The sequence below is a fragment of the Hyaena hyaena genome, unplaced genomic scaffold (genome assembly GCF_003009895.1).
Source record: "Hyaena hyaena isolate Hyena2069 unplaced genomic scaffold, ASM300989v1 scaffold_2037, whole genome shotgun sequence".
In the NCBI taxonomy this organism is placed as follows: domain Eukaryota; kingdom Metazoa; phylum Chordata; class Mammalia; order Carnivora; family Hyaenidae; genus Hyaena; species Hyaena hyaena.
In genome coordinates this window covers 7,814-79,902 of record NW_024082674.1, presented here as the reverse complement: position 1 = coordinate 79,902, position 72,089 = coordinate 7,814, and the positions used below count along the sequence as shown (strand labels likewise).

Sequence of the window (72,089 nt, the reverse complement as noted above, 5' to 3'; positions counted from 1 at the left end):
TCCCATTTTGGTTTTCTTCTTCAATATTACTTGGGCTATTCGGGGTCTTTTGTGGTTCCATACAAATTTTAGAATAGTTTGTTCTAGCTTTGAGAAGAATGCTGGTGCAATTTTGATTGGGATTGCATTGAATGTGTAGATTTCTTTGGGTAATATAGACATTTTAACTGTATTTATTCTTCCGATCCATGAGCATGGAATATTTTTCCATTTCTTTGTGTCTTCTTCAATTTCCTTCATAAGTTTTCCATAGTTTTCACCATACAGATCTCCTATATCTTTGGTTAGGTTTATTCGTAGGTATTTTATGTTTTTTTGTGCAGTTGTTTCACATTGTGATTATTAATGTGTCTCAGAGCAATCTTTGGGTTGATCTTGCTTAGGGCCTTGAGTTTCCTATGCCTGGATAGGATATCTCTCTCAAGATTTGGGAAGTTTTCAGCTATTATTTCTTTAAATAATCTTTCAGTTCTTTTGTCTCCTCTTCACTTTCTGGAACTCCAACGAAGTGAGTTTTCAGTCACTTCATGATACGCTGTAAGTAAAATAGACTGTTTTTTGTTTTTGTTTTTGGTGTTTTGTTTTTTTTACTGTTTTTCTTTTTTCTTTTTGTCACTCTAACTGGCTCATTTCATATAATGTGTCTATGAGTTTGTTGATTCTTTCTTCTGAATGATCAAGTCTGTTAAAACTCTTTATTGAATTTTTCCAGCTATGTCATTATATTCTTCAGCTCCAGAATTTCTGTTTGGTTATATTTCATGGTTTCTATGTTTCTTTTAAACTTCTAAGTTTGTTCGTATGTTGTTGTCTCATTTCATTTAGCTATTTCCGTTCTGTTGCATTTCTTTCGCATTTCTTTAAGATTATTTTGAATCTTTGTCAGGCAAACATTAAAGCTTTATGTCTTCGGAGTCAGTTACTGGTTTAATTAGTTTCCTTTCATGGTATTATGTTTGCCTTACTCTTTGTGATCTGTATAGCCTTGCATTAGTATCTGTTGATTTGGGGGAGCACACACTTCTTCCAGTCTTTACTAACTGTTTGGTCAGGTAAAGATTTCTTTCCCTTTTTGGTTTCCCGGGTCAGTAGGATTACCTACAGAATTGCAGTTGTGCTGGTTTGTAGCCAGTTATGAGGCTGTTGCTGGGCCTGCAGCAGGAATCATGGCTGGCAGTCTTTTCATTAGGCATTCAGGAGGGTGTGGATCCTGTCTGGTACGTGAGTGGATGGGAATGCCTTGTTCAGTGAAGTGGCACTGGGACAACTGTTTGCTTCACTGAATCCTCAGATAGTGGGACTATTACCAGGTGTGTAGACATGTGTAGTTCCCACCATGTTCCAAGGAGGGCTCCTTCCGGGTTACCGGTAAGTCCCTTAGTGGTTCCCTGGACCATGGCTGAGAGGGGCTGGAAATGACTGAGCCAGAGAGTTGTTACATGTTCTACGGCCAACACTGAGATATGCAGATCTGGCTCTAGATTCATCAATGGACATGTCTCCTGCCAGTTTCTAGGAAGAGTGGACTCTAAGCATAGCTGAGGGGGCTGGAGCTGAGTATAGGGTCTTTCAGTATCTCTAGAAGTGCAGATGGAAAGATCCCTGCTAGGTCCCTGAGCTACCAGGACTGCTCACCGACAGTAGATAGAAAGGGCTTGAACTGAGTATAAGGCTCTTTTACAATCTCTGGGAGTGCAGCCAATAGTGTCTTTGGCTGGCTCCCTGGGCCATCAGTTCTTCTAGTAGACTGCAACTATGAAGGCTGAAGATGAGTATAGGTCCCTTTAGTACCTTTATGGGCTCGTCTGTAATGTCTCCTATCTTGTTCCTGTACCAACAGAATTGTTTATGCATTATGGCTGGGAGGTTTAAGCCAAGTATAGGTAGGGTACTTTTAGGATCTCCAGGATCCTAGACAGGAGTTTCTCCCACTGGAACTTTAGACACTCAGGACTTCTGTAAGACTGTAACTAGAAGCATGCAGGAGTTTAGGGCCCTTTCAGGATCTTTGGAGGTGTAGACAGGAGTTCTCCTTATGGGATTCTGTGCTAATAGAAATGTTGATAGACTGTAACAGGGGTGGGCTTGAACTCATTTATATAGTCCTCTCTGGATCTAAAGTCAGATCAAGTTTGGTGTGCTTACCTCTAGGGGCTTCTGGACCACAGCTAAGTGGGGCTAGAGACATTTCATGGACCACTTCTTGGTCCACAGCAGGAACAGAGGTCTCTGTGGCTATTATTTCAAGAACAGGTGAGTGCAGTGACTCCTGAGTCCCTTGGGGCTATGGTACTAGTAACAAAATTATTGCTAAGTAAGGTTGTGGCCAAGTCCTCAGAGATTCGGAGCTGTTTCTCAGTCTGTAGCTTGGAATGCAGTATGTAAGTCATTTGCCTAGGTGTAAGTCTGCTTTCTCAAAGAGGTTCTCATAGGTTATGCCCTGCACTGGGATTTCACAGTCTCCTGCTTAGATTCAAAAGCTCCAGCAAAGGCACTTTAGTTTGTGAATAGATGCAAAATTGTTGATGAGAAGATATGAGCAAGTTATGCATTATTCAGCCAACTTGTTGATGGCTCATGGCAAATATTTGAGAGTGAAATAAATGAGACTGGAAAATTTAAATAAGAAGCTGAAAGAAGACAGAAAAGAACAAGAAATTATTTTTTATATCTTTATTAAGGTATAACTTATATGTAGTAAGATCTACTTATTTTAAGAGTATTATTTGATATTTTGAAAACTGTATGCAGTTTTGCCACTACCATAGTAAAATTTTAGGACATTTTTATGAACAGGTACTTCTTTGCAGTTAATTTCTGCCCCAAGCTGGGTCCTAGCCAACTACTAATCTGACCTCAATCACTATCATTTTGCCTTTTTTAGAATATTATAAAAATGAAAACATATAATTTATGTGTTCTTGTGTCTGACTCTTTTATTTAGTAATCCTTTTGTGATTAATCCATATTGTTGAACATATCAGCAGCTTGTTGCTTTTTATTGATAAATAGAACTGTCTTTCATTAATCTAATTTGTGATGTTAGAGCTGGATACCATGAACACTTCTCCTTTCTAAGTACAGGGAGCTGGAAGGATACTGAAGAAGGATGAAATTTCTCTAATTCCTCTTTTCTTGCTCCAATAATACAACTAGCAGGGGTATGCATGATATATATATAGTGGCACTCCCTCTTCAGCAAATTTTGTTTCTATAATTATGTCAGTTGTAGGCTTTCTGATTGACAATCCTGTCCCATTGTTTGCTTCTTGCTTACATCAGCCACCTAGTTTGGCATAAGCTCTGGCTCAGGGCAGTCCAGCAGATTACTTCATCCAGTGGGCTGCACTTTGCAGTAAGGTCTTGATCTTGCCTTTGGGGAAGGTCTTGCTTCCAAGTTTATTATTTCTTTGGGACTTTCCCTCAGCCATAGGCTATTTTTTTAGAATTTTCTATTTATCTCTTCTTGTCTTCTAACCTCTCTCTGTCCCCTCACTGGGCCTTACTGGTCTAGATTTATTTCTGGCAGAGGTCCCATAAGATAGACTCCAGAAAAGAGGACTGTGGAATAGGTTTGATTGCTGGGTTTAAGCAATGTGTGAAGATCCTTGATAGTGAAAAATGGTGAGCTAATAATTCATGGCAAGCATGCATGGCATCACTGTTAATCAGGGTATAACCTGCAGTGTCAGTTGAAGCATATTCCTTGAGATCCTGAATGGCAACCTCAATTGACCAATATGGTAATAGTAATGACTATAAGGACTGTGATATGGGATGGATTCTGAGTGAACTAGAGTGCTTTATAGAAAAAAAGTAACAAGCACAGGCCCTTTAACTCTTAACCCAAATCATAGTCTAATAAAAAATTAGTAATATGACAGAAGAGTACATTCTAGATCTTTTTGCTCTCCTAGACAAACCAATTCAACAACATTACACAGATAAACTCCTTTTGTGAAAAGTCCAAAGACTAGTTGAAAGGCTGCTGCATTCTGGGTGAGCACAGAACCAGCCACCTTGAAACCCATAGGAAAATTTGAGGGAAACTCACCACAATCCCTTTTTCCAGCACAGTGTCCTATGATTGAGAGGAAATCTCCAGCTTCCAGCTTCTACTATGGGACCAAGGAAAAAAGAACTGGACCATATTTCCAATTTTTTAACTTTTTAGGGTTTACCCAAGCCACATACTTGTGGCTTGCCTGTTCAGGGGTGCTAGTGAGGCCCAGCATACTCTGTGTCTGGGGGTCAGTATGAATAAAGGCAGCGGTTTGAATGAGCAATGCTAACACTCATCACAGCCCATCTAATCAGCATACTCCCACCCTCTATTATGAACATCTGTATGTCAACAAATTCAACAACCTAGAAAAAGTGGATAAGTTCCTACAAACATATAGTCTTCCAAGACTGAATCACTAGAAATGGAAAATCCGTATAGACCAATTACTGGTAAGAAGGCTGAGTCAGTAATCAAAACACTTCCAGCAAATAAAAGTCCAGGACCAGAGAGCTTCACTGGTGAATTCTACCAAACATTCAAAGAAGATGTGATATCTTTTCTTTTCAAACTCTTCCACAAAATTGTAGAGGATGAACACTCTCAAACTTATTTTTATGAGGCAAGCATTCCCTCGATATCAAAACCAGACTAAGATGCCATGAAAAAAGAAAATTACAGTCTGTTATCCCTGATGAACATAGATGTAAATATCCTCAACAAAATACCAAGCAAACCAAATTTAGCAATACATTGAAAGGATCATACACCATAACCGAGTAAAATTTATTCCAGGGATACAAGGATGATTCAATAACTACAAATCAACAGGATACATCACATTAACATATCATTTTATCATAATGATAAAAATCATATGATCATCATCTCAATAGATGCAGAAATTCATTTAACAAAGTGCAACATAAAAAGCTCAACAAAGTGGCATAGATGTAGTGTACATCAATACAATAAAGGCCATATATGACAATTCCACAGAAAATATCATACTAAATGGCAAAAAGCAGAAGGATTTTCCTTTAATATCAAGTACAAAATAAGAATGTCCACTCTTGCCACTTTTATCCCACATAGTGTTAGAAATCCTACCCAGAGCAATTAGGCAGGAAAAAGCAATACAAAGCATCCAAATTGGAAAGAAAGAAACAAAAACTTTATTTGTGGATAACATAATTTTATATATTAAAAACTCTAGGCTTCATCAAAATCTATTAGAAGTAATAAATTCAGTAAAGTTTCTGGGCACAATATACAAAAAGTCTTTTTTTTTTGTATCTATCAACTAGGGACTATCAACAAGGGAAATTAAAATAGGGCACGTGGGTAGCTCAGTTGAGCATCAATAACTTCAGCTTAGGTCATCATCTCACAGTTCATCAGTTTGAGTCCCACGTTGGGCTCTGTGCTGACAGCTCAGAGCCTGGGGCCAGCTTCGGATTCGGTGTGTCTCTCTGTCTCTCCCCTGCTCACACCCTGTCTTTCAAAAATAAATAAACATTGAAAAGAAAGAGAGGGGCACCTTGGTGTCTTTGTCGGTTGAGCATCCAACTTCAGCTCAGGTCATAATCTCAGTTTGTGGGTTTGGGCCCTGTGTTGGACTCTGCTGACAGCTTGGAGCCTGGAGCCTGTTTCAATTCTGTGACTCCCTCTCTCTCCCTTGCTTACGTGTGCATGCTCTCTCTCTCTCAAAAGTAAATCAATATTAAAAAAAATTTTTTTTAATAAATAAAAACAAGTTGAAAAAACTGACATGTTTCAATATATAAATGGAGCCTTCTTCAGATTCTGTGTCTTCTTCCCTCTCTGTGCCCCTCCCCTGCTCATGTTCTATCTTTCTTTGTCTCTCAAAAATAAATAAACATTAAAAATTAAAAAAAAAAGAGAGAAATTACTAAAATAGTCCCATTTATAAATGCATCAAAAGGGATAAAATATCTAGGAATAAATTTAGGAAGTTAAAGACCTAAACAGTAAAAACTATAAGACATTAATGAAACAAATAGAATAAGACAAAAAAAATGGTAAAATACTCCATGCTCATGGACTAGAAGAAATAATAGTGTTAAAATGTTTATGTTACCCAAAGCAATATACAAATTCAGTGCGATCCTTATTATAATTCCAATGGCATTTTTCACAAAATTAGAACAAATTATCCAAAAATTTGTGTGGAGTCACAAAAGACCTCGAATAGTTGCAGTAATCTTGAGAAAGTGCTGGGGGTATCATGCTCCTTGACTTCAAACTATATTACAGTAGAGTAATCAAAACAGCATGCTATTGTCATAAAAACAGGTATATAGATTTATAGAACAGAAGAGAGAGCCCAAATATAAACCCACACAGATATGGTCAATGAATTACAATGAAGGAGGCAAGAATATGCAGTAGAGAAAAGACAGTCTCTTCTGTATGGGGTGTGAAAACTGGACCACTATTTTACACCATTCATGAAAATTAAATACAACTGGCTTAAAGACTTTACTGTATGACTTGAATCCATAAAACTGCTGGAGGAAAACATAGGTGATAAGTGCCTTGATATTAATCTTGATGATAATTTTTTGAAACTGCTTCTGAAGTCAATGGCAACAAAAGTAAAAATAAACAAATGGCTTCTAAAACATGAAGGGAACATTTGAAAAAATTAAAAGACAACCTGCTAAACATGAGAAGTTATTTGCAAATCATATATCTGATAAGGACTTAATATTCAAATTATAAAAATAGCTAATATAATCCACCACCAAAAAGCAATCTGATTAAAAAATGGGCAGAGGATCTGAGTAGACATTTTTAAAAGACAATGCCATAACCAACAGGCATATGGAAATATGTCCAATATCAGTAATCATAAGGGAAATGTAAATCAGAACCACTTGAGGTATTACTTCACACCTGTCAGAATAGCTATTATCAAAAAGATAAGAAATAACAAGTGTTGGTGAGGATATAGAGAAAAGGAAATCCTTGTATATTGTTGGTGGGAATGTAAATTGGTGCAGCCATTATGGAAAATTTCAAGCTCTGTGGATGTCAGTTGGCCTCTTTTTCCAGTTACACCCTGCTTTCTTAATGTGATCAGGAACAAAGTGGCCATTTTCTATGGTGGCAGGGATTGTGGGTTTTTTGACTCAACAACGTAGACTTTCTCTTAGGAACACTGATGTAACTCTATTGTTGAGTGCCTATTCCAGTTAAAGTAGATAGAATGCTGTGCCCTTGATTTGGCATAATTACCTGGGTTCTACTGCATTGGACCTCTTCCATCATTGAGGGAAGAGGGATTCATCCTCACTAGAACAGATGTTCTGAATATGGATTACCTTTCCTGCCCATGATGTTTCTGACAGCACCACCATCTGTGGTATCATAAAATGCTTTATCCACCAGAATGGCATTCTGTACATGATTGCTTATGATTAAGGAACTAATTTTATTGCAAAGAAAGTAAAGCAGTGGGCTCATTACTATATGGTTAATATGTCATACTCCATCTCCTAGAAGTGCTTGGCCTACTTGAAATAAAAAGTGACTTTCTGAAGACTTAGTTACATAATAGATTGGAGACTTTAGCTCAGAAGTATGGCATTCTGTCTTCAGGATTCAATATATGCCTTGAATTAGATTCTGTTATATGTAGTGGCTCCCCCGTTGCCAGACTATATGGGTCCAGAATTTAATGGGTGAAACGACTTCCCTCACTAGTAAGCTTCCTTCACTATTTTACCAAGTAATCTACTCACAGGTTTTTAGATTCCTATTCTGGCAACTAGGCTTTGCTGTTTTGGAAGGGTTTGTTCCCTAAGAAGGACTGCTTCCACCAGTGAAAAAATAATGTTTCTAATGAACTGGAAAATGAGACTGCTATTTGTCTGTTTTGAGTTCTTTATGAGTAAGACTTGAGTAAATGATCCTGATTACCAGGGGAAATTGGATTGCAACTTTACAATAGGGACAAAAATAGTTATTTGGTAACACAAGGGATTCTCTGTGGCTTCTCATAGCATCTTCATCCCTATAGTAAATTTTAATGGAATATCAGAGCAACCAAACAAATGCATGACTATCAACTCAGATACTTTGGTAATTAAGGTCTGCATTATTCCACCATGAGAAGAATCTGAACCAGCTAATGTTCTGACTGATGGCAATGGAAATATGGAATGTATACTGAAGGAAAAAGGCCATAGATATAAACTATAGCCACATGACTATAGAAATGAAGGATATAGCAGCTTTGTATTTGCTTTGTATATTTTCTGTCTTACATCATATGTATGTGTCTATTTGTATATGCTAAATATTTTCTTCTATTTGTTAATATAAAAGTAAGTTGTTTGAAAATAACTTTATAATTTGTTCTTTAGGCATGAGAATATTCAGTGGGAATGTGACTGAATTTAAGGAGTTATTAATAGAACTAGCAATAGATACAATAGCTGTTGGGATAGTACATCTCCTCATTTTGAGAAAATGGTGAAAACTTTTTAGGTTATTTGAAAGATAGTTGAATCTTGTCAGGTAGGAATTTAGAGTTGTATTGATGCTTTACAGAAATTCAGGTGTATAGTTAGGTGCGTATGGAAGCTGAGTGGTGAAAAGGATGGACTAGCCTGTCAGTTACAAATCCAGCATTTATTTCTCTGCTGTATGATACTGGAGCTGGAATTGGTAAATGTTTCTCCTTTCCCAGCTTGCACAGTTTTAAGCATTGTCAGTAGAGGTCTCTTAAGGGACATTTTAGGAAGAAAAAACTTTTCTTATGGGTTATGATAAGCTTCCTCTTTTGTTCCTATGGGATATTTTCATTTGAAATGCGTGTGAGACATACAGGAGCACTCACTTCCCAGCAACTTTCCTTGCTAACATTGGCCCATGGTTTTCCTGGGGAAACCAAACTATGGTCCTCTGAGCTACAAGCACCCTAGAAAGAAGGCTCTTACTAGCTGGTCTCAGCCTATAGTTCTTTGCCCACTAACCACGGTCACTGGCTGTGACCAGCTGTGGTTTGCATACCCCAGCAAACTTCTTCACTACTCAGTAGGTAAAGTTATACCCTCTCCAGAGAGGCCTAAATCACAGCCTTGAAGAGGAGGCTCCCTTACCCTTCCAAGTTTGTTCTCTCCTTAGGAACTGTCCCTCAGCCCTAGGATATTCTTTAGCTTCTCTTTTATTCCCTGTTAGTGGCTAACTTCCTGTTACCAGTTAGTGACGTAAAATCTCCCTGTTCAGATTATGTTTCCTTTACTCTGATGGGGTTCTGACAGGTTACAATAGTATGTTATCACATGGCTATACCACAATTTATTTATCCATGTACCAGTTGAAAAACATTTTGATTGTTTTCAGTTTTTGACTACTATGAATAAAGCTGCTGTGAATATAAAGATACAAGTTTTTGTGTGGAAACATGCTTTCATTTCTAAGAGACAGATTTCTGGTTTGCGTGGTATATATATATTTAGTATTTTAAGAAGTGGCTAGTAGTTTTACCAAGTAACTATCCTATTTTGCACTTCTAGAAATATGTGAAGATCCCAATTTCTCCACATTCATATCAACACTTAGGATTATCAGACTTTAAGCTTTTTTTTTAAGTGTGTGTATAAATGATATTTAGTGGTAGTTTTAATTTTTCCTAGTCCTAATGAACAAGATGTTGAAGATCTTTTTAGGAGTTTGTAGAACTTTCATATCTTCTTTTATGAAGTATCTGTTTAGTTCTTTTGCTCTTGTTGGTTATTTTATCTTTTATTATTGAGGGGTAAAGTTTTTCTCTGAATTCTTGTTATAAGTCCACTGTCAGATACATGTTTTATAATCTGTGACTTGACTTTTCATGTTATTAGCAGAGTTTTTCAACAAACAAAATTTTTAATTTTGATGAAGACCAATTTACCATTTATTCTTTTATTTTTCATGTTTTTTATGTCCCATTAAAAAATATTCTTCACTTTTATACTTAGGCTCTTATGTTTTAAGTCCATCTTCCATTTTTAATTCACTTTTGGGCATAAGGGGAGTAAAATTTATACACATGAACATATAGTATATTTTCTTACTGTGATAGCACACTGATGACTGCAGCTTTAGAGTGAGTCTTAAGATCAAATGTATATTCTTTTTAAAGAATTGTTTTGTCTGTTCAGCCTCCTTAATTTTAGAACCAGTTTCTCTAAAAAAAAAAAAGAATAAAAATAAATAAAAGGTAAAAGAATCAGAAATGAAGAAAGAAAAATGCCACTATTAATAGATGAGAGGGCAAGGAAGGAGGTTGTGATTGAAAAATATACACAGGAAATATGTTGAGAGAATCCAGTATTCCATGTTCTGATATTTATGATTATTGGATGGTGTTCAGTCCTTTATAATTCACCATGTTGTATTTTTTTTCATTTACTTTTCATGTGCATTATATTCACAATTCTTATTTTTTGTATTAGAAATGGAAATTAAATTCTACTTATTGAGATTGACCTGAAGTTGGCACTACAGTAGCCAATTCACAATGGCCTGAACCAAGGGCTTCTTTAAGAATGGGTCTGTCTCACATCCTACTGGCTGTCTGGGGAGGTAAACAGATACTCAGTTGCACTCAATTGATTAGCAGTCATCACTATAAGAAGCATGGCCACAGAGTCCTGTCAGTCATAGAGCAGATCCTATAGCCTGCCTGGTCAGGGAGCCAAGCCAGCAGCTCTGCTTAGCTATTGAGTATAACTTCTGGTTCCACATATCCAGAGAAACTGACTGGTGAGCCTGAGCAGCCTTAGAACCCAGACTACAGTGTCACTCAGATGTGGAGCCCAGCTTACACCCCACCCAGCAGTGGAGCTTAGCATATGGCCATACCCAATTGCTAAACACAGCCTATGGCCTACACAGGAAACCCAGCCAGGGGCCCCACCCAATCACAGAAAATAGCCTGAGGTGTCACCAGACAGAGAGCCTTGACAGTCACCCTGCCTAACTGCAGAGCACAGTCTCCTGTGCCAACGAAATGTAGGGTAGAGCTAGAGACCCCACCTGACCAGAAAGACAAGCCAGCAGTGTGGCCCAACAGCATAGCACAATAACAGTCTTCTTGATCATAAAATCTAACTTTCAGCCTGCCCAATTTCAGGGCACAGCTTGATGCCTGTCTGATCACAGACAGAGTACTTGAGTACTTACCTGATGGCAAAGCCTGACTTGTGACCCTCCCTTACCCAGGGAGTCCAGGCAGTCCAGCTGGGGAGCACAGCCTGAGGCTCATACTGACCAGCAGTGACTGTGGAGCATGGCTCACAGCCGTGTCCAATAACAGATTACAAGCAGTGGCACTACTCTGCCAGGAAACAGCATGGGGCCTTGCCTGATCAGAGGTAAATGCAGAGCAAATAGTCCTGACAGTGAAATATGGAACAATCCATCCAATAGCAAGAGAATACACCTTCTTCCCAAATGGACATAGGCTATTTTAGGATAGATCATATGTTAGGCCATAAAACCCAGAGGATTATAATAAAGGAGTCAGAGCATGTTATCACAAAAAGTCATCAAATTACAAAAAAAGTCAGCCAAGAGAGGAAGTATGAAACAAAGGATCTACAGTCAAAAATCAGTTAACAAATAACAGTAGTAAGCCTTAACAATCAATAATTACTTTAAATGTAAATGGCTTGAATTCAAACAAAAGACATAGAAAGGTTTAATGAATAAAAAATAAGACCCAACGATATGCTGACTATAAGAGGCTCATTTTAGCTTTAAGGACATACATAAGCTGAAAGTGAAGAGATGGAAGATAATATTCTTGAGAAATAGTAAACAAAAGAAATCAGAGGTAATTGTACTTAGATAAAATAGAATGTAAGTTAAAAATGGTCACAAGAGATAAAGGTCATTGTATAATAATAAAGGTGTAAATGTATAAAGAAGATATAAGAGTTGTAAATATTTATGCACCCAACATCATAGCACCTAAATATGTAAAGCAAATACTAACAGAACTAAAAAGAGAAATAGATAGCAATACAGTAATAGGGAGTTTAATACTCCCACTCTCAACAATGGGTAGATTATCCAGAAGGAGAATCAATAAGGAAACAGTGGGTTTGAGCAACACTACAGACCAAATAGAACTGACAGTTATATACAAAACATTCCATCCAGTAGCAACAGAATACACATTCTTCCCAAGTGCATATAGACCACTTTAGGATAGATTATTTGTTAGACCACAAAACATGTCTGAACAAATTCAAGAAGATAGAAATATATCAAGTATCTTTTCTGACCACAATGGTACAAAACCAGAAATCAATAATAGGAAGAAAGTAAGAACTTTGAAAAATACATGAAATTAAATAACATGCTACTGAGCAGCCAGAGATCAAAAAATAAAAGGGAAATTTAAAAAATCAAGACAAATAAAAATGGAAACACACATTGAACAACTCATGGGATGCAGCAAAAGCAGTCCCAGGGTGAATGTCTATAACTGTAAATGCATACATTGAGGGGAAAAAAATGGAATCTCAGATAAACAATCTGTGATTATACCTCAGAGAAATAGAAAAGAACATACTAAACCCAAGGTAAAGAAAAAGAACGAAATAATAGTTTAGAGCAGAAATAAATGAGATAGAAACTGAAGAGATAATAGAAAAGAAACCAATGAAACTAAGACTTGTTTTAAAGCACATACAAAATTAATAAATTTTAGGTAGATTAATCAAGAAAAGAAGAAAGAGGACTAAAAATTTATAAACAAAGAAGGGATATTACAGTTGAATTCATGGAAATATAAGGGATCATAAGAAAACTACTTATGAATGATTATAAGCCAGGAGATTGGATAATTAAGAACAAATTAATAAATTCCTAGAAACTTGTAACCTACCTAGTTTCTTCATGAAGAAATAGAAAATCTGAAAAGAATAATTACTAGTACGGAGGTTGAATAATGAAAAATCTGCCAATAAAGAAAAACCCAGAATTGGATACTTTTACTAGTGAATTCTCCCAAACATTTAAGAATTAAGGCTGATCCTTCTCAAACTCTTCCAAAAAATTGCGGAGAAAGGAACACCCCCAAACTAATTTTATAAAGCCATATTACCCTGATACCAAACACTAAAAGGAAAAGAAAACTACAGGCCAATATCCCTGAACACAGATGATCTGCATAAGTCCTCAACAAAATGCTAGCAAATCAAATTCAACAGCACATTATAAAGATCATACACCATAATCAAGTGAATTTATCCCTGAGATACAAGGATGATTTCAACATACACAAATCAATAAATGCAATATACCACATCAATAGAATGAAGAACAAAAACTATATGATGATCTCAATAGATACAGAAAAATCATTTGACAAAATTAAACACTTCATAATAAAACCTCTTTTTTTTAAAAAGTTTATTCGTTTTGGAGAGAGACAGAGATAGCATGAATAGGGTCGGGACAGAGAGAGAATTCTAAGCAGACCCCACGCTGTCAGCACAGAGCCTCATTTAGGGCTCAAATTCATGAAACTGTGAGATCATTCCCTGAACCAAAACCAAGAGTCAGATGCTTAATTAACTGAGCCACCAAGGGGCCCCAAATGCTAAAAACTCTTTAAAAAGTAGGTATGGAAGGAATATACCTCAACCTATAAAGGCTATATATGACAAACTCACAGCTAAAAGAATACTCAATGGTAAAAGGTTGAAACCTATTCCTCTAAGATTAGGAACAAGATAAGTGTACCTACATTAACCATTTTTATTCAACATAGTACTGGAAGTCCTAGCCAGACCAGTCAGGCAAGAAAATGAAATAAGAGGCATCTAAATAGGAAAGGAAGAAGTAAAATTGCAAATGACATGATGTTCTTATATGGAAAATTCTATAAAGACCCCACGAAAAATCTGTTAGAATTAATCCAAATCAATGGAAGTCACAGGATACAAAATCAAAATACAAAAATCAGTTGTATTTCAATACACTCACAAGGAACATCTGAAAGAGAAATAAAGAAAGCAATACCATTTATGATAGCATCAAAACCAGTAAAATACTTAGGAATAATTTAACCAGGAAGATGAAAGATCTGTATACTGAAAACTACATGATACTGATGATATAAATTGAAGAAGATATCAATACATGGAAAGATATTCCATGTTCATTGATTAGAAGAATTAATATTGTTATAATATCCATACTATCTAAAGCAATGCAATCCCTATCAAAATTTTAATTACATTTTTTACCAACATAGGAAGAAAATTCAAAATTCATATGAAACCACAAAAGAGCTTAAATGACCAAGACAGTCTTTAAAAAAAATTTTTTTTAACACTTCTTCATTGTTGAGAGAGACAGAGCATGAGTCAGGGAGGGGCAGAGAGAGAGAAGGAGACATAGAATCCCAAGCAGTCTCCAGGCTCTGAACTGTCAGCACAGAGCCCAATGCATGGCTCAAACTCATGAACTGTGAGATCAAGACCTGAGCCGAAGTCGGCTGCTTAACCAACTGAGCCACCCAGGCGCCCCTGACCAAAGCAGTCTTGAGAAAGAAGAGCAAAGCTGGGAACACTGCACTAGTTTTAAATTATACTCAAAGCTATAAAAATCAAAACACTATGGTTCTAGCATAAAAACAGTTATGTAGATCATTGCAAAAGAATGAAGAGCTGGGAAATAAACCCACACATAGTCATATATTTGACAGAGGAGCTAAGAATCCTCAATGGGCAAAATTTAGTCTCTTCAATAAATGATGCTGGGAAAACTGGGTGTGCACATACAGAAGAATGCAGTTGGATCCAATCTCATCCCACTCAGAAAAAATAATTCAAAATGGAAAAAAAAGATTTAAATGTAAGACCTAAAACTGAAAAAGTCCTAGAAAAATACACAAAGAGTTTATTGACATGGTATTGACAACGATTTTTTGGGTGACAACAAAAACACAAACAACAAAAGTAAAGTAACTGGGACTACATCAAACTAACAACTTCTCAGCAAAATAAACAATCAACAAAATTAAAAGAAATCTGTGGAATAGGGGGCGCCTGGGTGGCTTAGTCGGTTACATGTCCGACTTTCGCTTAGGTCATGATCTCGCAGTTCGTGGGTTCGAGCCCCGCGTCGGGCTCTGTGCTGACTGCCAGCCCAGAGCCTGGAGCCTGTTTCAGAGTCTGTGACTCCCTCTCTCTCTGACTCTCCCCTGCTCACGCTGTCTCTCTCTCTCTCTCTCTCTCCTAGAAATAAATAAAACATTAAAAAAAATTTAGAAATCTATGGAATAGGAGAAAATATTTGCAAACTATATGTCTGATGAGGTTAATATTCAAAATATGTAAGGAACTCCTACAACTCAATAGCAAAAACAAATAATCTGATTTAAAAGTGGGCAAAGAACTTGAGTAGACACATTATCCAAAGAAGTTGTAGAAATGGCCAACAGGTAGAAAAGGTATTCAACATCAGGGATGTTGCAAATGAAATGCATCAGGGAAATGTAAATCAAAAACCACAATGAGTAATCGCCTAATACCTATTAGAATGGCAATTATAGAAAAGATGAGATAACAAGTATTGGTGAAGATGTGGAGAAAGGGACAAACTTTGTGCACTATTGATAACAATGTAAGTTGGTATAGCTACTATAGAAAACACTAAAGCTACTAAAGAAAATGTGATACACACACACACACACAATGGAATATGATTTAGCCTAAAATAAAGGAATTCTACCATCTGCAACAACATGTGTGGACCTTGAAGACATTATGCTAAGAAAGTTATACAGAAAAAGATAAGCACCATATGATCTCACTGATATGTGAAATCTAAACAAAACCCAAACTCATGGATAAAGAGAACCAATTGTGGTTAACTTGGGTGAGGAGTTGGGAAAAATGAGTGAAGGTGGTCAAAAGGTACAAATTTCCACTTATAAAATGAATAAATCATTGGGATGTAATATATAGCACAGTGATTAGGTACAAATTTCTGGTTATAAAATGAATAAATCATTGGGATGTAATATATAGCACAGTGATTATAATTAATAATATCATATTGCATATTTGAAAGTAACTAGGATAGTGGACCTTGCAAGTTCTCACCATGAGGAAAAAAATTTTGTAACTATATATGGTGATAGATGTTAACTGGACTCACTGTGCATCACTGCAATGTATACAAATGTTGATTCATTACATTTTATACCTTAAACTTGCATGATGTTATATATCAATTATATATCAATAAAACTAGGATAAAAAAAAGAATAGATTTGTCTAGTAATTGAACAAAATGCCATCTAAATAGTACCCCAACATTCTAGAAAGCTGTGAAAGAACCTATTCATTCACATTTGGAAGATGATCAGAACATTCAATATGTAAACTCAATAAAAGATTCCACATGGCCAAGTACATTTGGTGTGATCATGTTCTTTGATCCAGAATAGATGTATGCACCTAATTCCATGACTTCAATTTTGTCAAGATTATTATAATATTCTAACTAGCATTTGTTAGGTTCTTTCTCTGTGCCAGATTCTGTGTTAAATACAACAATTACTCTTAGAAATCTTTACGACTAATCTCTACAGTCAAAGATATTATTCTCACCAGTTTCCCCCAATTTACAAATGATGAAACTCTGAGGCACAGAGAGTTTGTGACTCAACTCTTACTATGGCTAGTAAGTGGTAAAGCCAAACTTCAGAACCCAGGGTTTCAAATTTAGAGTTTATTAATGTACGTCATCACTCTATTTTGGCATCATTAATAATTGAGTATACTGCTGCCTTCATTTAGGCCAGTATCCAATTTATTCTATATGAATAGCTCAAGGAGATTTAGGGGGGATTAAAAATACAGTTGATCCCTGAACAACATGGATTTGAATTGCAGAGGGGCATTTATATGTGGATTTTTTTTGTAACTACATTACAGCACTGCAAATACATCTTCCCTTTCTTATTATTTTTAATAACATTTTCTCTAGCTTAATTTATTGTAAGAATACAGTATATAATACATATAACATACAAAATATATGTTAGTAACACTTTCAGTCAACAGTAGGCTTTTAGTAGTTTAGTTTTGCGGGAATCAATAGATAAATGTGAATTTTTGACTGTGTGGGGGCTCAATTCCCTTAACCTTCACTTTTTAGGAGCCAATGTGCTAATGAACTCCTGATGCATATTTCTATTAATGTAATCTGGAGCCAGCTTTGAATTCAGATTAGGAAAAAGAGACAACTTCTTTGGAGTATCTAGGACTCAGAACTACCAAATCTGAGGAATCCCCAAAGGTATGGGATAGGGAATGGAATTAGAGATTAGAGGGAAAAAGAATTGGTGCTGAATGAGCAGACAGATGGGTTATAAGAAATTTCAGAGAGCAGTCATTACCATTAGCATCTTGCCCTAATGCGTTAACTTCATGTTAATAGCAAGTGCCAGGTGGAGAGAAGTGCAGTCAGTTTGGCTTTAGGGACAGAGCAGAGAAAAAAATCTGTCCTTAATTGCCAACATTGACTTGTAGGTTTTATTGATATAATGTAAGCACATTTATAGTATCAATATTATATAAAATGAGATTCTGTTTTCTCATTTGATGACACCAGGGTCACCAAAATCCCTATTGATTCCCTAATAATGTCCTCTGAACATTGCACATGAATTACAGATACATGTTTACAGTTACATAAATTTCCCTAGCCCCAGTCTCTAAACATCAAACTTTTAATAGAGTCTCTGGAGAACTGTCTCAGATTCACTCTATATATTCAACAGACAATGTTAATTGTCTAGGTATGTCCTCAGGTAACAAGTAAATAAATGAGAGCATTAACTAGAGTACTGTCCCCAGTGATTCTTTCTCAAAATGAAAAAGAATTGATGGATTATTTTTCAAAGACTAATGATAGTTTCATAAAGGGAAATATGTTGGTCATTTCTGAGAAATAGTTAAAGAAGCCCATCTCCTTTGTTTCATAATAAAATGAGAGAAGAATCTTTGGGTTTTCTGTGTCAGGTTTGTTGAAGCTATTATTTTATGTTTATAATGCACAAAAAATCAGTATAAATCTTGGAGTCTAGTCTAATGGTAAACTTTGAGATAATGAATAAAGGGAAAGAAACTCCAGTTTCTTTTGGAAAGTCTTAATTTCATCCATTTTTAAAGACATAGATAGTTGTAATGGATATAAAACATTATGGAGTGACTTCCACTTCTCATTTCTTCCCTTATAAATTCCCTCTTCTGCCCTTTCCCCAGCTCTAGATCTACTTTTATCACTTGTCCTGACCTAAATATTTCTCTTCTTTTCCCCATTTTTTCTGTCTCCATCTTTTTTTTTTTCTTGCTTTTCTGGTACTTCCTGTTCTTGTCCTTTATTCAGCTGACTTGTCTCCAGGTGTGGGAGTGGAGCTTGGAAGATTCTTCGTTCCTGGTATTCTCCTCAACTCGTTCAATCTCTATATTGAGTTCTCTCTTTGCAGAGTGTTTTATTAATTCTTTTTTCAAGGAGAGAGCTAGCTGTTCTGGATTTGTCTTGGATCAAATCAGATCATCTCTGAAGGGAGGTTGGTCTCGCTTAAGAAAGAGGAGTAGAAAACTCTCTCTCTCTCTCTTTTTTCAAAACAAAGTTTTGTGCCAGGGAAAACTAAAGCTATTTCTTCAGTTATTAACTGTCAAATTCATCATGTATATCCAGCTGCCTATTGGACATCTCTGTGTAAAGCATTTCAAACTTATTATGACTAACTCTGAGCTTCTTTATTACTATCAATCCCCAATTTTGTTTTTCCTGTGTCATCTCTATTTTACAAAACGGTGACTCCATTTTTTCGGTTATTCAGGCAAAAAATATGATTAGTCATCAAAAATGATAGCACTACTATCAAAATGTATTAAAAATTCAATGTTTTTTACCATCCTAATGCAAGCCATTTCTTACATATTAATGCGAAAGTCATCTAACAAATTTCCCTGCATCTTACAGTCTTATATCAGTTGAGCACCCAGAGTTAGAAGTTTATGTAAAGCCACTCTGCTCAAAACACTTCAGTAGATTCCCATTTCACTTGGCGTAAAGGCCAGTTGGCTCTGCCCAGTTTTCATTGAGAGACTTGTTTTTTTTCTAATTGTAGTAGTTTTTTATATTTATTTTGTTTACTTGTCCTTTGTCAGATATAGTTTTACAAATGTTCTCTCCTAGTTTTGAGCATACCTATTTGCTTTATTCATGATATTTTTCATGAGCCAAAATTTTCATTTTGATGGCCTAATTTATCATTTTAAAAATGGTTTTACTCTCTATGTCCTTCCTAAGCTACATTACCTAGCCACAGTTCTTGAAGATAATTTTCTCTTAGAAGCTTAACTTTGAGGTCTATGATTAGTCTTGAATTAGTTATTATATATGATAAGATTTATTTTTTCTAAAATAGGTATATAGTTTCTCAAGAATAATATAATGAAAAGACTTTCTTCCTTCATTTGAATGCTTTTAAGTCTGTTAAAAATCAGTTTTTTCACATGTGTGAGCCTATCTCTGTGCTTGATTTTCGACAGATCTACTTATACAGTCTTATTTCCATATAAAACTGTATTAACTAGGACAGCTTTATAGTTAGCACTGAAATTAATCAGTAAGTCCTTCAGTCTGTTTTTCAAAAATTGCTTTGGATATCCTAGATTTTTTACATTTCATTTAAATTTTGGAATCAGCTTGTTAATTTCTATGCAGGATCACAATATTTTGATTGGAAATGCATTGAATCAATAGATAAATTTGGGAAAAATTAACATTCTAATGATATTGAATGTTTCAATCTATGAAAATAGCTTATTTTTTATATTCAAATTCCCTTTAATGTCTTAGCAATGCTATAAATATTCAGAATACAGATCCTTTATATCATTTTAAAATTTCTTAGTTATTTTTAATTTTTATAATATTGTAATAGGAGTTCACTTTTATTTTACTTTCTAAGTATGTGTATATATGTAATAACCTTCTATACGACAATCTTACTAAATTAAGCTATTAATTTAGTTATCACTACTTTATGGATTCCTTAGAATTCTCCATGTAAACAATTATGTCCTCTTTAAATAGAGAGAATTTTGCTCCTTTTTTTTTCTTTATGCCTTTTATTTATTTATCTTACATTATTATGATGACTAGGAACTCCAGTAAAGTATTGAATAGGAGTGGTAAACATTCTTCTGTTCTTCCCAATTTCAGGGCAAAATGTTTAGTATTTCCTCATTATCCATAAAATTAACTATAGGTTTTACATAGATGACCTTTATCAAGTTAAGGAAATTCCCTTTTATTCATAGACTGTTGATAGTTTCTTTTTTAATGAAAAATGAATGTTATTTTCTCACATGCATTTTTTGCATCTATTGATATAATCCTATTTTTTCTTTGTTGATATGAATTAAAGTGATTAATTTTCATATTATTAAACCAGTCTTGCATTTCTGGAATAAAATTGCCATAAGCATGTAAGATTATATTATTCTTTCTATTGCTGGACTTGATTTGTTGATACTTTTGGGGGATTGGTTTTTTTGGAGTATATTGGTTTTTTTCTTTTTGCTTGTTTTTTTTTGTTTCAAGTTTTTAAATTTAAATTCTAGTTAGTTAACATATGGTTAATACTAGTTTCAAGAGGAGAATTTAGTGATTCATCTTTTACATATAATATGCATAACTTATTTTGTTTTATAGGATCCCAACTGGAAAGGAGTTTTGATTCAGGAGGACTTATACTTTGAGTCTGTATGTGTACCTGAGTAGGAATAATATTTTGAATCATACTTTAAGTCATCCACATATGATTTAAATAATTCTATGAGATTTTGGACTTTATATTTTAGAAATTATGCTGGAGCAGGTGTTGTTGTGATTTAATGAATATATTTTGTATGTGAGAACATGAATTTGGGAGGCCACGGACTCCCCTGTTATAAACTGTTGTTCCATAACATATGAACACATGCCCCCCCCCCCAATGTTATGAACTCAATGTTTGTGGTCTCCTCTCCAATTCATATACTGAATTCATACGTTCCAGTGTGTATTAGGAGGTAGGACCTCTAGGAGGTAATTAGGTCATGAGAGTTGTGTCTTCGTAGATAGCATTAATGCTTTTATAAGATACAGGAGAGAGATTCCTTCCTGTCTCTGCTCTCTATCAGTAATGATACAATCAATACGAGGATACAAGGAAGCCACCTGCAAACCAGGAAGCAGAAACTTACTTGAGCCCTATCATACTGACACCATAATCTCTGACTTTTAGCCTCAAGAACCATGAGAAATATTGTAGAGAAGTCACCCAGTTTATAATATTTCATTATTGAGTACCAAGGTGATTAAGACATAATCTTTTTACTTTGAATTTATTTGGGTCTTTGGTTCTAGAATGAGCCTTCTTGCAGACAGTGTAATTAGACCCTGTGTTTTTGTTTTTTTTTTTTTACAAATAGTTTATTGTCAAATTAGTTTCCACTTAACACCCAGTGCTCATTCCCACAAGTGCCCTCCTCCATGCCCATCCCGCCTCCCCCCCCACATCCATCAGTCTTCAGTTTTGTCAGCATTCAAGTGTCTCTCATGGTTTGCCTCTCTCCCTTTCCCCCACCATTTCCCCCCTTCTTCTCCCCCTTCTTCCTCGGTTACGTTCCTCCTAATCCTCCTATACGTGCAAACATATGATATTTGTCCTTCTCTGCCTGACTTATTTCGTTCAGCATAACACCATCAAGGTCCATCCATGTTGCTACACAAGGCCAGATTTCATTGTTTCTCATTGCCATGTAGTATTCCATGGTATAGATAAACCACATCTTCTTGATCCATTCGTCCGTTGATGGACACTTAGGCTCTTTCCATGTTTTGGCTATTGTTGAGAGTGCTGCTGTGAACATTGGGGTACATGTGCTCCTATGCATCAGCATTTCTGTATCCCTTGGGTAAATTCCTAGCAGTGCTATTGCTGTAGACCCTGTGTTTTTATCCATTCCATCAAGCTGATCTTTTGATTGGAGAATTTAATTCATTTACATTTAAAGTAATTACTGATAGGGAAACACTTCTGTCCTTTGCCACTTGATTTATATATGCCTTATAGGGTTTTTTTTTTCTTTCATTTCCTGCATTACTGTCTTCTTTTGTAAGTTGATTTTTTTGTAGTGAAATACTTGTTTCTTAATCATTTCTTTCTTTGTATATTCTTTAGTTATTTTCTTTGTGGTTTCCATGGAGACTACACTTGATATCCTAAAGTTATAGCTTTCTGATTTTAATTTATACCAGTTTAACTTTAATAAAATATAAAAACTGCCTCTTTAACAAGTCCATCTCTACCCTTTCAGTTTGTTATGTCACAAAATTACATTTTTATCCATTGTGTGTCCCAAAACATAATTTTTTAAATTTATTTTTGAGAGAGAGAGAGAGAGAGATAGCGTGAGCAGGGTAGGGTCAGAGAGAGAGGGGGACACAGAATCTGAAGATAGGCTCCAGGCTCTAAGCTAGCTGTCAGCACAGAGCCCGACGCGGGGCTCGAACCCATGAACTGTGAGATCATGACTTGAGCTAAAGTCTGACACTTAGCCGACTGAGCCACCAAGGCTCCCCAAAACATAATTTTTTGAAAAATGTATTAGTCCTTTAAGTTATGTAGCAAACAAAATGTGGAGTTACAAACAAGTTAAACAATACTGGTTTTTAGACTAATAATTTTAAAAAATGTATTAGTCTCTTAAATCATGTAGAAAACAAAAAAAGTAGGGTTACACATGATTGTTACAATAATAGCTTTCATAATTACTCATGTATTTACCTTTACTTAAATATTTATTTTTTTCATATAGCTTCAGGTTATTTTCAAGTGTTCTTTTACTTCAAACTGCAGGACTCCATCTAACATTTTTGATACTGCAGATCTAGTATTAATGAACTCCCTCAAAATTTGTTTATCTAAGAATGTCTTAATTTCTCCCTCACTTTTATTTTTTTTTTATTTTTTTATTTTTTTTTTAATATTTTTATTTATTTCTAGGAGAGAGACAGCGTGAGCAGGGGAGGGTCAGAGAGAGAGGGAGTCACAGACTGAAACAGGCTCCAGGCTCTGAGCTGGCAGTCAGCACAGAGCCCGATGCGGGGCTCGAACCCACGAACCGCGAGATCATGACCTAAGCGAAAGTCGGACGCTTAACCGACTAAGCCACCCAGGCGCCCCTCTCCCTCACTTTTAAAGGACAGTTTTGCCAGATAGAGAATTCTTGGTTGACGCATTTTCTTTTTTTTCTTTCATCACTTTAAAGCTGTTGTTTCTACTGGCTTTGGGGCTCTATTTCTGATGAAAAGTCTGTGGTCATTTGTTGTTGTTAGTGATCCTTTCTGTCTTGGCTCCCTCATAGGTGCCACTTTCATAGAATACAATTCAAAGTTTACTGCATCTTCCACAATCAACAAATTTAAATTTTTTAAGTTTGTTTATTAGTTTTGAGAGAGAGAGCACGCACAAAAGCAGGGGAGGGAAAGAAAGAGAGGGAGAGAGAATCCCAAGTAAGTTCCATGCTGTCAGTGTGGAGCCTGACCTGGGGCTTGATCCCATGAACTGTGAGAATAGCCAGAATCTTAGCCAAATCCAAGAGACTGATGCTTAACTGACTGACCACTCAGGGATCTAAATATTTTAGTTATATATTTTTTGTGTAAATTTTCTTAACATGTTTCATATTATAATAAAACTTACCTAGATATAAATACCTCAGAAAAAATAATGCAAGCCATCAATGCCTTCAAAGTGAAGAAAAATTTATTTATACAAAATAAGTTTCTGTTAAATGTGTCTTTATTGAGGGCACCTGGGTGGCTCAGTCAGTTAAGCGTTCGACTTTGGCTCATGAGTTTGAGCTCCACATTGGGTTCTGTGCTGACAGCTCAGAGCCTGGACCTGCTTCAGATTCTCTGTCTCCCTCTCTCTCTGCCCCTCGCCCATCACGTGCTCTCTCTCTTTCAAAAAAGTAGACATTTAAAAAATGTGTCTTTATTCTTATGAAATTTACTTGGATATAATTAAACCTACAGAGGTGGGGTTTTCTTGCTTATTTTGGTATATATTATTATACAATATTCTTTGATGCAAAACATAAAAAAGAATTTATCCAAGTTTAGTATCTCATATGAATGATCGTGCTTATATAAAACATGTTTCATCTTCCACTGATTAGCTATTGCCAAACTCAAAATTAGTTAAGAGAGAAGAGCCATGGACTCAAGAGACCAAAACAGATCGCTGCATAGGAATTTTGAAATTTGTGGATTTATAATTTTTGTTGAAGAATGACCAGAGATAAAATGTAGAAGTGTGGAGTATTTTTGTTTATGAGACATTTTCTCGTATATTATCTCCTTTAACTCTCGCAGTAGTTCTTGAAGAATAGTTATTTCCCCATTTAGCAGATGGGGTAAATTGTTTAGACTTTCTCCAAATCACACAACAAATTATTTCTAGGTATTCATACCATAAATCTAGTTATCTTTCTATCATTTCATAAACTTTAAAAAAATGTATAAGATAAAAATCTGTTTGAAGCAGCTATAATTTGTTGATCAGCCAACTGCTTTCTAGAGCCTGTGGTTGCATGATTGATGCTATTAGTTGCAATTCATTGGGGGTTCCTGAAGACTACCTTCTCCCAACATATTAATTTTAGAGTAATCTAGTGGGGTATCTTAAAATCCATTTGTGCTCTAATTTGTGCTTGAACAATAGGAAACTTGATTTTCTACAGTAAATTTTCTTCACTATGAGGTACTCTGTACTTTTTCAGATATCTCTTTATTTTGTTAAATAAAGAGAGTCAATTGGATAACTAAATTTGTAATTTTATATATCTATATTTATGATTTTTGCCAATTATATATATATACAAATACATGTATATCTGTATAAAAACTCATTTAGATATTAAAATGGTTTCAATAATATATTACTCTTGTAAAGTTTTCTAGTATTATAAAGTTATAGATATGAGTCCTAAGAGACTCTGTCACATTTTGATGCAGGAAACAGAAACCACTATTTAAATGTCAAAAAGAAATGTAGGAAATTAGGTGCCTTAAAAACATCACTGGAAAGACTGGAGAAACAGAACTCAGGATTTGACCACTGGGCTTTGTTTTCAAGGTCACAGCGGTAGTCCTGCATCTACAGGTCAGGAACCTGCTACTAGCACCACTTCCACGGTGACTGCAACTGCACCCTCCCACTTCCACAAAGCTGATATGAGACAGTGGAACATGGAGGGTATCTGCTGTCCCATTCGTGTCGTCTTGAGCCCGCTTATTCACTTGCACTGGGAGACAAAGGGGGAATCTGCCCTATTTTGCCCTCCATATGTTACATGAGTTTATTAAATTGGAAGATCTAATCCATATATAAAACACTAGTTATCAGTAAGTCTACATAAAGAAAGTTATTAGAAACCAATAGGTTTTGTATATTAATTATGCTTAAAAAGGCTTCAATTTTTAAAAATTTGTCAGTTTTTTTAATAACTCACTATAGGGAGGAAACAAGAAGAAAGAAGAAGGGAAGGGATAAAATAAAAGGAAAGAAAGGGAAGAAAAGGATAAGAAAGGAAAGAAAGAAACTAAAAAAAAGAGTATAAGAACTTTACTCCTGGGTTGCCTGGGTGGTTCAGTCAGTTAAGTGTCTGACTTTGGCTCCATGATCTCACGGTTTGTGGTTTTGAACTCTGCATCGGGTTCTTTGTTGACAACTCAGAGCCTGGAGCCTGCTTTGGATTCTGTGTCTCCCTCCCTCTCTCTCTGCCCATCCCCTGCTTATGCTCTGTCTCTCAAAAATAAATAAATGTTAGAAATTTACTCCTTTGTTTTAGGGCATTGATCTCTGGTAAAAGGAAACTCTTTGGGGAGGCATAAATTGTCTGGTTTTAGTAATTTTTCCTCCAGTAAAGATAGTGAGTTTGAGATTCTTTCTTAAGAAAAAAATTGGCATAACAAATTAAAAATGTCTTTCCATGCTTTAAAATATCTCTCTAATTTATTCCAAAGAAGAGTAGAATGCAATGGAATATTTCAAGCAAACAAAAAGTATACATAAATAACGTATCCAGTAATTTATTATATCTTGATAGATGTTAATTGTGTGCTTTTTAAAATATTATGTATTCTGCTGCTCTTTGGTGAAGTGTTTAATAATATAAAGTTGGTTGATACTAATATTTTTTATAATATTTGCATGTTACGTTTTTTCCCCATCCTTTTATAACTTATTTGAGTATTTACATTTCAAGTAGGTAAGAAAAATTGTATAGTTGGGTATCAGTTTTTTGTTTTGGGTATTGTTTTTTGTTTCAAATTACAACGTCAGACATCTTGAAATCTCTTTAACCATCACTGTACATTTAATGAATTTCTTTTTCTTTAAAAATACAGGAAATATAAGATCATTGGTTATTGCTGTCAAATAAGTCTCATTTAGAGAGTATCTCCTCAGAAGAGATAAACATCACATTATTATAGCAAGTGGAATATCTTAAAGATGAAACTATTTGAGAATAATTGTACAAAAGTGGATCCAACTTGACAATTTTTTTCTGATGGACATATTTCCCTCCTATTAACCTTATTGAAATGAGGCAATGCGTTTTAATTTGCTACGATCGCTGTCCATCATGGTTCCCATGAAAAAGTTGTAAAAATATCCACAGTTCAGGGCACCTGGGCAGCTTAGTCAGTTGAGCATCCAACTCTTGGTTTCAGTTCAGGTCATGACCTCATGGTTCTTGGGTTTGAGTCCTGCATCAGGCTCCACACTGACAGCATGGATCCTGCTTGAGATTCATTCTCTCTCTCTCTTTCTCTCTCTGTCTCTCCTCCTCTCTCCCCTCCCTCACTCCCTGCCCCTCCCCCACTTGTGCGCTCGCTCGCTCTCTCTCTCTCTCTCTCAAAATGAATAAAGTTAAAAATATATATGCACAGTTCTTCACCTTGACAATAGATGTTCTGTTGAAATCTACAAGTACCTACCCAAAACAGAGAAGAAAGTAGAATATAGAGAGTAGAAACTTTAGAATATTTACATAGGGCTATTTAAATAGGAAATAGAAGGTATGTAGAAAAGTCCATTTTGACCGGTCTGTAAATATCTTGATATAACAATTTTGTTTCTCTGGTTATTTTAAAATAGTTGTTGTCTTAGTTTACTTGTCTGCTATAAAAATATCAAATGCTGGGTAACTTAAACAACAGACATTTCTTACGGTCCTGGAGGATGGTAAATTCAAGATTACGGTACAAGCAGTACGGTACACGGTAAGATCCTATTTCTTGGCTTATACACAGTTGTCTTCTCAGTATGCTTACATGTCCTTTTCTAGGTGAGTACTCATGTAGAGAGAGACCTCTCTTCTCTCTTCCTCTTCTTATCAGGGCACTAATCACATCATGAAGGTCCCATCCTTATGACATAATTTAATTACCTGTGCACGTGTGCACACACACACACACAGACACACACACACACACACACACACACATACATACCACTTCTTCTTTATACATTCATCAGTTGATGGAAATTAGAGCTCTCTCCATAGTTTGGCTATTATTGATAATGCTGCTATAAACATCAGGATACATGTCCCCATTTGAGTCTGTATTTTTTTTTATCCTTTGTGTAAATACTCAGTAGTGCAATTGCTGAATCATGAGGTACTTAATATTTTAACTTTCCAAGGAACTCCATACCTGTCTTCAGAAAGGGTGCACCAGTTTACATTTCCACCAACAGTGCAAGAGGCTTCCCCTTTCTCTATATCCTCGCCAACACCTGTTGTTTCTTGTGTTGTTAATTTTAACCATTCTGACAGGTGTGAGGTGGTAGCTCACTGTGACTTTGATTTGCGTTTGCCTGATGATGAGTGATGTTGAACACATCATGTGTCTCAGCCATCTTGATATTTTCTTTGGAAAAGTGTCTGTTCATGACTTCTGCCCATTTCTTAACTGGATTATTTGTATTTTGGGTGTTGAGTTTGATAAGTTATTTATAGATTTTGGATACTAACCCTTTATCAGATATGTCATTTGCAAATATCCTCTCCCCTTCTGTAGGCTGTCTTTTAGGTTTTTTTTTTTAAGATTTTATTTATTCAATGAGGAAACCAGTAACCTGTTAGAACCAGTTTATTTTTTTTTATTTTTTAAATGTTTTATTTATTTCTGAGAGAGAGAGAGAAAGAGAGAGAGAGAGAAAGAGAGAGGCAGTGTGAGCAGGGGAGGGGCAGAGAGAGACAGAGACACAGAATCTTAAACAGGCTCTAGGCTCTGAGCTGGCTGTCAGCACAGAGCCCTACACAAGGTTCAAAACCACGAACCATGAGATCATGACCTGAGCCAAAGTCGGACACTTAACTGACTGAACCACCCAGACGCCCCTGTCTTTTAGTTTTATCAATAGTTTCTTTCACTGTGCAGAAGCCTTTTTTTTTTTTGATGAAGTCCCAATAGTTTATTTTTTGCTTTTGTTTCCCTTGCTTCCAGCGACACGTCTAGTAAGAAGTTGCTCCAGCCGATGTCAAAGAAGTTTCTGCCTGTGTTCTCCTCTAGGAATTTGATTGTTTCCTACATCACATTTAGATTTTAAAAAATCCATTCTGAATTCATTTTTGTGTGTGGTCTAAGAAAATGGTCTATTTCATTGTTCTGTATGTCACTGTCCAGTTTTCCCAACACCATCTGTTGAAGAGACTCCTTTTGTATTGGATATTCTTTCCTGCTTTGTCAAAAATTAGTTGACAATATAGTTGTGGATCCATTTCTGGGTTTTCAGTTCCGTTCCATTGATCTGTGTGTCTTTTTTCACATCAGTACCATACTGTATTGATGAATAAAGCTTTGTAATGTAGCTTGAAGTCCAGAATAGAGATGCCTCCAGCTTTGTCTCTTTTTCAGAATTGCTTTGGCTATTCAGGGTCTTTTGTGGTTTCATACAAATATTAGAATTGTTTGTTCTAAGCTCTGTGAAAAATGCTGATGGTATTTAGATCGGGATTGCATTAGATGTGTAGATTGCTTTAGGTAGTATGGACATTTTGACAATGTTCTTCCAGTCCATGAAGAATGCTTTTCCATTTCTTTGTGTCCTCTTCAATTTTTTTCATAAGTGTTCTAGGTCTATTACTTCTTTGGTTAGGTTTATTTCTAGGCATCTGGTTGTTCATGGTGCAATTGCAAATGGAATCAATTCCTTTACTTCTTTTTTAGCTGTTTCATTATTGATGTACAGGAACATAACAGATTTTTACACATTGATTTTATATCCTGCAACTTTGCTGAATTCATGTATTGGTTCTGGCAATTTTTTGGTGGAGTCTTTTGGGTTTTCTACATAGAGTATTATGTTGTCTGCAAATAGCGAAGGTTTGACTTCTTCCTTGACAATTTGGATGCCTTGTTTTTTGTCTGATTGCTGAGGCTAGGAGTTCCAACAGTATGTTGAACAACAGTGGTAAAAGTGGACATCCCTTCATATTCCTGACCTTTGGGGGAAAGATCTCAGTTTTTCCCCATTGAGGATGATACTAGCCATATTTTCCTTAAATGGCCTTTATGATGTTGAGGTGTGTTCCCTCTAAACCTACTTTGTTGAGGGTTTTGATCAAGAATGGGTGCTGTACTTTGTCAAATGCTTTTCTGCATCTATTGAGAGGATCATGTAATTCTTATCCTTTCTTTTATTAATGTGGTGTATTACTTTGATTGATTTGTGAATACTGAAACACCCTTGCACTCCAGGAATAAATCCCACTTGATTGTGGTAAATAATTCTTTTAATGTGCTGTTATATTCAGTTTGTTAGTATCTTGTTGAGAATTTTTGCATCCATGTTCATCAGGGGTATTGACCGGTTACTTTACTTTTCATTGGGGTCTTTGTCCTGTTTTGAAATCAAGGTAATTCTGGCCTCACATAATGAGTTTGGAAATTTTCCTTCTAGTTCTATGTTTTGGGCCAGTTTGAGAAAATAGGTATTAACTCTTATTTAAATAAATATCTGGCTGAATTCCCCTAGTGGGTCTTCTGGCCTTAAACTCTTGTTTGTTGGGAGATTTTTTATTACTATTTCAATTTCTTTGCTGGTTACGGGTCTGTTCCAAATTTTCTATTTCTTCCTGTTTCAGCTTTTGTAGTTTGTATGTTCTAGGAATTTATCCATTTCGTCCAGATTGCCCAGTTTGTTCACATACAATTTTTCATAGTATTCTTTTATAATTGTTTATATTTCTGTGGTGATGGTTGTGCTTGCTCCTCTTTCATTTGTGATTTTATTCATTCTGGTCCTTTCTCCTTCCTTTTTGATATTTCTGGCTAGGGGTTTATCAATTTTATTAATTCTTTCAGAGAACCAGCTCTTATTTTTGTTGATCTGTTCTATTTTTTTGTTTCTATTTTGTTTCTGCTCTAATCTTTATGATTTCCCTTCTTTTGCTGGCTTTAGGCTTTATTTGCTTTCCTTTTCCAACTCCTTTCGGTGACAGAATAGGCTGTGTATTCGAGACCTTTCTTGCTTCTTGAGATAGGCCTTCAGTGCAATATACTTCCCTCTTAGGACTGTCTTTGCTTAATCCCAAATATTTTGGACTATCATGTTTTCATTTTCATTTGCTTCTATCTACTTTTTAGTTTCCTCTTTAATTTCCTGGTTAACCATTTCATTCTTTAGTAGGATATTTTTAACTTCCAAGTATTTGTGGTCTTTTGGAAAAAAAATTTTTTTTGTGGCTGACTTCACGTTTCATAGCATTCTGGTCTGAAAATATGCATGGTATGCTCTCAATCTTTTTGTATTTGTTGAAGTAGGATCTGTGACCCAGTATGTGATTCTGGAGAATGTTCTATGTGCACTCGAAAAGAATGTGTATTCTTCTGCTTTAGTATGGAATGTTCTGAATATATCTGTGAAGTTCATCTGTCCAGTGTGTCATTCCAAGTTATTGTTTCCTTGTTGATTTTCTGCTTAGATGATCTGTCCATTGCTGTAAGTGGAATATTAAAGTCACCTACGATTATTGTATTATTGGCAATGGGTTTTCTGATGTTTGTTATTATTTGATTTCTATATTTGGGTGCTCTGAAGTTGAGGACATATTTTAGATTATTAGATATTCTTAATATATATACATATGTATACTCCTTAATTATAATATAATGCCCTTCTTCATCTTCTGTTATAGCCTTTGGATAAAATCTGGTTTGTCTGATATAAGTATGAGAATTCTGTCTTTCTTGGCCTCTATTAGCATGATAGATTATTCTCCATTACCTCACTTTAAATCTGCCAATATTTTTTAGGTCTAAAATGAGTCTCCTGTAGGTAGCATATAGATTGATCTTGGTTTTTTTTTTCTTTCTTTTTTTAAAATCAATTATGGTATGCTATGTCTTTTGATTGAAGCATTTAGTCCATTTACATTCAGGGTGATCATTGAAAGATAGGGGTTTTATGCCATGTGTTACCTGTAAAGTTTGTGTTTCTGATGATATTCTCTGTTCCTTTCTAGTCTTTGTTGCTTGTGGTCTTTTTTTCCCCCACACAAAGAATCCCCCTTAATATTTCTTGCTAGGCTGACTTCGTGGTTGCTAACTCCTTTAGTTTTTGTTTGTCTGGAAAACTTTTTATCTCTCTTTCTTTTCTGAATGGCAGCTTTGCTGGATAGAGTATTCTTGGCTGCATATTTTTCCCACTCGACACATTTAATATATCCTGCCTCTTCTCTCTGGCCTACCAAGTTTCTGTCAAAAGATCTGTTGTGAATCTGACCTGTCTTCCCTTGTAGGTTAAGGATATTTTTCCTCTTGCTGCTCTTGGGATTCTTTCCTTGCTATTTTGTAAATTTGATTATGGTATGCCTTGGTGACCATTGGTTTTTGTTAAATTTAACGGGAGTTCTCTGTGCATCTTGGATTTTTCTGTCTGTGTGCTTCTCCAGATTAGGGAAATTTTCAGCCCGAATTTGCTCACATAAAACCTCTGCCCCTGAAGTACACTTCATCTTTTAGTACTCCTATTATGTGAATGTTTTTCCATTTTAAAAGTTGCTAAGTTCCCTAAGTCTGCCTTTATGATCCATTACCTTATTTCCTTCTTGTTTTCAACTTCATTATTTTTCATAATTTTATCATTCTGTATCACTGACTCATTTCTCTGCTCTGTCCATTCTCACTGTCATGGCATCCATTTGGGTTTGCATCTTGGTTATAGCATTTTAAATTTTGGCTTGACTAGATTTTAGCTCTTTTATCCCTGCGGTAAAAGATTTTCTAGTATCTTCTATGTGTTTTTCAAGCCCAGCTAGAATCATTACAATTTTTTTTAATTTTAGTCTGACATCTTTCTTATATCTGTGTTGATTAAATCCCTGGCTGTCATTTCTTCCTGTTCATTCTTTTGTCATGAATTCCTCTATCTTGCTATTTTGCAGGAAAAAAATTAATAAAATAAAAATTTTAAATTTAAACAAAATGTAAATGAAGGAAGCTAGGTCCTAGGTGCATTTTTGGTCTGCTTTTAAGAGAAGCTTCATAGGAAAACAGGGAAAAAAAAGAAAATTAAAAATTAAAAAAATATAATATGATAAAGGAAAAAAAATTTGCTCTTTGTGTATCCAAAAACAAAAGCAAAAAAAAAAAAAAAAACCCAAAAGTAAACAAACAAAAATCCAAAGGAAGCTACATCTAGTTTCTCCTAGAGTTGAAACTTTGCAGAACTCTGTGAGCAGTAGATGGTAGCACATTGAAGGGGTTTGTGCTAATCTTCTGCTAGAGGAACCTGCTGCTTTGATTCTCACAAAGACTTGTTCTAGTGGAGATGGGCTTGGAGGGTGCAGGGGGACAGGTTTTTGTGTAAAGGTGGCCATGTTTAGCTCACTGAGGTGGATTAGTACTGTTGGGCTTGTGGTGAAAATGGCTCCCCCCAGTCTCTGGAGTGGAATGTTCACACCCTAATAGAGTACATCAGTCACCTCTCCTCTTCCCTGGCTTCTATCAGATCCCTGCCTTCCCCCTGTCTGTGCCTGAGCTGTGCTTCTGCCAGGAAGTGCCACCCTCCTGGGTTTTCATTCATGGCTGTATTTCAAAATCTCCACACTCGGAGGTGCCCCATTGCTTTAGACCCATGCTGATCCTCTGGGGTAGGGTCTTGCCACCTTGTGGCCAGTGCCAGCTTGTCCCAGAAAACAGTCATACAACTGCAGAGCAGCTGCAGCTTGGAACTTATGGTAAATAGCAACACACAGCCAGTATGAGTGGTTGCTGCCCTCAGCCAGCGTCTTTATTCCTGTTCTGGTGAATGGGGTAGTTTAGTGGTGCCCACAGGGTTTTTTGCCCATGCAGAGGCTGTACCACCTCTACCAAATGCATTCCCAGCAGGGGAATCGCTTCTCCCTGTGCAACCCAGGAGATTTTCAGACCATGCTGCCCTCTCCTGGGGCTCTCTGCCTTGTCGACTTCTGAAACTTCAGACCCTGTACTCTGCTATTTATAAAACTGGAAGTATTGAAACCCTTTCCTTTTTCCCTGTCAGTGATTTTGGTGAACAGTTTTCTTGTGCAGTCCCCTGTGCCTATATTCACTCTTTTTCCCCCCACTCTTTCCTTCTCTCTAGCTACTTTCAAAGGGAGTGCTTTTCTTGCACTAACCTAACACACTGTTCTCTCTCCAGCCCTCTCTATCCTCTCCATGAAAAAGGCTTCCACCCCTCTCCAGCACCAGGGCTTTTCTTTTCCCCATTTCTCTCCCCACACCATATACCTACCATATTCTCTCCCTCAAATTATGCAGATTGTTCTCTTAACCCTCAAATCGTTATTGTAGGTGTTCAGTGGTTTGATGTGGGGCTCATGGGTGACTCAGTCAGTTGAGCATCCGACTTTGTATTTTGACTCAGGTCACAGTTGTATGGTTGTGGGATTGAGCCCCACATTGGGAGCCTGCTGAAGAATCTCTCTCTCTTCCTCTGCTCCTCTCCCCTGTGCACACACACTTTCTCTCTTTTTCTCTCTCAAAAAAAATCTTACAAAATGGTTTAATGTTGGGGTGCCTGGGTGGCTCATTCAGTTGAGTGTTGGACTCTTGATTTTGTCTTAGGTCATGGTCTCACAGGTTTCCTGGGATCAAGCCCTGTAATGGGCTCCGCACTGACAGCACAGAGCCTGCTTGGGATTCTCTCTTCTCCCCTCTCTCTCTGCTCCTCCCCTGTTCACATGTGTTCTCTCTCTCAAAATAAATAAACTTAAAAAAATGATTTGATGTTGATCTCCTTGTGCTCGAAGGATGAGACCAGCCTTGGATTTCCCTTGTATTCTACCATCTTAACTCCTCCTCCTCCAGTTTCTTTTAAAAGGAATCAGCAGCATATCTTGTTCAAACTGCAGGATTTTTTTTTGTTGTTGTTGTTGTTGTTGTTGTTGTTTTTGGCACAGATGTATATTTTATCTCTTTCCCATAATGCCACCGAAATGACAGAATGATGTACAAAAATAGAAATATCTGTAATGGAGAATGGGGTCACATCAGTGGTGTAGGTATTTTGGTGAATTTCTGGAAGGCATAGAGTAATTCATATTGTACCAAAGGTCAGACTAGACCAGAAGAATCCATAGACCAGACATGCACAAGAGGAGGCTGCAGAGAAAATCTGAGCTTTGAGAAGCCCCCAACTTTTTGTCCTATACTCATAAAACCTAAAGCAAGACCTGACAGGTAACATACCACCCTCATATAGTCAGCTTGATGTGAATCTTCTCATTCAAGGAAAGTATCACTTAGGGAACTAGACTGTTATGATGTCAGTAGATACTAATTATTGTGTTACCAGTCTAGTCATTAGGTCATCATCATAGTGAATGAACAAGTAAAAATCATGACAATTAAAGGAAGCTATGAGTACACTGAGAAAATTATACAGTAACAAAAAATATTTTTAAACTACAGACATATACAATAACATGGATTTTCTGAGGGAAAAGCATAAATACATCTAGACTGTTACCCACTACTCCCCTTTCTAAGACTTGGGGATATCCCTCAAGAGTGGATGACCTGGTCTAATCTTATGACATGGACCTCCAGATTATAGAATAATTATATTTTTTGAATGTTGATGTATTTTAAAATATCTTTTAAGCTAAACAAATGTTTAAACCAAACATCGAATTAAATAGCTTCTCCCTGATATTTTGTCAAAGTCTATCCCAGGAGCCAATCCTACCTAGCAATAGGAACAAGAATAATTCACTTTAGGTGTGTGATATTTGCAATCATCACTAAAGAAACAGGAAGGCAAGCTTGCCTGCAGCAGCTGTCCCAGGCCTGGTAATCAGCCAGTAATGAGCCAGGGCTCATTGCAAGGTTGAAAATGACTGATGCTCTCTTACTGCATTCTGTGTGTTTGTGCTCTCAAATTCAATTCATTTTTACATATATTTTACAAATACTTATTTAGGACCTTGTGTGTAAGATATAGAGACTAAGACATCTAATTTGTAATAATAATAATTTTTAAAAGCTCACAGCCCCAAAATAAATATTATACAAGGCCAAGTATGACCTAAGAAGAATAAACTGCTAAATGATTCAAATGGGTAAACTAAATGTTTCAAGTGAGCATTACTATTCTCTTCAAGATAATCTGGAAATGCATCATAAAAGCTGTAACATTTGAGATATACCTTGAAGAAAAGGCACCTTTTCTCTGTGGGGAGACCTGTATTAGCAAAAGCATGTACTTGATAGAGTAAAAAGTAGTTAGAAAGCTTTCTGCAACTCATTTTTGGGTATAACACAGGAGAATAGGGAGAATTGTAGAGGAAGAGACTTCAGAGTTAACTAAGGTTTTATTTGAAAGGACTGAAAATAATGTCAGGGTGAGTAAACCAGGATGAGGAACACAGAGAGAAGGAATAAATGGATGTAAATATATGGAAAAAAATATATAAAATCTAGACATTGAACAGATAAAGTTGTACATGTGTATATAAACAGATTGTATTTGCACATAATCTGGTAGCAATGACAACCCATTAAAAGTTATTGAAAAGGGATATGATTTAATCAGAGTTGTTTATGAAGACTAACCTGGTGGCCAAGTTCTGAAAGTAATAGTATCAACAGGATTTAAAATATAAGCAGAGTTTTGCAAAACACAGAAGCAGAGTCAGGGCCTCATTGGTAACAGTAAGAAGGTGTATGGAATTTCAGTGTTGAGAAGGGAAGAACAGGAGTGGACTTGAAATAGGACACTTATTATACTTAGAGTATGGAATAGAAGGAACCTAACATTTAAAAATTCTTAAGACAGAAAACATCCAATATCTTGTTCATTTTCTTGTCTTTCCCAGCCACTCAGTTGATGCTATGACATCATATTATCTTAACATTATATGAATTTTGTAAACATGAATTTGAAGCCCATGTGTCAACAACACATTAAAAAAATTACATGTTACTGATTTATCTTATAGCTTCATTCTTTAAAAAAACTCTAGGAAGATTGACCATTTCCTTTTCTTCCCCATGACCATCCCACTTAAATTCTCTAGTCTCCTCTCTTAGCTTTATGAATTAGTGAAACTTTTCAGATTACCCTACAACATACACACACAGCTAGAAAGGGACTGTAGAAGGCATCCTAGACAGTGAGAGGCAAATCCCCTCATCCAGTTTCTCATAGGTGCACCCTAAGCTAAGAGCATCTCTTACAATTTGGCTTGACCCTCCCCATCTTAACTCCCTTCTCATATTTTCCCCATTGATCCCCTGTCTGGTTTTTTTGTTGTTGTTGCTGTTGTTTTTCTTTTTACAAATAGTTTGTTGTCAAATTGGTTTCCATATAATACCCAGTGCTCATCCCCACAAGTGCCCTCCTCCATGCCCCTCCCCCCTCCCCATCCCCTTTTTGTTTTTATCCCTCAGTGATATGACAGATGAATCCCCACATGAAGTGAAATTCACCATGGCCAAATAAAGTGGAATGAAAGATGGTTTGATGGCTAGCAGAATTTCTGGGATTTGTCTCTGCTCATTCAAACACAAACCTGCCTCCACTGTGGAGTTAAATGTATATGAGCCTCCAGGCTACATGGCTGTATAAGTATCAAATCATCATAATCTAGTCCTATTCAGAAAAACCATATGATTATAGTACTTAATGATTTTATAAAACTATAATAGAGTATAGCGTATAACAAAGAATAAAATATTTTTGTTTATGCTTCAGTTATTCCAGCATGAAATGAACACATGTTTAACAAATCATTAAATACTAGGCAACTACAATTGCACAGTCTTTGCATACTAACCAAAACAGAGCCATATCTAATCTGCATAATTTTGTGATGGTTTTAATAAAAAATAGAACAGATAATAGTATGAGATCTAAACATTTCTTTTTAACATTTTTCTTAGTGAATCTATGACTTTTTTATTTCTTAGGCTATAGATAATTGGATTTAACAAAGGAATTATGACAGTGTAAAACAGAGAGTCCATCATATCTTGATCATGTGATTGTGCAGATCCAGGGTGCACATACATGAAGAGAAGAGGGCCATAGTATAAAGAAACAGATAACAGATGGGCTCCACAGGTGGAGAAGGCTTTTTTTATGCCTTGTAGAGACTTCTTTTTTAAGATCATAAAGAGAATAAGTGTATAAGAGACCAGAACAATCAGAATGGTAAATACCTGTATTGACCCAGAGAAAATAAAAATCATCAGAATATTAATAGAAGGGTCAGTACAGGAAATCTTAAACAATGGCATGATGTCACAGTAGAAATGATATATTATGTTAGAATTACAAAAGGTTAATCTGAATAAAAACCCTATATGAACTATAGAATGAATAAATCCACCTACAAATGATGAAACTAACATCCAGGTGCAAAGTCTGTAGGTCATAATCACTGGATAAAGTAATGGTTTGCATATGGCTACATAGCGATCATATGCCATTGTTGCCAAGAGAAAACATTCTGTGGTGGCACCGAATGCAAAGGAAAACAATTGTGTCACACATTCAGAGAGAGTTATCATCTTACTCTTGGCTAGAAAGTTGACCAGCATCTTTGGGGTCACTGTAGATGATATCCAAGCATCCACAAAGGCTAAACTCCCAAGGAGAAAGTACATGGGAATGTGAAGGTGAGGGTCATTGCAGATAAGAGCGGTTAGTCCAAGGTTTCCCACAATAGTAATGAGGTATATCACCAAGAACATCAGAAACAGAGGGATTTTCCATTCTGGTTGATATGTGATTCCTGTGAGAACAAAATTTGTCAGCATTGTTGCGTTTTTAGGATCCATATTGTTACTGGATGACCCCTGAAATGAAATGCCATAAAAGTAAAAAGAACATTCACTAAGATTGTATTAAAAGAAAAATGGGAGAAAGTAGTTGAAATAAAGCCATACACTAACCAGAATGCACTTAATTTTATTTACTACTACTATAATATATGAAAACTAATTTTGGAATTGAGGAAATGGGAAATCCAATTATTTAAGTTAAAAAATATATACAGGAATTAACACATTTAGAAAAAAGGAGCTCTAGGCTCCGAACTGTTAGCACAGAGCCTGACACAGGACTCAAACCAACAAACCATAAGATCGTGACCTGAGCCAGAGTCAGACACTCACCCAACTGAGCCACTGAGGCACCCCAAGGAAAAACATTCTAAACATGATTACTAAATTTATGGGGATACCTGAGTGTGTTAGGGAATTCTGTGTCTGAAACATGGTTGAGGGTGTAGGGAAAAGAAGTTTGACTTATGATGAAATTAATTAAATCCATGTGGAGGTCCAGGGAATAGGGATACACCAAAAAATTTTAAGACAAGGAGTAGCATCATAAAATAATTTTTAAATTAAATACTTTGTAATGCAGAAAATATGCTGCAGGGAGGGGAAACTAGAGTCAGGAATACTAATTAGGAAGCTCTTACTGTTGTTCAGTGACTCTCAAACCAGATTACATATCAGAACTGTCTGAGGAACTTCTTGTACAAAATACAGATTGTGACGTATTACTCATTGTATTGACTCAGTGGGTAAAGAATGAAGTCTGATTATCTGCATTTTAAAAATTCCTTCTAGCTGGTTCAAGTGTACATAAAGTTATTAGTTTATGTGTAATGTAGTATTGGCAATGAAGAGGAGGACAAAGAGATAAAAAATAAATTAGAATGTAGTCCCTAGGACTTGGTGACATACTAGATGTGAAGGAGAGAGTAGACGCATGGTGACCAGATAGATGGTCAACAAATGAGTTTGAAAATTCAGTTGGCCTGTTTGTGGAGAAAGAGGCCTCTGACTATTCAGGTAAGAGTACTTAGTAGTAGGAGTCTACTAAAGCTTAATAGAAATAATGATTTGGGTGTCATTTGGGTAGCTGAAGGCATACTTACAGATGACCTATCCACTGAAGAGTGGATAAGGTAAGAAGGAGGACATGTTAAAATACATTTTTATATAGATTGGATTCCCTTAAGTGAAATCTAAAATCATTTCATAAGTGAAAATTCTCAAGTATAATTGTTGCGTACCTTTTAAGCATAAAGTGGGAAGAACAGTGGAGGGGCATCAGTCCTTCTATAAATCTCCTGATATGTATATATATATATATATACACACACATACACGCGGGGCTCGAACCCACGAACTGTGAGATCATGACCTGAGCTGAAGTTGGCCGCTTAACCGACTGAGCCACAGGCGCCCCTATATATATATATATTTTTTTTTAAAATAGTCAATGAAATTGTCAGAATGGGAGAAAGTTTAGAGGAGTTAATATGTATATGACTTACCTTAAAACTTAAATCACAGAATGTGATCCAAAGAATAGATCATTTAATCAAAATAAACAGAAACATTTCTTATGTAGTAAACATGACCTGCTATTAAAATTCAGTTTAAATTATTTAACATTCTAGTTCACCAAAACTTGTAAAGTCATTATAATTATGTTAGAAAGATAATAAATTATGTTAAGGTAAAAATTCCAGTTTTACAAGTATTTTGTTTATCCAGATTTAGTCACAAAAAATAAGATATTCAGATAGTTAAGAGTTTTAAATTTTTTGTTTGCCATTTTGGTATCTGGTATATTAATATAAAATTGTAAATTATTCAGTATTTTGAATTTTTATAAAAAGAATAATGAATGTTATAGAATTAATTTCTCTCTTACCCACATCCTGTAAGAAATGGTAGATGTAGAAAAAGCAATAATAGCACTGGAATGACAAAACATAGGAACACTGATTCATTTAGGAGACTTAAACTACAAAAAGTTCAAGAAAATGTTGTTTATACTTGGCTTGAGTACAAGAGTCAACCAGTTGTAAGACTGCTTTTGCCAGAAGAGAAAGGAATGAAGAACTAAAATTCCCTTAATAACAACCAAGGATTCCCTTTAGAACAAAACTAAGCTATTCTTCTGGGGGCATTGTAGATTTGAATTTGTATGAGAAGTCCAGGTGTCCCATAGGGCATTACGGACTCCAAAATCATAAACATCAAGTCATTGTATACAGTTCTAATTTTAACAGTTTAAATTACACTTTATGCTACTATTTTCACCACAGATGACACTTCTAAAGTTTCTGCAAACTTCAGTTTCTCTAAAATTTGGATGTTAAGAGTGCTTTGATTAGTATAGTCTTCTCTGAGCTAATCATACATGATTTTAATAAGGCTAAAATTCTGAATTCCCTTCAAGAACTAACCCCAAATAAAATTGTCCTCGTGCAAACTACACCTGAGATTCTAGACTAACATCTAACTTCCGACTTTAATGTGAAAATACATGAGAAATTTTATTAGGCAAAGGTCAGGAGAAGAGCAAAAGGAAAATGAAACAAAGGACCACAGTGGGATGTGACATATATCTGTGCTTTTCAAATTGTAATATAGGTGAATCTTCTGTGTTTTTTTTTTTTTCTGAAAATGCAGATTTTGCTTCAGTAGGTCAGGAGTGAGGCTGAGAGTCTTCATGTCTGAAAATGTGATGCCTCTGGACATGGCTTTCCATCACTGGAAGGTCTAGATGATCTCAGAGCTAGAAAATTGAAGAAACAACAACAACAAAAAAAATAGATTTGCAGTACTGCAGTAAATTAGTTCCGCCAAAACCTTATAGAATTCCTTATCCACTGTCATGATATTCCATGTCCATTGCTTCTAATTAATCAGCTCACTTCACAGTAAATAAAGTGTGACAATGTCCCCCTGATAATAAATTACCTCATCTTACCATTTTCCCCACCATCCTGATACAGGTGGTTTGCTAGAATGATGGAATCCTCTTTTGAAACTCAGTTACTGTGGGGCACCTGGGTAGCTCAGTCAGTTGGGCTGTTGACTTTGGCTCAGGTAATGATCTCACAGTTTGTGGGTTTGAGCCCCGTGTCAGGCTCTGTGCTGACAGCTAGCTCAGACCCTGGATCCTGTTTCAGATTCTGTGTCTCCCTCTCTCTCTGACCCTCCCCTGCTAACGCTGTCTCTCTCTCAGAAATAAATTTTTTTAAAAAGTTAAAAAAAAAAAAAAGAAACTCAGTTACTGCACCACCTAGATGGCATTACTATGCATAGTTCAGCAAGGCTCTCCAGAAGCCTGTATATTTTCTGAAACAATGTCAAATACATAGTACAGTCCAATAGCTAGGATTCATGAGTCCAGGAATCACGTAGTGAAAATTGGTACCACTCACTATTACCACTAATGACACACTAGCATAATTTTTGCAAGTCTTCTTGTGCCTTTATGCTCTGCTGGTATAAAGGTCTTAGAGCGAGAGGGAGGAATGCTTCCACCAACACACACAATAATGATTCTGCTCATCAAGAAGTTAAGATTGGGACTGGCCCACTTTGTGTTCCTCCTTCTTCTGAATCATCATGAAAAGAAGGGAGTCACTCTGCTAGCTGGTGAAACCACTGAGAAATTGGGCTCTTCTCCACAGTGAAGATGAGGACAAGTAGATTGTTCTTTAGTAGTGCCTTTCCCTGTAATTAAGGTCAATGAAAAAGTCCAACAAACCAATTCAGGTGGGATTTCTAATAGCCAGACACTTAAGAAATAAAGATAAAGAAGTTTAATCAGTGAGTTGTTTCCTATACAATAAGGGATTGTGAAATGGGTAGTGGAAGAGATAATTGTGAACACTAGCTATGACTACATGACTAGTTACAGAAATGAGAAGTGTAATTGCCATAAGTATTTACTCCTCAATTTGGTTAGAATCTTTGTGTGTGTATGTGTACATACCAACATCTTTGTATATTACATGTATATATAACAAGCATTTTTGCTTTCCTTTCACTCATATTCTCTTATCATGTAAAATAAAATGTAATGAATTTATATCATGGTAATTAATTATTTTGTTAATTTGACATCATAGTGTTTAAGTTACCAGATATCAAGGAAAAGAGTAAGCATCACTCAAAGATTTAAACTCATTTTCTGTGGAAAGGGTTAGTGTATTTTCAGTTTTATACAGTATAGTTATATTATGTTAAGTGGAATTATGATCTTGCTATTGTCTTTACTTGGAGTTTAAGTATGGTTTAAGAAATTGTGTGTGGGTGCCAAGTTGACAGTGGATGGACTTGTGATGGTTCGTGGGCCAACATGACTAGTCCACAGGATGTCTAGATAACTGGTTAAATATCATTTCTGGTTGTATGTATGAGGGTGTGTCCAGAGGAGATTTGTATCACATTAGCAGACTAAGTAAAGTTGATGGCGCTCCCTGATGCTGGTGGGCATCATGTAATCCATTGTGGGGCTGAATGGAACAAAAAGGCAGAGGAAAGTTGAATTCATTCTGCCCAACTGGTTGATCTGTGATATTGACCTCAGTTCTTAGTACTTTGGACTTAATGGAGTCTATACTATCCATAGGTTCTCCTAGTATCACATTTTAGAAATAGAGCATTATCTTTCCTGAGTCTCAGCCTTGCAGATGGCAGATCATGGGACTTCTCAGCTTCCATATTCATGTAATCTACTATCTTGTAATAAAGTCTTCAGATATAGATAAGATTTATGTACCTTATTGGTTCTGTACTCTGGACAACCCTGAGTAATATCTATACTAACTTCACATTTCACAAACTTTTTCTTTAATTTGAAAAATAGAGGGAAATATGATGCAACTCTTAACCACTGTCTTCAAATAAGTCTGACTTAGAAGGTAGCTTCTCAGCCCTTCTCCTTACCAGCTAACGGTGAAGGTGGTATAGGAGCTGAGGGCTGGAGGCTGAGTTGGCAGCTGGGACTTTTCTGTCATTTCTAAATGTGTTCTCAGCGCCACTGTCCTCTGTGCATGTCCCTGCTGCTCAGTTCCAAGTAGTTCAGAGTTTTGCATGAGTGAATGAATGCAAATACCTTATTTGCACAATGCATATTCCTCATGTTCTGGTGAAGCAGGCTGCCACAAATGTTCTTTTGCTTTTAGAGAAACCAAGAGCCACTCCAGAGCCAAAGAATAAATAGCTTAAGAATTGTCAAAAAAAAAAAAAAAAAGGTAGCTTCTCAGAAGAAATGTCATTGCATTAATGTATCATGATTATTATATATAAAATTCATCGAGAAGGATGGTTTAAAACTTATCCAGCTTGACAATTAAATTCTCTATTAAACAGATATACCTGGAATTAACCTCACTGACATGAAGCAGTGGTCTTTTAATTGCCTGTCATCACTGTCAATTATACTTTCAAGAAAAAGTTACAAAATTATCCACAGTACTTCATCCTTTGGAACAAAGGCCCCATTGAAACCTGTATCCAGCTGCCTAAATATGGGAGTAAGGTATAAAACTGAAAATGGAAATCTGTACATGTTTCCATAGTGCTGTTTAAGTAAGGAATAGAGGATGTGTCTCTATTTCTAGCTCTAACATCCTTGATTTTAAAACTTTACTTCACTTGATTATTTAAAAGAATACTTATCTAGTGTAGTCCCAACTCACAGCATAAACTTCCTGAAGAACAAACTAGTAATGGACTAAACCCATCACACTTTGTTTCCCCAAGCCCTCAAACTTATTCTGAAGCCAGTAAAGGCTGCAAACACTATTTTGACTGAGAACAATAAAAAGAAAGTCTATATTAGAGAGCTGCTCACACATAACATAATATATTTCTTACCAAGATTCTACCCTAATTACCCACAACTCAGATTGACAAATACTATTCTAGATTTGATTGGTGTTTGTTTTTTACCTAAGTGTGTTTATTCTTTGAGCACAGTCCAGGATAATATTGTCAGTGACTTTAACTAGATATTATAAAATGAGAAAAAAATGCATAAACATGTACAAGGACTGGGAACTACGAATTCATTAAATCTCTAAGTAAGAAAATTAATATGTTCCCAATAAAAGGTGTTTATATTGTTATTATGTTAATATTTTCAGAGGGTAGTTTAATCCATATTCAGTAGTGGTCCAGACAACTGGATGAACTTAGCATTGTGCTATTATCTTTTACATCTAAATATTCATTAATAATACACATGCAACTTCATAGTTTTCTTTTTAAAACTTTGCAGAACATCTTGTCTAAAATGTGGGCTTTGCAGGGATGTGTATTTTAGGTCTTTCCTAACATGACACTGAAATGACAAAAATGATGTACAAAAATAAAAAATTGTGTAACAGAAATGAGAATGGGAACACATTAGTGAACAGGAGATTTTAGGGAACTTCTGGAATGGATAAAGTAGTTGGAAGTTTAACGAAAGACACATCAGAGCAGGGAAATCTGTGTATGACATATGTGCAAGAGAATGCTTCACAGGAAGTCTGAGTTTCTGAGACCCCCCCAAAGCTTGTCCCCAAAGCTTGAGGATATCCCTAAGGGGGGAAAAAAGAGGGCAGATGACCTGGCCTACTTTTGTGATCTGCACCTCCAGAAATACATCATAATATTTGTTTTAAATACTATGTGTTTTGTATCTTTAAACAAACATCTAATTAAAGGGCTTCTTTCTGGTATTATGCCATATAAGAATAATTTGCTTTAGGTATATAGTGCTTGTGATTGTCTTGAAAGTAACAGGAAGATGAGCTAGTCTGAAGCAGACACCCCAAGCCCAGTAATCTCTTAGGGCTTATTACAGGATTGAAAACGAGTGATGCACTCTCACTTCATTTGAAGTACTTGTGCTGTCAGATTCATTTCAAATGTGTATGTATTTCCTAAGTACTTATTTAGGACCTCATGTGCATAAGCTTGAGTTATAATCTAAAAAAGTTTATGGGTCAAAAATAAGTACTAATAAAGGCCATTGTGACCTAAAAAATAAAATACACAGTGTTTCAAATGAGTTAGCATTCCTCTCCTTTTCAAGGTAATTAGGAAATGCATCACAGAAATCTTTTCAATTGTAATGAAGATGGGTGCACTTGGGGAAGCATTCTTTGTGGAGAGACCATATGAACAAAACCATGTACCTGAGAAGGTGTTCTGAAGGCTTTCAGTAGCTCATTTTGGTGATAACACTGAGTCTATTAGGAAAATAGTGGAGGAAGAGGCTGAAGAGATAAATCAAGATTTTGTTGGGAAAGACCTTAAGTAATACCATGGTGAGATACTGCAGGGAGATATATATATATATATACATACACACACACACACACATATATATAACACACATACATATACATATATGTATGTGTGTATATATGTATATATGTATGTACACATACATACACACATTTAAGATGTTTATTTTTATCTCCACCTGACATCATTAATGTTAGGACATATGTATATATAACATATATAACTACTAAAATTGTTGAATGCAGCAAATATGTAATCTGCACAATAAAGATAAACAGATTTACATGTGTTTACATATAATGTAATATATACATATAAAGAAGAAATAAACATCTGGATATGTATATAGAGAGTTCTAGTCACACCATATATACACATAATCTGGTAGCAATGACAATCCATTGAAAGTTATTTAAGAAGGATATTGTTTAATCAGACTTCTGTTTATAAAGAATAATCTGACAGCAATGTTTGGAAAGTAAGAGAATATCAACAGAATGTAAGAGAAGTAACAAGACTGTAGCAAATGACAGATGTGAGTAGTTTTAGCGTGAGAGCCTCAGTGGTATCAGTAGGAAAGAGGAAGGGCATGGGTAGACTGAAATTGGATCACTCATACATTTTTGCCTGTGTTCACTCATACACAACTGTGACTCCACTGTGGAGTAAATGTGATGTGAGTCTTCAGGCTGCATGGCTGTCAAAGACATGATATTCAAATTCCTTTCAGAGGTGTTAAACTATTACCATGCTTAATGAATTTATGAAGCCACATTGAAAACATAAAAACATATAAAATATTTTGTTTTCCTCTTGAATTATTTTAGTATGACATGAACACTTGGATAGACTTCTTTGTTTTTGAATAATAAACACATTTCAGAAAGCTAATTGTACACATACCTTAGTCATTAAAATGCTAAAATGCAATTATACCTGCAAAAACTTTGAAGGCTAATCACTTAAGAACATCTAATCTGTAACTTTGTGTCGTTTTAATGAAAAAGTAGGTATTAGTATGACTTAAGTATTTCTCTTTAACGTTTTTCTCAGTGAATCTATGACTTTCTTATTTCTCAAGCTATAGATAATTGGATTTAAGAATGGAATTATGATAGTGTAAAACAAAGAGTCCATCATATCCTGATCATCTGATTGTGCAGATACAGGGCGCACATACATTAAGACAAGAGCACCATAATATAACGAGACAGATAAGAGATGTGCTCCACAGGTGGAGAAGGCTTTTCTTATGCCTTGTAGAGACTTCTTCTTTAAGATTGAAAAGAGTACTTGCGAATATGAGACAAGAACTATCAGAATAGTGAACATCTGTATTGAGCCAGCCAAAATGAATACCATCAGAAAATTAATAGAAGGATCAGTACAAGAAATCTTTAACAATGGTATAATGTCACAGTAAAAGTGGTGTACCGTGATGGAATTGCAGAAGGTTAATCTGAATAACAAAGCATTATGAATTATGGCATGAAGAAGACCACCTGAAAATGACAAAACTAACAGCCGGATGCATACTATATTGGACATAATTACTGGATAAAGTAATGGTTTGCATATGGCTACATAGCGATCGTAAGCCATTGTTGCCAGCAGAAAGCATTCCGTGGTTATACTGATTGCAAAGGAAAAAAACTGTATCATGCATTCAGGAAGAGATATCATTTTATTCTTTGCAAAGAAGTTTACTAGCATCTTCGGGGTCACTGTGGATGATATCCAAGCATCCACAAATGCCAAACTTCCAAGGAAAAAGTACATGGGGATGTGTAGCTGAGGGTCATTCCATACAAGAGCAATCAGACCAAGGTTCCCCACAATGGTCAGAATATAGATAACCAAGAACACTAGGAATAGGGGGACTTTCCACTCTGGTTCATATGTGAGCCCTGTGAGAACTAACTCTGTCAGCAGTGTCGCATTATCTTTTTCCATATCCTCACTGGGTGTTGCCTGAAATGAAATGGAATACATGTTTTAAATGTCAATAAGAATTTATAATGTGAAAATATGGGGAGGAGATTTGAAATATAAATATGCACATCAGAATGCCCTCTTAATTTTATTACATATTTAATATAGAGAATCTGTTTTGGAGCAAATGAAAATAGTACAATTATTTAAATATTAAAATTCAGTAATGAACAGATTTTGAAAACTGAAAGACATTATACGTATGTGTTAAATTTATGGTACAGGATTCAGTATGAAACAAATTCTGTGTCTTGAATGTGGATGTAGGGTGAAGGGGAAAGAAGTTTGATGGGCTAGGGTAGTAAAGTTACCTAAATAGCTTATAAAGATCTTGAATATTATTTATCAGGGAACAAGAGGAGGGTATAGCACTGTAAGACTCTCTTTTAAAGTGCATATATGGTAGTATAAAAATAGGCTGAAGGAAGGGGAAATTGTGCTCAGGAGTACTAGGCAAGAAGAAGTTACTACCGTCTTGCTGCTTTCAATTCAGAGTACACATCAGAATTGTCTGGGAAAACTTTTGTGCAAAATATAGATTTGAAGCTTTACTATAGAAATTGACTTAGTGTGTCAAGAATTAAAGCTAATAATCTGTATTTTAAACTTGCTCCACAAATGATTTAAATACATGTGACTTGACAAGTCCGCTAGCAAACTGACATTGAGATGAACAAGAAGATGAAAACAGACGTCAAAGAATTCAGAATGTAGTGGCACTACCTCTGTGACATATTGGAGGTGAAGGAGTTTTCAGTGAGGAATAGAGGAATACCTGGGTAACTGGGTAGATTTTCCTCAAAATTGATTAAGAACTAGAATGCAGTGGCCAGTTTGTGGACCTCTAGGTGATATATACTTTGTAGTATAAATTACAAGAGCTTAATAGAAATAATGACTTAGAAATCATTGGAGTAGATAAAGGCATACTTATGTATGATCTATCCATTAGAGAATACACCAAGTGTCAAGAGAAGGGTAAGGGTCTGAAGTGACAGAAATATATTAAAGTAGTACTGAAGATGTATACCATTTTCACATAGCCAATCTGATCCTTTTTTCTCCCACGTATTCTTGGTAGCAGGCCAAGTCTACCACCCACTCTAGGAGCCAAAAGTTGTCCCCCTCACAACTAGAATGAGGGCACCTAATGTAAGTTTGGCAAATCTAACTTCCCCACACTGGGTTTGGAATTTTGAGTGAGGGAGTAAAAGGGACAAGGATGAAAGAGAATTTGGGTTACTAAGGCAGTCACTATATAAAATGAAGGTTCCAGGGGCTCCTGGGTGACTCAGATGGTTAAGTGTCCGACTTTGGCTCAGGTTATGATCTTGTGGTTCATGAGTTCAAACCCTGCGTCCAGCTCTGTGCTGACAGCTCAGAGCCTGGATCCTGTTTCAGATTCTATATCTCCCTCTCTCTCTGCCCCTTCCCTGGTTGCACTCTGTCTCCAAGAATAAACATTAAAAGTTTTTTAAGAAAAAATGAAATAAAATGAGGATGCCAGCAAATGCACCCATGCCAGTGACCCACCCTATCAGTATGTACAGTGGCTCCCACACAGCAGGAGTGACAACAACCCTCATGCAGACAGTGTTGGAACATGATTTTAGCTGTTCACAGACTGCCTTGCTTCCTTCTTGGCTGCCTACTTTTTTCTAACTGGTTCCTTCAGTCTCCCTAGCATTTCTATATTAGAGAAAATCCATTCAAAAACACCATTTCTTGTTGAAGCTAATAGTTCTGACAGCAGTGAAAGATAGGGAAAGACCAGGAAAGGATATGATGAAATGAAGAAGAGAAGGAAAACAGGACAGATGAGTGTCATGAACAGAAAGAAAGGAAGATATTCAGGAAAGACAAAGAAAGTTCTGGTGCCAGTCACTAAAATAAATGCTCTGGTAGGACATGGAGTGAACACATGTGATTGAGCATGGAAACTAAGATTTTTAGTGGCTTTAGTGAGAGCCATTTCCATTATGTGATGCAGTGGAGGGCAGAGAATAAAGAGAAGTGAATGGGAAACAAGTTATACAACAGTGAACGGGAACAAATTTGAGCACTCCAGCAATGTGGAGGACAGTTGTTGTATATCTACTGTGGGTGGACAAATGCAAAATATTTTTCCTGTGTATCATTTAATAGAAGTGTTCTGAAGAGAGAAGCAGAGAAGAAGGCATCAAGAAGAGAAAAAAAAGCAGAAGGAGAAGTTTGGGTGGGTGGAGATCACAAGATGCACAAAGACCAATATGCAGAAAATAATAGATAGGTCGATGAATAAGTGTGGGAAAGACAAGCAAAGCATGATTCAGAATATGTCAGAGAAAGTTTATGGACAACGAAAGAGAAAAGCTCAGAATTTGGGAATAAATATTTATCTTAACTTCTGTTTTTACTTAAAGTTGTTGATTTTCAGGTGCCTGCATGGCTCAGGGCAGTTAAATGTGACTCTTGATTTCAGCTCAGGTCATGATCTCATGGTTTGTGAGATCAAGCCTGACATCAGGCTCTATGCTGACAGTGCAGAGCTGTTTGAGATTCTCTCTCTAACTCTCTCTTTCTGCTCCTCCCCTGCTGGTGCGCTCACTCGCTTTTTCGCTCTCTCAAAATGAATAAATTAACTTTAAAAAAAATAACAGAGTTATTAATTTGGGGAAACTTGTTTTATTGAAATTTCCTTCTTTATTTTTCTATGAAATATGTGTATGAAAGAGATTTTCATTTTAAATTTCACTTCACAAACTTTGTGCTGTTCATAAATATACTAGCACTGCCTGAAAGTTCTTTTCATATTTAAAAGTGGCTTTGCATTTGATATTACAGTGATTAGAACTGACTTTTTCTAGAAATCCTTCTGGTTTAACTTGAGAGTATTTTTTTTTTTTTTGCCACCAGTTATTTAACAGAATAAAACTGAGCCAAAGAGTGGAGTGGAATACAAGTGATATAAGTAACCAAAGCCAATAATTGCAGTTTTTAAATGTACATTTATTTGAAAGGACTTGCTTCCATGAAATCTCAAATCACTAAAGAATTGAAGATACTCAAGTTCAGTTTACGTGTGGGTACTTATTAAACTATAAATGCTGAAAAGAGCATGAAGGGGTACTTACTGCCTATTACCTCCTACACGTAGATGAATAGTCAATAAAATTCTTGTCAGAAGTGGGATAAAGGAAAGAGTTAATATTCAAGTGATTTACTTTAAAAGTTTTATCAGAAAGTGTGATGAATTAAGTATAATGAAGGCTTTAATCAGAATGACTAGAAAGATTTCTTATGTAGGAATTGTTACGAAATGATTTTTTAAGTTTATTTATTTTGAGAGAAAGAGAAAGAGAGACTGGGGGAGGGACAGAGAGAGAGGGAGGGAGAGGATTCCAAGTGGGCTCTACACTGTCACTAAGGAGCCCAATGTGGGGCTGAAACCCACGAACATCATGACCTGAGCCGAAACCAAGAGTCTGACATTTAACTGATTGAACCACCCCGAAATGATTTTTTTTTTTTTTAAGAGAGAGTGCATGAGTAGGAGTGTGAGGCAGAGGGAGAAAGAGAGAATGCTAAGTAGAATGCTTAAGAGAGAATGCTGAGCATGGAGCCCAGTGGGGCTTGATCACACAACCCTAGGATCATGACCTGAGCCAAAATCAAGAGTTGAACACTCAACCTACTGAGCCACCCAGGTTCCCCTGTTATGAAGGGATTTGTAAATGCAATTTAAATTATTTAACATTCTAGTTCACTAATACCTATAAGTTATTACAGATCTGTTGAGAGAAATAAAACATTGTTAAAGTGAATAATTCAGTCTCACAGCTATTTGCTTATCAAGATTGTAGTCATTAAAATTAAATATATAAGTTATTCACTAGTGGTTTTCTGTTACTCACCTGGATTTTTTGGCGTCTTGTAAACACAATGTAAAATTATGATATACCTTTATATATAAAGAATAATGAATATTATATAAATTATTTCTCTCTTACCCATATCTTATAAGAAATTGAGGAAATATCTTCAAAGTGTTAGGCTTTCTTAGGTATAAAAAAAGTACAGTAGCACTGGAATGACAAAACACAGCTAGCAACACTTTCACTTTGGAGGCTTCATTTGCTAAGCTCAGGAAAATGTTATTTATATCAAATTGTTTAAAACACAGGAGTAAACCAATTATAGAACTGTGTGCTTTTGCCAGAGGAGAAAGGTATGAAGAACTAAAATTCCCCTAATAGCACCCAAGGATTCCCTTTAGGACAAAACTAAGCTGTACTTCTGGACATTGTAGATTTGAATTTATATGAGAAGCCCAGGTTCCCATGGGCATTACAGACTCTGAAATCATAGACATCAAGTCATCATAGAAAATGCTAGTTTTAACAATAGAAATTATATTTTATGCCACTATTTTTTACCACAGGTGACACTTCTGACACATTTATGCAAACTTCAGTTTCTCTATAAATTTTGATGTGCTGAGTGCTTTAATTAGTATGATCTTATCTGAGCTAATCAACCATGCATGATTTTATTGGGGCCAAACTTTTGGATTCCTTTCAGGAACCAATCTCAAATACAGTTGTCAACCCTCATGCAAACTAGTTGAGACCTATACCTAGCTATACCTATACCTATACCATTCCAGACCTATACCTAGCCTTCCACTTTAATCTGAAAACACATGAGAAACTTTCTAGGCAAAGGTCAGGGGAAGAAGAAAGAGAAAACAAAACAAAGGACCACAGTGGGACGTGGCATATATCAGTGCTTCACAAACTGTAATACTGGTGAATCTTTAAGCTTTTTCTTAAAATGCAGGTTCTGCTTTGGTAGGTCAGGGGTGAGGCCAAGAGTCTTCATATCTATCTAGGTGATGGCTGTGGACACTTGCATCTTTAGAGCCTTCCATCATTGGAGGGTCTAGATAATCTCAGAGCTAGATTATTGAAGAAACAAAAAAAATGGTAAATGTAGTTGCCATGCAAATGAGAGAAACAAGAGGAGACAGATGGAACATGAAAGACCATCGTAAGTGGGATCACTTGGGGTCTAGAGGCTAAGTCAGGCACTTTGTTCTTCACCTTAATTATAAGGAAAAATAGTGAGATATTTTGAACATGGTGGTAAGGTGTTCATATTTTGAAGTTACACAAACAAGTGGTCCCAATGCCCATGTTCCTCTTGCCTTATCCACTGGCTTCTCTATTGTAGCCATACTTATGGCCTCACAGAGGGTTTTCTGTAATCAGTAGATAGAGAAAGAGATGACCTGGGCCTGGTTTACTGATAGTTCTCCAGGATATGCAGACACCATTAAAAGTGGACAACTGCATCACTACTGCCATTCTCTGGGACACCCCTGAAGAACAACAGAGAGGGAAAATCCTCCTAGGAGACTTCCAGTAGCATACACAATAATGATTTTTTAAAAATTTTTTAATATTTATTTATTTTTGAGAGAGAGAGAGCAAGAGCGCAAGTGGGAAAAGAGCAGAGAGAGAGGGAAAAACAGAATCTGAAGCATGCTTCAGGCTTTGAGTTGTCAGCACAGAGCTCAACGCAGGGCTCGAACCCACGAACCGTGAGATCATGACCTGATCAAAGTCGGAAGCTTAACCGGCTGAGCCAACCAGGTGCCCCAATTCTGTTGAATGTGAGGTTAAGACTGGCACTGGGCCACTTTGTGCCCCTCCTTCCTCTGAATCATCATGCAAAGAAGGGAGTTACTTTGCTGGCTGGTGAGACTATGAAGGAGAAATTGGGCAACTTCTCCACAGTGGAGATAAGAACAAATATGTCTGAAATTCATATCATTTAGGTTGTACTTTAGTAGGGCCATTCTCTGTTATTAAGGTCAATGGAAAACTCCAACAAGCCAATTCAGGCAGTGTTTCTAATAGCCTTAAGAAATGAGGGTAAAGTCTGACCAGTGAGTTGTTCGCTGTAGAATAAGAGATTGTGGAATGGGTAGTAGAGGAGTTAATTGTGAACACCAGATATGACCACGTGACTACTTACAGAAATGAAGTGTGTAATTATCGTACTTCTCAGTTTGGTAAGAATACGTTTCTCTGTGTGTGTGTGCCTGTGCATGTATATATACCAACATACTTGTATATTTATACAGGCATACATGTACATGTAACAAATATCTCTTTTTATTTTCACATGTATTCTCTTATCATGTAAAGTAAAATGTAATTAACTTATATCATAATTAGTAATTATTTCCCATTATAGCATTTAAGTTAGCAGATATCAAGGAGAAGAGTAAGCATCACTCAAGGATTTTAACTCATTTTTCTGGGGAAGGGGTTTAGTGAATTTTCAGTTTTACATAGCATAGTTGTATCATGTTAGGTGGAATTATGACCTTGCTGTTGTCCTTGGAGTGCAAGTATAGTTTAAGGAATTGTGTATGGGTGCCAAGTTGACAGTGGGTGGACTTGCAATGGTTCATTGTATGTGCCAACTTAACTAGTCCATAGGATGTCTGGATAGCTGATTAAATATTTCTGGTTGTATATGTGAGGGTGTGTCCAGAATTCATTGGTATCACCTCAATGGACTGAGTAAAGTAGATGGCATTCCTTGTTGCTAGTGGGCATCATGTAATCCATTGAGGGGCTGAATGGAATAAAAGGCAGAGGAGAGTTGAAATCATTCTGCCCTACTGGTTGATCTGTGATATTGGTATACTCCTGCCCTTGGTCCTATTGATTCTCAGACTTGAGGAATAGAATTTATATTTTTCATCAACTCTTCTATTCTCATATTTTAGAACTAGAGCATCATCTTTTCTGGGTCTCAAACCTTGCAGATAGCAGATCATGGGACTTCTCAGTCTTCATATGAGTCAACATTTTATAAGAAATGTCTTCATATATATATATTTCACTTATAGGTTGATCTATGTTGTTGGTTCTTTACTTTGGAAAACCATGACTATTAGTCACTAGATGTACACTTAGTGACTTCTTCATCTGAGAAAGAGGGAAATATGACTCAATTGTCACCCATGGATCTCAAATAACTCTGTCATAAAAGGTAACTAGTAAGAAGAGGTAAGAAGAGGTATCTTTATATATTACATCATGAGTATTATCTTGAATATAAAATTAATTTGAGAAAGACGGTTCAAAAGTGACCCAGCATGACATTAAATTTGAAGTCTGGAATTGTGATGTCTCCAGATTTGCTTTTCTTTTTCAAAATTGCTTTGGCTATTCAGAGTTGTTTGTGGTTCCACACAAATTTTATGGTTGTTTGTTCTAGCTCTGCAAAAAAATGCTAGTGGTATTTTGATAGGGGGTGCATTTAATATGTATATTACTTTGGGTATCATAAACTGTTTAACAGTATTTGTTCTTCCAATCCATGAATTTAGAATATTTTTACATTTATTTGTGTCTTCTTCAATTTCTTTCATAAGTATTCTATAATTTATCAAAGTACACATCTTTTACTTCTTTGGTTTGGCTTATTCCTAGATACTTTCATTGAATTTGTGTGTCAGTTCTAGCAATTTTTGGTGGAGTCTTTTAGGTTTTCTACATAGAGGATCAGGTCTGAAAAGAGTGAGAATTTGACTTCTTCCTTGCTGATTTAGATGCCTTTTATTTCTTTTTCTTTTTGTTTTATTATTTTTTCTTTCCTCCCTCCTTCTCTCCCTCCCTCCCTCCTTTCTCTCTCTCTCTCTCTGGCTAAGACTTCTAGTTCTATGTTAAATAACTGTGGCGAGAGTGGGCATTCCTGACCATAGAAGAAAAGCTCTCCATTTTTCCCCATTGAGGATGATATTAGCTTGGGTTTTTCATTTATGGGCTTTGTGATGTTGACGTATGTTCCTTCTCTCACTACTTTGTTGAGGGTTTTTTATCAAGAATGTATGCTGAACTTTGCCAAATGCTTTTTCTGCATCTATTGAAAGGATCATATGGTTCTTATTCTTTCTTTTATTAATGTGGCATATCATATTGATTGATCATGAATAACGAACCACCCTTTTAAACCAGGAATCCCACTTGATGGTGGTGAATGATTCTTCTAATGTTCTGTTGGATTCATTTTGGTAGTATTTTTGCTGAGTTTTGCATCTGTGTTCATCAGGGATATTGGCCTGTACTTCTCTTTTTTAGTGAAGTCTTTGTCTCGCTTTGGAATCAGGGTAATGCTAATTCCAAAGTTTGGAAGTTTTCCTTCCATTTCTATTTTTTAGAAGAGTTTGATAAGAATAGGTATTAACTCTTTAAATGTTTGGTAGAATTCTCCTGTGAAGCTCTCTAGTCCTGGACTTTTGTTTCTTGGGAGATTTTTGATTACTGGTTTTCTTTGCTGGTCTCTTCAAATTTTCTATTTCTTCTTGTTTCAGTTTTGGTGCTTATATGTTTCCAGGAATTTATCCATTTCTTCCCGATTTCCCAATTTGTTGACATATAATTTTCATGATATTCTTTTATAATTGTTTGTATTTCTATGATATTGGTTGTGATTTCCTCTCTCACATTAGCGATTTTACTTATTTGTGTCCTTTCTCTTTTCTTTTTGATAAATCTGGCTAGGGGGTTATCAGTTTTATTAATTCTATCAAAGAAGTGACTCCTGATTCCATTAATCTATTCTACTGAGGTTTTTTGTTGTTTCTATATCATTTATTTCTGCTCTAATCTTTATTACTTCCCTTCTTCTGGGAAGAAAACTGACTTTATAAAGGCTTCCATTTGTTGTTATTTTTCTATCTCCATTAGGTGTAAGGTTAGGTTGTTTATCTGAGATTTTTCTTGCTTCTGAGGTAGACTTGTACTGCTGTATCTATGTATTTCTTTCTTAGGGCCACTTTTGCTGCATCCCAAAGGTTTTCATTTTTCATCGTGTTTTCATTTTCATGAAAATTTTCATTTATTTCCATGTATTTTTTGTTTCTTCTTTAATTTCCTTGTTGACCCATTCATTCTTTAGTAGGATGTTCTTTAGCCTCCATGTATTTGTCCTCTTACCAAATATTTTCTTGTGATTGACTTCAAGTTTTATAGTTTTATTGTCTGAAAAGATGCATGGTATGATTTCAGTCTTTTTGTACTTGTTGAGACCTGATTTATAACCCAGTATGTGATCTATTCTGGAGTATGTTCCATTTACTCTCAAAAAGAATGTGTTTTCTGCTGCTTTAGAATGAAATGTTCTGAATATATCTGTTAAGTCCATCTGGTCCAGTGTGTCATTCAAAGCCATTGTTTCCTTGTTGAATTTCTGCTTAGCTGATCCGTCCATTGCTGTATGTGGAAGTGTTAAAGTCTCCTACTATTATTGTATTATCAATGAGCTCCTTTATGTTTGTAATTAATTGTTTTATATATTTGGGTGTCTTCAAGTTGGAGACATAAATTATTACTATTGTTACATCTTCTTGTTGTATAGATCCCTTTATTATGATAAAGGGTATCATATTTATATGATATGTGATATGATGTTTATATGATATGATATGTGATACAGATATGTATATATGTGTGTGTGTCTAAAATGAGTTTCTTATAGGCAGCATATACATAAGTCTTGTTTTTTAATTATTCTTACATTTTGTGTCTTTTGATTGGAGAATTTAGTCTGTTTACATTCAGAGTGATTATTGATAGATATTAATTTAGTGTCATTTTATTACTTGTTTTATCATTGTTTCAAAAGATTCTCTTTTCTTTTCCAGTCTGTGTCACTTTTGATCTTTCTGTCCCACTCAAAGTGTCCCCCTTAATATTTCTCGCAGGGTTGGTTTAGTGGTCATGACTCCTTTAGTTTTTGTTTGTCTAGGAAGTTTTTTATTTCTCCTTCTATTTTGAGTGATAGCCTTGCTAGATAGAGTATTCTTGGCTGCATATTTTTGCTATTCAGCGTGTTGAATATATCATGCCACTCCCTTCTGGCCTGCCAAGTTTCTGTGGAGATCTGCTGCCAACTTATTTGTCTTACTTATAAGTTTGGGACTTCTTTTGTCTTTTACTGTTTGGCTTTTTTCTTTATCTCTTTATTTTCCAAATTTAAATATGATACTTATTGGTGTTGGCCTGCTTTAGTTGATTTTGAATGGAGTTCTCTGTGCCTCCTGGACTTGGGTATCTGTGTCCTTCCCTAGATTAGGGTTGTTTTGGCTATAATTTGCCGAAATAAACTTGTGCCCCCTTTTTCTTCTTCTGGGATTTTCTGGGATTTTCTTTTTCTGGGATTCCTATGATATGAATGTTATTACACCTTCTTTTTCTGGGATATCTATGATATGAATGTTATTACACCTTATGAAGTTACTGAATTCCCTAAATCTATTTTTGTGATCCAAGATTTTTCTTTCCCTCTTTTGTGCTTCATTAGTTTCCATGATTTGATCTTGTATAACACTTAGTTGTTTCTCTCCTTCTTCCATGCTTGTGGCCTTCACTTTTAGTAGGTTTCAAGACTCCATTATTCCATTTTTCATTTTGGCCTGATTAGGTTTCAGCTCTTTTAGCTCTGTGGTAAGAGACTCCCTGCTGTCTTCTATGCTTTTCTCAAGTCCAGTTAATATCTTTATGATTGTTGCTTTAAATTCTGAATCAGGGGGCACGTGGGTGGTTCAGTTGGTTAAAGGTCTGACTTTGGTTCAAGTCATGATCTCGCAGTTTGTGGGTTTGAGCCCCGCATCGGACTCTGTGCTGACAGCTAGCTCAGAGCCTGGAGGCTGTCTTTGGATTCTGTGTCTACTTCTCTCTATGACCCTCCCCTGCTCATGCTGTCTCTCTCTCTCTCAGAAATAAATAAAACATTAAAAAAATTTTAAATTCTGGATCAGGCATATTACTCATATCTGTTTAGATTAGGTTCCAGGTTATGACCTTTTCTTGTTCTTTCTTTTGGGATGAATTATTTCATTTTGGGATTTTGTCTAGGTCTTTGCCTCTGTGTGTTAGGAAAGATTGTTCCATATTTCCTGCTCCTTAGAGTAATGGCTTTATGAAGAAGTCATATACTATCCAGGGCCTGGCACTTCAGGAAATATTTCTTGTGTATGCTTTGTGTATTCTGCTGCTGTGTTTTGGCTGCTCTTTCCCTCAAGTCAACCTTCTACAGAACTTCTCCTTGCCTGTAGCGGGGAGTGTCCAGATTTTGGCCAAAGTGTGGTGAGTTTTAACTAGGTGTACTCTGGTTTGCTCTTTAAAAGAGACCTGATGCTATTTACACTTAGAGCTGAAGCTTTGCAGAGCTCTATGGTCAGTGGACATGGTGTGTTTGGGCATTTGTGCTGGCCTTCTGAGGGAAGGCACCACTGCTCTGTGTGTCAGGCACACTTGTCTGAGAAAAGCAGTACTTACAGAGCACAATGGGGTGAGCCTTTGTGTAAGTGGTTTAGGCTATCAATCAATATTGGCACTGTGCTGTTTACTGAATTAGTTTATACTGAGAGGTGGGGGAAGGGAAATGGTGTCAACCAACTCCCTCATCCCCAGAGAGGGGAGTTTGTGCTTGCTGCTTCCAGTAAGCCTTCCTAGAAAAGCAAACAATCTCCCCTCCTGTGTTCCAGGTGTCCCTCAGATCACTGCTTTCATACTGTGTTAGGGCCTTCTGCCTGCCTGGCAGCACAGTGCACCTTGGGCTGTATCCTAGGCAGACTCCTGGTCTTAAAACTCTAAACCTTATGTGCCTGGCATGGTGTGGACCCACTCTGGTTCTCTGAGTGAGAGTCTTGCCATGCTGGGACTGATTGATGCAAGTTTGAGCCAGGAGGGCAGTCACATCAAAGCACAGAAGTATAGGGTTTGGGAGAAAGCACAGCAAATAGCCAGTGTCCAGGTTAACCACCCTCAGTAAGTGTCTCTGTGCTGAAGGGGGGGGGAGGGAAATAGCATCCCCTCCAGGTCTTTTGTCTCTGGAGAGACAGTGTCACCTATCCCAGAGCTCAACAAGAAGGGGGAATATCTTTTCCCAGCTTGTCCTAAGGGATCCTCAGATTGCACCGCCCACCCTCAGTTTATCTACCCACCTTCTCATAGGACCACTGTGGTGTCCTCAGGACGCCACACTAGCCACACCGAGGACCTCTAAAACTCCAGTCTTTGAGCCCTTTGAGCTGGTTATAAAGCTCAGGCAAATCAGCCCCTATCATTTTCCCAGTCATTGGCTTCGGAAAGTATTTCCTTGTGTTTACTGTGGACTCCTCAATCTCTCTCCCTCTCTTTCTTTCTCTCTTTCTCCTCTGGCTATGACGAGCCTTCCCTCCTCTCTGCAGCACTATGATGTGCCTCTTACCTAAATCATGTCTCTGTACCTCCCTTGATGCATCACCTTCGATGGTATTGCCTCTTCTCTCCCTCTAGTTGTGTGGTTTGTTCTGTCAGTCTTCAGATCAGTTTCTTGTGTGTTCAAAATAATTTGATATTTATCTAGCTGTGTTTGAGGGTCAAGGCAATTTTAGAGTTATCCTACTACTCTATCATCTTAGCATCCACCCCTGCCCGGTCCCAAGTTGGTGTTTGTTTTTAACTAACTCTAAGTGTGTTGATTCTTTGAGCACAAAAACATACTCAAATGTATGTAGAAGGAGGAACTATGAAATATTTTAAAGTAAGAAAATCAATATGTTCATAATAAAGGGTGTTTATATTATTAATAATGTTAATTATTATTGTTTTAAAGAAGTTGTTTTAATCCACTTTCTTCCATGGTCTAGGCAACTGGATGAACTTAGCATTGTGATATCATCCTTTACATCTAAATATTCAATAAATAATACTTCTGTAACTTCATAGTTTACTTTTTAAAAATTTGCAGAGTATCGTGTCTAAAATGTCAGCTTTGCAGAGATGTGTATTTTAGGTCTTTCCCAACATGACACTGAAATGACAAAAATGTTGTATAAAAATGAAAAATTTTGCAACAGAAGTGAGAATGGGGACCCATCAGTAAACAGGAGATTTTTTTTAATTTTATTTTTATTTTAATTCCAGTATAGCTAACATACAGTGTTATAATTCTCTCAGGTGTACAATATAGTGATTCACCAATTCTATGTATTACTCAGTCCTCATAAGATGAATATATTCTTAATACTCTTCACTTATTTCATGGATTCCCCCTACCTACCTCCCCTCTGGTAACCCTCTATTTGTTTACTAAAGTAAGAGTCTATTTTTTGGTTTTTCTCTCTTTCTCCCCTTTGTTTCTTAAATTCCACATATGAGTAAAATCATACGGTATTTATTTGTCTTTCTCTGATTAACTTATTTTGCTTAGCATTATACTCTCTAGACCCATTCATAATTTGCAAATGGCAAAATTTCATTATTTTTATGACTGAATAATATTCATATTATTCATAATAATTTATACATTCAATATATAATATATATTACATCTTATTTATCCATTCATCTATGACTTTTTATGACTGAATAATATGCATATAATTATGGATAATATGAATATTCATATATTCTATATATATCACATATATTAATATTAATATATATTGCCACATCTTCTTTATTCATTCATCTATCTATGGACACTTGACTGCTTCCACAATTTTTATGTTGTAAATAATGCTGCAATAAACAGAGATGTTCATGTATCCTTTCAAATTAATCATTTTGATTTCTTTGGATAAATACGTATTAGTGCAATTACTAGATTGTAGAGCATTTGTTTTTAATAATTTGAGGAACTTCCATACTGTTTTCCACAGTGACTGCATGAGTTTGCATCCCACCAACAATGCACAAAGATTCCTTTTTCTCCACATCCTTGTCAACACTTGCTGTTTGTTGTGTATACTTATTCTAACCATTCTGACAGGTGTGAGGTGATATCTCATTGTGGTTTTGATTTACATTTCCCTGATACTTAGTGATATTGAGCATTGTTTCATGTGTCTGTTTGCAATTTATATGTCTTCTTTGGAGAAATGTCTTGTCAGGACATTTTGGTCATTTTCTGAAAGGCAAAAATTAGTTGAAATTTTGATGAAAGACATCAGAGCAGTGGAATCTGTAGATGAGACATGTACAAGAGAATGCTGCCAAGAAAGTCTGAGTTTCTAAGACCCCAAAGCCTGTCCACACCTACCCAACCTAAAGTAGGACCAGACAGTGTATACACCACACTCATATACTCATAGATTGATGCCAGCTTTTCACTTAAAAACGTCAGGGAAACAAATCTTTATGATAGCAGAGGAAATACACACCAATTACTTTTATAAGTAATAGAGACTTTGGGTTATAACACTGTGTGAGTGAGCAAAATTGTAGATAATTTACAGAAAAAACCCCCAGAACAATGGGAATGTTATACAGCAACAAGAATTAAACTACAGACTTATGCAATAACATGGATTCTCTAGTGAAAAGTAATAACAATGTCTGGACTCTGATGTATTCACTTCCTTTCCTGGGCTTTGGGGGTACCCTCAGAGAAACAAAAAGAGGGCAGATGACCTGGTCTAATCCTGTGACCTGCACCTCCAGAAAAATATAGTGACATTTGTTTTAAATGCTTGTATATTTTGTATTTTTAAACAAGCATCTAATTAAAGGGCTTCTCCCTGACATGTTGCCATACTCTGTCCCAGGAGCTAATCTTAATGATAAGAAGAATAAGAATAATTCACTTTAGGTGTATGATACTTGTGATTGTCTTAAAAGAAACTTAGGAAGGTGAACTGGCCTGCAGCAGACACCTCAAGCCCAGTAATCTCTTGGATTACTCATTACAGGATTGAAAAATGAGTGACGCACTCACTTCATTTAAAGTATTTGTACTGTCAGATTCATTTCAAATGTATATATATTTCCTATATACTTATTTATCACTTCATGTGTGAAAGCCACTGTACTATTTAAAATTTTAATTCACCAATACTTACAAAGTCATCATATATATGTTAAGAGGTAATAAAGCATTGTTAAAGGGAGGAATTCAGTATCACAGCTATTTTGCTTATCTAAATTATGACCACCACGATAAAATATATAACTTACTCACTTTTTGTTTTCTTCTACTTATTGGCTTTATGGCCTCTTGTAAACCCAATGTACACTTATAAATCTAACTATTTCAACTTTCTATACAAAGAATAATGAATATGATAGAAATCATTTCTCTATTACCCATATCTTATAAGAAATTGAGGAAATCTCTCCAAAGTGTTAAGCCTTCTAAAGTAGAAAAAAATATACTAGCACTGGAATGGCAAAATATAGACAGCAGCATTGATTCACTTTGAATACTTTATTTACCAAGTTCAGGAAAATTTACACCAACTTGTTTCAAACAGAAGTCAACCAACAGTATGACTATGTGCTTTTGCCAAAGGAAGAAGGAATGAAGAACTAAAATTCCCCTAATAACACCCAAGGATTCCCTTTAGGACAAAACTAAGCTGTTCTTAGTATTGTTGTTTTGAACATGTATGAGAAGTCTTGCTGTCCCATAGGGGATTCAGACTCTGACATCATAAACATCAAGTCATCTGGCACAAAAACAGACACATAGACCAATGGAACAGAATTGAGAACTCAGAAGTGGACCCAAAAGTATACAGCCAACTAATCTTTGACAAAGCAGAAAAGAATATCCAATGGAAAAAAGACAGCCTTTTTAACAGATGGTGTTGGGAGAACTGGACAGCAACATGCAGAAGAATGAAACTAGATCATTTTCTCACACCATTCACAAAAATAAACTCAAAATGGATAAAGGACCTGAACGTGAGACAGGAAACTATCAACACCCTAGAGGAGAAAGCAGGAAACAACCTCCTTGACCTCCACCGCAGCAACTTCTTACTTGACACGTCCCCAAAAGCAAGGGAATCAAGAGCAAAAATAAATGATTGGGACCTCATCAAGATTAAAAGCTTCTGCACAGCCAAGGAAACAACACAGAAAATTAATAGGCAACCAACGGAATGGGAAAAGATAGTTGCAAATGACATATCAGATAAAGGGTTAATATCCAGAATCTATAAGGAACTCACAAAAGTACATGCCCAAAAAACAAACAACCCAGTGAAGAAATGGGCAGAAGATATGAACAGACACTTCTCCAAAGAGGACATCCAGATGGCCATCAGACACATGAAACGATGCTCAGCATCCCTTCTCATCAGGGAAATACAAATCAAAACCACACTGAGATACCACCTCACGCCAGTCAGAGTGGCTAAAATGAGCAAATCAGAGAACTCTAGATGCTGACGAGGATGTGGAGAAACGGGCACCCTCCTACACTGTTGGTGGGAATGTAAACTGGTACAGCCCCTCTGGAAAACAGTGTGGAGGTTCCTCAGGAAACTAACAATAGAACTCCCCTATGACCCAGCAATAGCACTGCTAGGAATTTACCCAAGGGATACAGAAATGCTGATGCATAGGAGCACATGTACCCCAATGTTCATAGCAGCACTCTCCACAATAGCTAAAACATGGAAAGAGCCTAAGTGTCCATCAACAGATGAATGGATCAAGAAGATGTGGTTTATCTATACCATGGAATACTATATGGCAATGAGAAACAATGAAATCTGGCCATGTGTAGCAACATGGATGGACCTTGAGGGTGTTATGCTGAGCGAAATAAGTCAGGCAGAGAAGGACAAATATCATATGTTTGCACATATAGGAGGATTAGGAGGAACTTGACGGAGGACCAAGGGGGAGAAGAAGGGGGGAAATGGTGGGGGAAAGGGAGAGAGGCAAACCATGAGACTCTTGAATGCTGACAAAAACTGAGGACTGATGGATGTGGGGGGGAGGGGGGAGTGGGCATAGAGGAGGACACTTATGGGGATGAGCACTGAGTGTTATGTGGAAACTAATTTGACAATAAACTATTTTTAAAAATAAATAAATAAATAAATAAACATCAAGTCATCATTTTCCCTTATTTTCCACCATAAGTGACACTCTAACATAATTATTCAAACTTCAGTTTATCTATAAACTTTGTTGTTCTGAGAGTGCTTTTATTAGTCTCATTTTATTTGAGCTAATCATACATGATTTTAATGAGGTGAAAGTTCTAGATTCCCTTCAGGAGCTAACCCCAAATACAGTTGTCCTCCTCATGCAAACTGCAGCTGAAATTCTAGACCTAGACCTAACTTCCCACTATATAATTTATAAGCAGATGAGAAATTTTACTTGGCAAAGGTCCAGGGAAGAATAAAGGGAAAACAAAACAAAGGACCACATTGGAAGGTGGTATATATCAATGTTTCTCAAACATTAATGCCTGTGAAGATTTTCTTAAAATGCAGATTCTCCTTCAATAGGTCAGGGAAGATGCCTAAGAGTCTAGTGTCTAATAAGCTGATGAGTTGGACTTTGGATTTTTATGGTCTTCTATCATTGGAGGGTCTAGATGATCTCAGAGCTAGATCTTTGGATGAACAAAAACCCAAAAGTGGTCAGTGTAGCTGGTATGCAAGAAAGAAGCAAGAAGGAGCCAGGTGGGACAAGAAAGACCAGCATGGTTTGGATCACACAGGGCCTGGAGGTTGGCCAGGCAATTGTTATTTATCTTACTTTTAAGGACAACTAGTTAGATATTTTAAGCATTAGGAGAGAAATGAAAATGAATGTTCATTCAGAAAATAATGACGTTATATATACCAAAATATGACAACGAAGAATTAGCAATATTTTGATTTGATGTGTGAAGAGTAGAAAAAAAATGCTTAACCTCTGCGTGGGACTTGATTGGCAGCTGGGGGAAAGTAAAGGGTCTATATTTTGGTAGAGTCATTAATAAGTTCTTCTTTTTCTTAGAATTTGTTTGTTAAAGCCAAAAAGAGGAGAAATAAACTACATAGATGAAAAGCCCAGTGAAATCTCAGCAGGAGGGTTGGGTAAGCAATAGGGGCATGTTAAGCTTAACATAACCCAAACTTGAGTTAAATTTCATTTCCCCTTCAATTTTGTGCCTTTATCTCTCACCTCATTTTGTGCCTAATCTATGAATACAAAAGTCTTCATGGCTGTTTCCATTATGAATAGTCTCGATTTTAGTTATTTTCAATGGTGGGTCATAGTGTCTCACTATGGTCATCATTTGCATTTTCCCAATGATGAATTATATTGAATGTATTTTTGGGTCTCTATATGACATCTGTATATTTTTTTATTGAAATGTCTGTTCAAATATTTTCTCTTTTTTTAAAGTGAGGTAAAATTTCTCATTCAATTTTGATATTCTTTGTATATTCTGGATACAAAGCTCTTATCAGATGTATGATTTGCAAGTATTCACTCAAGGATCTGTATCTTCTTTCCCTTCAATAAGATATCACACATGTTATACTGAGTGGATCTAGTATGCAAAATTAGCAACTATTGTAGACTTATTAGTAGACATTTGCATACCAGAAGTTCAGAAATAAATTCAACAAAATTCAGGTCTCATTTATCTGAGTGAAATTTCTAGAGGTCCAATTGGTGGGTCATGTGGAGACATCTCTTCTAAGGTAAAGGATAAGTTGTTACATCTGTTCCTCCTACAGCTAAAAATAAAGTACAACAGCTAGTGGGACCCTGTGTATTTTGGAGGCAATGCCATTTTTATTTGTATGTATTATTTCAACCCATTTACCAAGTGTCCAGAAAAGCTGTTAGTTTTAAATGTGACTCTGAACAAGAGAAGAATTTACAAAGGTATAAGAGGCTATGCAAGCTGCTCTGCCACTTGGGTCATATGATCCAATCAATGGAGGTTGAAGTCACATTGGCAGATAGGGATGCTTTTTGGAGCCTTAGGCAGGTCTCTGTATGTAAATCACAGCATTGGCCTTTAGGTTTGGAGCTAAGCCATGCCATCACTACAGACAACTCTTTCCCACTTGAGAAACAGCTATTGGTCTGCTACTAGGCCTTAGTAGAGATTGAATGCTTAACCATGGGCCACCAAATTCCTATGAGATCAGAGCTTCCCTTCACGAACTGGGTGTTGTCTGACCCACAAAGCCATTCAGATGGGAGCACATGGCCACAAATAAGATGGTATATACATGATGTAGCCTCCCCAGGCCTTGAAGGTATCAGTAAGTTACATGAAGAAATGGTCTGAATGTCCATGTTTCCCACATCTTACAGGCTAGCTTCTCTATTCTAGCCATACTTACAGCCTCACAGAGGGTTCTCACAGTAGACAGAGGGATGTCCTGGATCTGGTTTACTACTAGTTCTGCAGGATATACAGACACCATTTGAAAGTAGACAATTGCAGCACTACTCACAAGTCTATGGGACATCCCTGAAGAACAGTAATTAAGAAAAATCCTATCAAAGGGCAGAAGTTTGAGCATTTACCTGATTGTTCATTTACCTGCTAGGAGCCTTAGCTGTGTATGTGGTTATGTAATGATGCAGGGGCTTTGAGAAATGGTTTGGCTGAATGGTCAGAGACATTAAAAATTATAACTGGAAAATGACAAAGAAATTTGTGGAAAGGGTCTTTGGATAGATCCTTCTAAATGAACAAAACACATGAATTTATTTGTGTTCCATATAAATGCTCAACAAAGGGAGACCTCAACAGTGGAAGATTTTAATCAAGTGGGTAGGATGGCCCATATGATAGATACCAGTCAACATATTTCTCCTGCCAACTCTATCATCACCAAATGGGTGCATGAAAAAGGGGGTATCATGGCCCAAATGGATGTTATGTGTGGGCTCCACAATATGTAATTCTGTTTATTATGGTTGACCAAGCTATTGACATTGTTGAGTGCTGAGTCTGCCAGCAGCATAGATTAACTCTGAGTCTCTTCATTGGGATAATCAGCCACCTACCTCATGGAAGGTTGATTATATTGGCCTGATTACAATAATGAGTTGGGAAGTGTTTGTTTTTACTAGAATAGATACTTATTCTGGATATAGATTTTCAGTCCTGCATGAGATGCTTCTACCAATACTCTGTGAATTTACAGAATTCCTAATCTACTGTCATGGTAATCCACCCTCATTGCTTCTAATCAGGCAACTCATTTCACTGTAAATAAAGTGTGGCCCCTTGATAATAAAATTCACTTTTCTTACCATTTCCCAACCTTGCTGTTACAGGTAGTTTGCTAGAACAATGGAATCATCTTTTGAAATTCAGTTACTGCACCACCTAGATAGCATTACCAGCAGGGCTTGGCAGTGTCTCCAGAAGGCTGTATGTTTTCTGAATCAGTGTCCAATATTCAATACTGTTTCTCCTCTAGCTAGAATTCATGAATCTACAAATCAGGTAGTGGAAATGGAAGTGGCACCATTCACTATTACTGCTAATGATGAACTAGCATGATTTTTACTTCCTGTACCCATGCTTTTCTGCTCTGCTGTTCTAATTGCCTTACAGCCAAAGGAAGGAATATTTTCACCAGCACACAAAGAATGATTCTGTTGAACAGGAAGTTAAGACTGGAACTAAGCTACTTTATGCTCTTCCTTCCTCTAAACCATCATGCAATGAAGGGAGTTACTCTGCTAGGTGATGAGACTACCAAGGAAAAATTGGACTACTTCTCCACAATGGAGATGAGGACAAGTATGTCTGAAATCACATCACTTAGGACACTCTTAGTAGTTGTATTCCTTATATTAAAGTCAATGGAAAACTCCAACAAACCAATCCAAACAGGATTTCTGTTGGCCAGACATTTCAGGAATGAAGGTAAAAAAGAATGACCAGGTAAAAACACTTGCCAGCTGAGGTGCTTACTGTAGAAAAAGGAATTATAGAATAGGCAGTGGAGGAGGTATTTATAAATACCAGCTATTCCACATGACTATTTGCAGAAATGAGGACTATAATTAACATAAGTATGTACTCCTCAGTTTGGTAAGAATATATTTGTGTGTGTTTGCTTATATAGACGCATATATTTCTATTTTTATATATGCATACATATATAAATAGCAAATATCTTCATTTTTTTGCAATCATATTCTCTTATGTGATATAAAATGTATTCAATTTATTGCATAATAATTAATTATAGTTAATTTGACATCATAGTGTTTAAGTTACCAGATATCAAGGAGAAGAGTAAACATAACTCAAAGACTTTACCCCATTTTCTGGGGAAAGGGTTAGTGCATTTTCAGTTTTATACAGCTTGGTTGTATCATGCTAGGTGGGATTGTGACCTCACTATCATCTTTACTTGGAGTTAAGTATGGTTTAAGGAATTGTTAATGAGTGCTAAGTTGGCAGTGGGTAGATGCATGATGGTTCATTGTATGGGCCAATTTTATTAGTCCACAGGATGTCCAGATATCTAGTTAAATAGTATTTCTGATTGTATCTGTGAGGGTGTGTCCAGTAGAGATTATATTAGTGAACTGAGTAAAGTACACGGCCTTCCCTGATGCTGGTGGGCATTATGTAATGCATTGAGGGGCAGAATGAAACAAAACAGCAGAAGAAGGTTGAATTCACTCTGCCTGACTGGTTGATCTATGAAATTGATGCACTTGGTGCTCTTGGTTCTCAGACCTTCAGACTTAATGGATTGAATTTATAACCTTCTATCAGTTCTCCTAGTCTCAGGTAGAGAATTCCATTCTCTTAGAAATACATCATTGTCTTTCCTGGGCCTCTCCCTTGCAGACAGCAAATTGTGGGAGGTGCCATCCTCCATAACTACATGAGCCAATGTCTTATAGTAAATACCTTCAGATATATAAGATATCAATAGAGGTAGATATCTTCCTGTTTCTGGTTATGATTGGCTATCATTAGTGTTAAACATTTTTTCAAGAAAAAGTAATAAAAACGCTCACAATACTTCATCCTTTGGAGCATATGGCCCATTGAAATCTTCATCCATCTGTCCAAACAGAAAGGAAAACACAAAACCAACAGTGCTAAAAGTCTAAAGATTTTTAGAATACTTACATAATGCTTTTAAGTATGAAATAGGGGATGTGCAAAAACTGCATTTTGACATATCTTGATTTTAAAATTTTTACTTCACTGATTACTTAAAAGAATAGTTAGTTATCTAATGTGGCCCCAATCTAACAGCATAAACTTGCTGAAGTAGAAAGTCTGATGATGAAGCCCATTAGTCTTTGTTCTACAAACCCTCCAGGTGATTCTGAGGCCCACTGAAGTCTGAGAACCATGATTTTAAAAGAAAAAAAAACAGCAACAAAAAGAAAGCTTAGACTAGAGAGGTGTTAACACATCCCTAATATATTTACTAATATTCTACTCTATGTAGTCCATAACCCAGACTAGGAAAATATTTTTCTAGATTTGATTGCTGTTTGTTTTTACATAACTCCTAAATGTGTTGACTTTTTTTAACATTTCAAAAAGTTGTTCCTTTTTTGTTTAAACATAAAACACACTAATAAATGCAGTTAACTTGAAAGTTATTATTTAGGATCTCCCCAAACGAATTATATTTTTTCTTTCTTTTTTTGTTAATTTTTAAATTTATATCCAAGTTAGTTAGCATATAGTGCAACAGTGATTTCAAGAGTAGATTCCTTAATGCCTTTTACCCATTTAGCCCATCCCCCTTCCCACAGCCTCTCCAGTAACCCTCTGTTTGTTCTCCATATATGAGTCTCTTATGTTTTTGTCCCCTCCTTGTTTTTATATTATTTTTCTTCCCTTCTCTTATGTTCATCTGTTTTGTATCTTGAAGTCCTCATATGAGTGAAGTTATATGATATTTGTCTTTGACTGACTAATTTTGCTTAGCATGATACCCTCTAGTTCCATCCATGTAGTTGCAAATGGCAAGATTTCATTCTTTTTTTGATTACCAAGTAATACTCCATTATATGTATATACCACATCTTCTTTATCCATTCATCCATTGATGGACATTTGGGCTCTTTTTATACTTTGGCTATTGTCAATAGTGCTGCTGTAAACATTGGGGTGCACCTGTCCCTTCAAAACAGCATACCTGTATCCCTTGGGTTAATAGCTAGTAGTGTAATTACTGGGTCATAGGGTAGTTCTATTTTTAATTTTTTGAGGAACTTCCATACTGTTTTCCAGAGTAGCTGCACCAGTTTGCATTCCCACCAGCAGTGCAACAGAGATCATCTTCCTCCTCATCCTCACCAGCATCTGCTGTTGCCTGACTTGTTGACTTTAGCCATTCTGACAGATGTGAGATGGTATCTTACTCTGGTTTTGATTTGTATTTCTCTGATGATGAGTGATGTTGAACATCATTTCATGTGTCTGTTGACTATCGGGATGTCTTCTTTGGGGATGTGTCTTTTCATGTCGTTAGCCCATTTCTTCACTGGAGTATTTGTTTTTTGGGTGTGGAGTTTGATAAATTCTTTATAGATTCTATATACCAATCCTTTATCTGATATGTTGTTTGCAAATATCTTCTCCCATTCCATTGGTTGCTTCTTAGTTTTGCTGATTGTTTCTTTTGCTGTGCAGAAGTTTTTATTTTGATGAGGTTCCAATAGTTCATTTTTGCTTTTGTTTCCCTTGCGTCCTGAGATGTGTTGAGTAAGAAGTTGCTGTGGCCAAGGTCAAAGAGGTTCCTGCCTGCTTTCTCCTTGAGGATTTTGATGACTTCCTGTCTTACATTTAGATCTTTCATCCATTTTGAATTTGTTTTTGTGTATGGTGTAAGAAAGTGATCCAGGTTCATTTTTCTTCATGTCACTGTCCAATTTTCCCAGCATCACTTGCTGAAGAGACTGTCTTTATTCCACTGAATATTCTTTCCTGCTTTGTCAAAGATGAGTTGGCCATACATTTGTGGGTCTAATTCTGGGTTCTCTATTCTGTTCCATTGATCTGAGTGTCTGTTTTTGTGCCAGTACCATACTGTCTTGATGATTACAGCTTTGTAATGCAACTTGAAGTCTGAGTTTGTGATGCCTCTTGTTTTGGTTTTCTTTTTCAAGATTGCTTTGGCCATTCAAGGTCTTTTCTGATTCCATACAAATTTTAAGATTGTTTTTTCTTGCTCTGTGAAGAAATCTGGTATTATTTTGATAGGTATTGCACTGGATATGTAGTATTCATACAACTTTAGGTAGTATTGACATTTTAACAATATTTGTTCTTCCTATCCAGGAGCATGGAATATTTTTCCATTGTTGTGTGTCTTCTTCAATATCTTTCATAAGCTTTCTATAGTTTTCAGTGTATAGATGTTTCACCTCTTTGGTTAGATTTATTCCTAGGTATTTTATGGTTTTAGGTGCAATTATAAATGGGATCGACTTCTTGATTTGTCTTTCTTTTGCTTCATTGTTGCCAAACCAATTATCTTTAAATATATCTTAAAGCAGTAAAAAGAAACAAACATATTTTACAGGTATACTCAGACTCTTTTCTATCACCTCATGATAAG

The 72,089-nt window shown here is 36.1% G+C and overlaps 2 protein-coding genes across 2 annotated transcripts; both read right to left on the bottom strand.

Moving 5' to 3' along the window:
- Positions 1 to 37,525: 37,525 nt before the first annotated feature.
- LOC120227169 (olfactory receptor 5H2-like) lies at positions 37,526 to 38,455 on the bottom strand. The gene has a single exon (XM_039225331.1). The coding sequence runs from the start codon at positions 38,453 to 38,455 to the stop codon at positions 37,526 to 37,528; it is 930 nt and encodes a 309-aa protein (XP_039081262.1).
- An 8,301-nt stretch (positions 38,456 to 46,756) lies between these two features.
- On the bottom strand, positions 46,757 to 47,689 carry LOC120227168 (olfactory receptor 5H2-like). Its single transcript, XM_039225330.1, has one exon. It carries the CDS (start codon positions 47,684 to 47,686, stop codon positions 46,757 to 46,759), a length of 930 nt encoding a protein of 309 aa, XP_039081261.1. The 5' UTR covers positions 47,687 to 47,689.
- Positions 47,690 to 72,089: the final 24,400 nt, after the last annotated feature.

Excerpts from the sequence above, each read along its gene's own strand:
- LOC120227169 (XM_039225331.1), bottom strand. The coding sequence starts at position 38,455 with ATGGATCCTAAAAACGCAACAATGCTGACAAATTTTGTTCTCACAGGA.
- LOC120227168 (XM_039225330.1), bottom strand. The coding sequence starts at position 47,686 with ATGGAAAAAGATAATGCGACACTGCTGACAGAGTTAGTTCTCACAGGG.